The sequence below is a fragment of the Salmo trutta genome, chromosome 6 (assembly GCF_901001165.1).
Source record: "Salmo trutta chromosome 6, fSalTru1.1, whole genome shotgun sequence".
NCBI classification, from domain to species: Eukaryota; Metazoa; Chordata; class Actinopteri; order Salmoniformes; family Salmonidae; genus Salmo; species Salmo trutta.
In genome coordinates, this window is record NC_042962.1 from 48,199,645 (window position 1) to 48,271,733 (window position 72,089).

Here is a 72,089-nt window from a genome sequence, read left to right on the forward strand (position 1 = left end):
ATGCAGTTTAATTTGAGATGACCAAGCATATGGTTGGAGAGTGTCTCGGAGATATGGTGGGGGGTTGTGTAGTGAAAATCTGCAACACTACGGGGCTTCATAAGAACTGAGCAGAACTGAACAGAGCTCCCCTGGGATCCCCACCCAGGTAATTATTTTGTATTCGAGCCCTTAAGATAAGCTACACATTATCACTGTGTTCTGTAAGGAGGAACTGCTTTATGTGAAATTCTCAAGAGCCTCCATCTAGGAACAGGCGCCTACTGCAGAGGATAGTGAGAACTGTAGGTGAGGGAGGCTGTTTGCAAGGGTGTGAAGGATTCCCACTGAAAACAGACTAACATATTAAAATAACTACTACTATTATTATTAATAAAGTACCATTGTTCAAGGTCTATTTGGAGCTGGAGCCTTCCATCTACAGTAATTATAGATGCTGATTAGTCCACTGAGGTGTAATCACCTTAACATGTGTTTATCTAGTGTACTTGTGTACTCCTCTCAAAATACCACTATACTCACTCACTCACTCACACACACACACACACACACACACACACACACACACACACACACACACACACACACACACACACACACACACAGCTCTAGATGCTACAGTACGCTGTTCTTCTCAACACATTCTTCGGGTGTATCCAAAGTCTTGGCGAAATGCTGTGACACTGATCTGAGCATGATTAAAACAGAGGAACGACCCCCACCCCCCCTCTCTTGTCCATGCTTCAGCAGTCACATATTCTTTGAAGGAGAGATTTAATTGGATCGCTTCAGAAGGTGCTATCGGATTAACCATGCATAAAAACTGGGTTTGACTGGTCATGCTTCCATCAGGGCCTCGGATTGCATCTGACAGACAGCGATCCGCCTAATTCCATAGCGACATGATAAAAGGACGAGATACATTAGATCAAAAAAGCATGTGCTTTTTAATGCATTCTGAAGGCGTCGTAGGTGATTTTGAGATACATTTATGGTAGTGATGCTGTGCATTACAATAGTTGTCCCTCAGATGTGGAAAGAGAGATCTTCCCATATTAGTGGTGTAGTATATCTGGTACCGTATACAGTATCTGGTAAACCTGAAAAATATTATATAATTGAATTGAATAAAATGTATTAAAGCTGATAAAAATAATATAATATAATTGAATAAACTTTATTAAACCTGATATATAGGAGCTATTGTATGAGACACAGTGTACCACAATCACTATCAATGGACAAAGATGAGCACAGATGATTGAAAAGCCCTGTGATTATTATCCTCTTAAGGATCCGCCCCTTTTTTTTAATTTTCCCATAAATAAATCTGTACCGTTATTGTTCGGGCACCATTGCTTAGTCAACAACCTCAACGGTACTCAACCTCCAAGGAGATAAGGATTTCCATACTTGTGCAAATTGAAAAGCTACTGGGTTGCTATACGACAATAGACATATTCAATGGCATTGAGCTTTCTGAAAAGGCAATGATTGACAAAGCAAGACATTTATCTCAGAGGAACAGAAATGTATGATATTAACAGCACCCAATTTTGATATGATGCTTTGCCTTCATTCTAAGGCATTCTTTTCCATGACTTTGACCACTGTGATGATACTCAAGGTAGCAATCATTGTTAGTGTTTTATGACTCAGTGGCACATCCATTCCTTCTTCTTTTGTTGTATTGTTCTGAGCCATTACCACTGCATTTAAGAAGGTCAGTCCAACATGCTGCTTTAAACAAAATATATCGACATTGGTTGGTTGAGTTAATTGTTCATTGGCGGTGTACAGTATATTTGACAGCCAGTAAGTGAGTCCGCTAACACTAACTTTTATGCCTTTCCTTAATGCTAACCTTAACCTTGCTGAAACAATATACAGTAACCTTAACCAAACCTTTGTTTCTAAGCCTAACCTTAATTCATTTAGATCCCTATGCCTTAATTTCCATTTTGTTCTGAATGTCAAATATACACTTCCCTTAATTTGCCATATTTCAGTCAATTGCTGGCACATCATTGGTCCATATCCATAGCGACAAGGAGCTGCTATGTACTGTTGGTCGCAGTTCACAGATTGATGCGTTGATGGCACTCTTATGCAGAGAGTGCCAATCATTTGTCAGAGTTCAGCTGTGAAACAATGACATACAATGTGATCTGGCACTCTCAGGCAAGTTGGTATGCTGCTAAATTCGGTCACATTTGTTCCCACATCAGCTGTATATTGAGGGGCACTTGGATGACCGTTGCCATGGGAACAATTGAGGAAGCTGGCCACCTCTGTTCTCGGTGACAATGTCCTGTGCGATGCTTGAATGACCAAGGGAACAGCCTGCTTTAAGGAACATATTCAGCCACTCTTGGAGGACAATATAACTGTGTCTGATTCCAGAGATGCTTCTGTAAAAGTGTGTTGGTGTGTAGCTATCATCAAGGTTTTAGAGATCAAAGAAGACAAGTTAAAACATTGATAATTGAAGCCATTACTGGAAGAAAATGTATGTCACAGGGTTTTCTTAGTAAGTGCATGTATAAGTATGCGTATGGTCATTGCACACAAAACACATATATTTGAGAAATCTAGAGAAGTGGTCTGGGCACTGCACTATAAGTAAATTAGTTAAACTGGTACAGTCTAACACATTGTGTGTGTGTGTGTGTGTGTGTGTGTGTGTGTGTGTGTGTGTGTGTGTGTGTGTGTGTGTGTGTGTGTGTGTGTGTGTGCATGGGGGGGTTATTGAATGCTTAAGGATGGAGCAACAATAAATAAAATATTATAATGATTTCCCTTTAGGAGATTATGAAAATTGCCTGATGAACAAGTGATGCATTTGGGAAGCATGAGATTATACTTATGTCTTCCTTGTCCCTATTGGTTGCTTCGAGTGTGTCGAAGGTAGCCTGATTGGGTACACGGTAATGTATTAAGTACACTACTGACAAATGGTTATGCACATTGATATCACCCTGTTTTTGCAATGAACCACCTTCCTCCTGGTTGTGATTATAACCTGCCTATGGAGGATCAAGCAGATCAATTATTTGTAAAAAAAAAAAAAAAAAAAAAAAAAAAAAAATTATATCCAGCTTACGAGCCCCCTTGATTATGTGAGGACTGAGGCAATTTCCTCTTCTGCCTAATGATAACTCCGCCACTGAGCACAACTTAAGTAATGAAAAAGAAAACAAAAACCTATTTGACCTACTGTAGGTCTGGGGTGTGAATGAACTGATCCCTCTCTGTCAATGTCTATGTCATATTACCCCAGCATGTCGCATCTCTAAAACCATACAACATTTCAATGACAAACACAGCACATTCACTCTCATTGAGGACTTGATATTATCGCCAAGTGGGGAGAATAAAACAAAACGTGTGGGAACATCATTGTGTGTATTAGAGCTCTCTGACAACCTCATAATACCATTGCAATGAACCTTTTCACCAGCTGGGATATATGACCAATTACAGCTCAGGATGAGTCGTGACAGTAGAACACCAAAGATGTAAAATGGGGGGAAAGCTATAACCACCTGCTTAAGCGAGGGCTTGTTGTTCAGTGACCAATCTGAAACAACATGAGCCCATCACCCATTTTTATGATTCTTTTTGATTAGGTTTTCACACTGGATAAAGTTAATCACTGAGAAGTACTACTGAGAAATAACTCATGAACCCCATTAGCCAATGGTGTATTATGCATAGTGTCCGCGAGGAGTATGATAAACTCTCCCGTTGGAAATTAGTTTTGATAAAGGTCATATGGTTAAAGACTTGCTGGATGCCTTTCGCAAATTTAATTTGCTGCGCCTGATGCTGCAGCACTCATTTCAATGTTGCCCGTATTTTGTCTTGTTTGTAGTTGAGGGGAAGGACGTTAATATACATTTTATAGAAGTAACCCAACCCATCAGCATACATTACAATAGATACTCTCCACATCTGAGGAGATATATTTACTATTTACAATCTAGAGCACTTATCATTTGTGCAACTTCTAACGTCTTACATGCTGACCACACCGCTCGCATCACGTGCGCGAGCGTTGCCAAAATAAATGTACACATACTGTACATGTTATTCAATCACTGCACCCACACTGCTCGTGCAAATCAACAAGCGTATGTGTAGCCAGGCGCTAACATAGAACTGCAAATCCCACCTCTCCCATCACCTCGTTGGTTTTTAGGAGCATATAACCATGTGGGTGATTGAAAGATGAACTGAGGTCCACACTCCAGTGCAGTTGGTAGTGGTAATGCACCTTAAAGTTGGTTGCCAACCACCATATAAAGTCCAAAGAAGAAGCATGAAAGATTACTAGAAACAAACTCTGTTTACCTGTGACTTTTTAGCAGACGCTCTTATCCAGAGCCACTTACAGTAGTGAATGCATACATTTCATACATTTTTTTTCTCTCCGTACTGGTCCCCCGTGGGAATCGAACCCACAACCCTGGCGTTGCAAACACCATGCTCTACCAACTGAGCCACACGGGACCTGTTATGCCTGCTCCCGCTCCCCCTCTCTGGCGCTCAAGGGCGCCAGGCGGCCCATCACGCACACCTGTCACCATCGTTACGCACATCAGTGCTTCATGGGACTCACCTGGACTCTATTACCTTATTGACTGCCCCTATATCTGTAACTTCCTCAGTTTCTTCCCTGTGTCTGCATTAATGTCGTTTTGTTGCCCTTGTCCTGACGATGTCCTTGTTTTGTTTATTGCCGTTATTTATTAAACATTCACTCCCTGTACTTGCTTCTCGTTTCCCGGTGTCTGTCCTCACAGAATGCAGACACCAATAGTGGAAGCATTAGGGAGTTTTTTTTGGGGGGGGGGGGGGGGGTTGGTGACGTCAGGTCCGGGTGCCGCTGCCGAAGGAACTAGCGGTCTTGTCAGCATGTTAGATGGACAATGGGTGTCATGGCTGTGATTTAAAACAGGGGATTTTTTTTTGACTATGGAAAATGGAATTCATATAATCCAAAACTGGGAGCATATTAACTTATGTGTCCCTATGGGGCACAAAGGCCCAGGAGAAAGACGCCCACCCAGTGATTGGTGGACCCTGAAATAGGTGCAGATTAAAGGTGTAAGAACACCCCTAGGTCGGTGATTAGAGCAATAATGACTTAATATGAGAGAGATGAACAGAACACAGGTTTATCACCAAGTCACAATCAATAAAGCCCCCCATGCTTTAAAGTTATTTTTAAATCATCACTATATGTCTAATAAATCACTGTATGTGTTTATTTCATGAAAATCTAAATATGTTTTTTATAATTTATTGCCCTGAGCCTCCTTATACCATTGAAACGCTCAGTCTGAAGTCTGATCATGTGGGCGTACAGATGTACATTTGAATATACTTACATACACAGCCCTGATTGGCAGATAGGTGCCTAAGCCACTTACCCCTTTAAAGTAAGATAATACATATTTAAATAAAATATGGTTGGTCATTGGTCAGAATAATCAGATCAGATTGTGATGTTATGATCTGGCCCAAAAACTCCATTCCACCTGAACAGGCTGAGATTCCAGGCATATCTTACACAGAAAGAGCATTATCATCAATTGAAAAACAAGATCACATGTTTAACTGCACTGCCCGTTTAACACTTTGACTATTCACTGTTTCCTTCAACTCATGCTTTTGTTTGTCCTGATGAAGCTTGGTAATAAAACTGTGTTTTGTTTATCTGCCCGAGAGGATGTGGTATATGGCCAATATACCACGATTAAGTGTTGTTCTTAGGCACGTCGCAATGCGGATATACCACAGCTGTCAGTCAGTCAGCATTCAGGGCTCCAACCACCCAGTTTATATAAAGAATACTACCAACCTCTCATCTTCTCTGTGGATTAGTGAATAATAAAGTCCCTCTTGTTCATCGGGGTTAGGTGATTCATCTTAGTCCATGTCATGTTTCTAAATGGCGACAACAATTGTCTCATGATGTGATGTGTGAATGAGGCTCATGCCTTCTTGGCTGGGTTCATGCTCCATCTGCCAAGATTAGCTGGCCAACTGAGTTGCTGGGATCCCTCCATGTGTCCCGCAGCTCTTTCCAGAATGGTCTGAGCAGAGAGGCCTTTTCAATCAAAATCAATCACCAGAATTTATGGGAAAACGTGAAATGTCTCTCAACACCCATTCCGTTTGTATGTTGCCCTTCATCCTCCTCAAATCAAATCAAGTCAAATGTTATTTGTAACATACACAACAGCTGTAGACTTTACCGGTGAAATGCTTGCATATGAGTCCTTCTTAAAGATGCAGAGTTAGAAAAGAATAGCAACACAAGAACGGATCTATATACACGGAGTACCAGTACCAGATCAATGTGCAGGGGTACGAGGTATTTGAGGTAGATATGTACATAAAGACAGGGTAAAGTGACAAGGCATCTGGATAGATAAAAATAAGAAAATAATGAACAGAGCATATGATGAGTGTGAAAGTATGTGTGTATACGTGTGTGCGTGTGTGTGTGTATGTCTGTGTGTGTTGTGTTGCTATGCATGTGGGTTCAGTGTAGTGAGTGTGTATATAGTGTGTGTATATATACAGTTGAAATCGGATGTTTACATACACCTTAGCCAAATACATTTAAACTCAGTTTTTGACAATTCCTGACATTTAATGCTAGTAAAAATTCCCTGTCTAAGGTCAGTTAGGATCACCACTTTATCTTAAGAATGTGAAATGTCAGAATAATAGTAGAGAGAATGATTTATTTCAACTTTTATTTCTTTCATCACATTCCCAGTGGGTCAGAAGTTTACATACACTCAATTAGTATTTGGTAGCATTGCCTTAAAATTGTTTAACATGGGTCAAACGTTTCGGATAGCCTTCCACAAGCTTCCCACAATAAGTTGGGTGAATTTTGGCCCATTCCTCCAGACAGAGCTGGTGTAACTGAGTCAGGTGTGTTGGCCTCCTTGCTCGCACACGCTTTTTCAGTTCTGCCCACAAAATTTCTATAGGATTGAGGTCAGGGCTTTGTGATGGCCACTCAAACACCTTGACTTTGTTGTCCTTAAGCCATTTTACCACAACTTTGGAAGTATGCTTGGGGTCATTGTTCATTTGGAAGACCCATTTGCGACCAAGCTTTAACTTCCTGACTGATGTCTTGAGATGTTGCTTCAATATATCCACATAATTCATAATTTTCCTACCTCATGATGGCATCTATTTTGTGAAGTGCACCAGTCCCTCTTGCAGCACAGCACCCCCACAACATAATGCTGCCACCCCCGTGCTTCACGGTTGGGATGGTGTTCTTCGGCTTGCAAGCATCCCCCTTTTCCCTCCAAACATAATGATGACCAATTATGACCAAACAGTTCTATTTTTGTTTCATCAGAACAGCGGACGTTTCTCCAAAAAGTACAATCTTTGTCCCCCATGTGCAGTTGCAAACCGTAGTACATTTTTGGGCGGTTTTGGAGCAGTGGCTTCTTCCTTGCTGAGCGGCCTTTCAGGTTATGTCGATATAGGACTCGTTTTACTGTGTAGATACTTTTGTACCTGTTTCCTCCAGCATCTTCACAAGGTCTTTTGCTGTTGTTCTGGGATTGATTTTCACTTTTCACACCAAAGTACGTTCATCTCTAGGAGATGGAACGCGTCTCCTTCCTGAGCGGCATGACAGCTGCGTGCTCTCATGGTGTTTATACTTGTGTACTATTGTTTGTACAGATGAACGTGGTACCTTCAGGCATTTGGAAATTGCTTCCGAGGATGGACCAGACCTGTGGATCTCTACAATTATTTTCTGTGGTCTTGGCTGATTTCTTTTGATTTTCCCATGATGTCAAGCAAAGAAGCACTGAGTTTGAAGGTAGGCCTTGAAATACATCCACAGGTACACTTCCAATTGACTCAAATTATGTCAATTAGCCTATCAGAAGATTCTAAAGCCATGACATCATTTTCTGGAATTTTCCAAGCTGTTTGAAGGCACAGTCAACTTAGTGTATGTAAACTTCTGACCCACTGGAATTGTGATACAGTGAATTATAAGTGAAATAATCTGTCTGTAAACGATTGTAGGAAAAATTACTTGTGTCATGTACAAATTTGATGTCCTAACTGACTTGCCAAAACTATAGTTTGTTAATTAACAAGACATCTGTGGAGTGGTTGAAAAACTAGTTTTAATGACTCCAACCTAATTGTATGTAAACATCCGACTTCAACTGTAGTCTTGTGAGTGTGCATAAGGTCTGTGCAAGATAGGCTTAATGCAGATAGTCCGGGTAACCATTTAATTAACTATTTAGCAGTCTTATGTCTATTTAGCAGTGATGGCTTGGGGGAAGAAGTTGCTACACTGTAGCAGAATGAACGGTCTATGGCTTGGGTGGCTGAAGTCTTTGGCAACTCTCCGGACCTTCCTCTGACATTGCCTGATATAGTGGTCCTGGATGGCAGGGAGCTCGGCCCCAATGATGTACTGGGCGATCTGCACTACCCTCTGTAAGACCTTGCCATACCAAGCGGCGATGCAGTCAGTCAAGATGATCTCGATGGTGCAGCTGTGGAACTTTTTGTATATCCAAGGGCCCATGCCAAATCTTTTCAACATCCTGAGGGGGAAGAGAACAAAAAAAGTATGAACATGTATGCACTCATTACTGTTCGTCGCTGTCAATAAGAGAATCTGCTAAATTACTAAAATGTAAATGTAATGTAAAATGAAGAGGCGCTGTCTTGTCCTCTTCACAAGCGGGTGTTTGTGGACAATGTTAAGTCCTTGGTGATGTGGACGTCAAGGAAGTTGAAGTTCTCGACCCGCTCCACTACAGCCCGTCGATGTGGATGGGGCCGTGCTCCCCTCTTTCTCATGTAGTCCATGATCAGCTCACTGGTCTTACTGACGCTGAGGGAGAGGTTGTCCTTGCACCTCTAGTATTCACTAATATATTCACTAGCAATAATAATTTTTGATTTCAAGTTTTTTTTTAAATTCTGATTTCAAGGTTTTACTGCTAACCTACAAAGCATTACATGGGCTTGCTCCTACCTATCTTTCCGATTTGGTCCTGCTGTACATACCTACACGTACGCTACGGTCACAAGACGCAGGCCTCTTAATTGTCCCTAGAATTTCTAAGCAAACAGCTGGAGGCAGGGCTTTCTCCTATAGAGCTCCATTTTTATGGAATGGTCTGCCTACCCATGTGAGAGACGCAGACTCGGTCTCAACCTTTAAGTCTGTACTGAAGACACATCTCTTCAGTAGGTCATATGATTGAGTGTAGTCTGGCCCAGGAGTGTGAAGGTGAACGGAAAGGCACTGGAGCAACGAACCGCCCTTGCTGTCTCTGCATGGCCGGTTCCCCTCTCTCCACTGGGATTCTCTGCCTCTAACCCTAATACAGGGGCCGAGTCACTGGCTTACTGGTACTCTTCCATGCCGTCCCTAGGAAGGGTGCGTCACTTGAGTGGGTTGAGTCACTGACATGGTCTTCCTGTCTGGGTTGACGCCCCCCCTTGGGTTGTGCCGTGGCGGAGATCTTTTTGGGCTATACTCGGCCTTGTCTCAGGATGGTAAGTTGGTGGTTGAAGTTATCCCTCTAGTGGTGTGGGGGCTTGTAACGGTCGTCGTATGGAGTAGACCAAGACGCAGCGGGTTGAGTGCTCATATTTACTTTATTTGAGACACGTAACAAATAAAGAAACCGAACGACCGATAAACAGTCTTGCAGGCTACACACAGCAATGCAAAAACAACTTCCCACACTTCCCATTACAAACACACCCCTATACATAGGACCTTCAATCAGAGGCAACGAGGGACAGCTGCCTCCAGTTGAAGGCCAATCCCAATTAACTAAACATAGAACTAAACACCCTAGATCTAACATAGAAATACAAAACATAGAACATAACCAAAAACCCTGGACTACTCTAAACAAACACCCCTCTACATAAACACATATCCCAACAAACCCCGAACCACATAAAACAAACACCCCCCTGCCACGTGCTGACCAAACTACAATAACAAATAACCCCTTTACTGGTCAGGACGTGACAGGGCTGTGCTTTGCCAAAGTGGGTGGGGTTATATCCTGCCTGTTTGGCCATGTCCGGGGGTATCATCGGATGGGGCCACAGTGTCTCCTGACCCCTTCTGTCTCAGCCTCCAGTATTATGCTGCAGTAGTTTGTGTGTGTCGGGGGACTAGGGTCAGTCTGTTATATCTGGAGTATTTTTCCAGTGTCCTATGTGAATTTAATTATGCTCTCTCTAATTCTCTCTTTCTCTCTTTCTTTCTTTTTCTCTCTCGGGGGACCTGAGCCCTAGGACCATGCCTCAGGACTACCTGGCCTGATGACTCATTGCTGTCCCCAGTCCACCTGGCCGTGCTGCTGCTCCAGTTTCAACTGTTCTGCCTGCGGGTATGGAACCCTGACCTGTTCACCGGGCGTGCTACCTGTCCCAGACCTGCTGTTTTCAACTCTCTAGAGACAGCAGGAGCGGTAGAGATACTCTCAATGATCGGCTATGAAAAGCCAACTGACATTTACTCCTGAGGTGCTGACCTGTTGCACCCTCGACAACTACTGTGATTATTATTTTTTGACCATGCTGGTCATTTATGAACATTTGAACATCTTGGCCATGTTCTGTTATAATCTACACCCGGCACTGCCAGAAGAGGACTGGCCACCCCTCATAGCCTGGTTCTTCTCTAGGTTTCTTCCTAGGTTTTGGTCTTTCTAGGGAGTTTTTCCTAGCCACCGTGCTTCTACACTTGCATTGCTTGCTGTTTGGGGTTTTAGGCTGGGTTTCTGTACAGCACTTTGAGATATCTTCTGATGTAAGAAGGGCTATATAAATACATTTTATTTTATTTGAATAAGAAATATTGTAAAAAAAAAAATATATATATAAAGATTCTAATTTGGTGGGAATGAAATGCAACAAGTCACATCCACTAGATTCATTGGAGTTCTAATGATGAAAAGTGATCCTGATGTCACGCCCTGACCTTAGAGAGCCATTTTATTTCTCTATTTGGTTAGGTCAGGGTGTGATGTGGGGTGGGCATTCTATGTTATCTATTTCTTTGTGTTGACTGAGTAGGGTTCCCAATCAGTGACAGCTAGCTGTCTATTGAATCATACTTAGGCAGCCTTTTCCCACCTGTGTTTGTGGGTAGTTGTTTTCTGTTTTCTTATTCTGTACCTGACAGAACTGTGCGCTTTCTTTTTTCCCTTACGTTATTTTGTTTGAGTGTTTTTTGATAATAAATATCATGATCACTTACCACGCTGCGCTTTGGTCCACTCCTTCCGACAAAACCCGTTACACCTGAAGAGATCATATTCAATTTGTCTGCTGAAATCTGTTGGTATCATCAGAAAGATTAATGGTTTGGTTCATCAGGCTTTCTTTCTAAATCTATACTATAGCTTATTTTACCCATATCTCATTTACTGTAATAATGTCTGGACTAGTACATATATTTCCTACCTACACAACACTTACTCATCATACCAAATACATTTGCAAGACTAGTCACCTCCTCTAATTACCTGGCTCCATCTGCACCTTTGTTTAAGAAATTCAATGTCTTGTCTATTTACGACATTAACCTACGCCATTTATGCACTTTCATCTAAAAATACTCATACCTCCCAGACAGTTTACCTAAAGCCTTCAATGGATTCTTCCGGGTTAATTCTGAAATCCATCTACATAGCACAAGACAATGCGATAACCTTCACCCTTCCCAGTGTCGCACCTCACATAGTCAATTCTCTATCAGATATAGAGGTACCATACTCTGGAATTGTTATCTTCACATTGCCAAAACATCATTATCCCTCAATAACTTCAAGCGAAGACTCCTCCATGTAGCCTAACTCTCACACAGTCACACGGTTCACATTACTGATTAATTAATGTATACATTTATAATTAGTAGGTTTTCTTATCTGTTTTAACAACAAAAAATGTATTGTTGTACTTAAGTACTGTATATTATTTTTGTGTGGTGTGGTTTTCATATAAGCCCTTGGGCTTCCAACCACACCTGCACACCATGTATTATTCATTTATTCTTTTTTTATCTGGATTGTTGTTTATCACTTGCTTTCTTGGTGCAAATACATTTAACTAAAATTAAGCTAAACCACACTGCCAAGTCTCTGACCTCCTCCCTGTAGGCGTTCTCATCGCCGTTGGTGATCAGACCTACCACCGCCGTGTTGTCAGCAAACTTGATGATGGTGTTAGAGTCGTGAGTGGCCATGTAACCGAAAGGTTGCTGGTTTGAATCCTGAGCCAACTATGTGAAAAAACTGTTGGTGCCCTTGAGCAAGGCACTTAACCCTAACTGCTCCAAAAAGTGACTCTGGATAAAAACGTCTACTGAAATGTAATTTGTTATTGTCTGCAAGCCCTACCACGAACTCCGGTGTAGTAGGATTTCCTCTTATCTTGTCCTTTTGCATGTTTGATGTCTAGTTGGAGCCAAACCACAACTCAGGGTTGGCCCATATTGTACTAGTACAGTATATGCAGAATTTGTCTAATTAGAATAACAAAATCCTGGTAACGTACAAAAAAATTGACACGTTTTCTAGAAATCCCGGTTGGAGGATTCCTGGATTCCCTGGTTATTCCCTCCTGATTCCAGGAACTGTCTAACTGAGATTTCTGTAAAACCAGGGAATTCTGGGAAAGTTACTAGAATTTTGGAACCCTATAAATAATTTTACCAAACCAAACCCCAGGTAAAACACTAGGAAATGACTAGAACTTGATCAGGGAAATTCACCGCATAAATAATGAAATGCAATAGAACTTTATTCATCTGTGGAGATTTGTATTCTGTTCACCTTTTAAATCAAATAACATTTTATTTGTGACAAGCTTCGCAAACAACAGGTGTAGACTAACAGTCTACACCTGTTGGTAGAGGTAGCTAAACTCAGCAAAAAAAGAAACGTCCTCTCACTGTCAACTGCGTTTACTTTCAGCAAACTTAACGTGTGTAAATATTTGTATGAACATATGAACATAGGTCCCAAACCTGCTCAATGGGATTGAGATCCGTGCTCTTCATTGGCCATGGCAGAACACTGACATTCCTGTCTTGAAGGAAATCACACACAGAACAAGCAGTATGCCTGGTGGCATTGTAATGCTGGTGGGTCATGTCAGGATGAGACTGTAGGAATGGTACCACATGAGGGAGGAGGATGTCTTCCCTGTAACGCACAGATTGAGATTGCCTGCAATGACAACAAGCTCAGTCCGATGATGCTGTGACGCACCGCCCCAGACCATGACGGACCCTCCACCTCTAAATCGATCCCGCTCCAGAGTACAGGCCTCGGTGTAACGCTCATTCCTTCGACGATAAACATGAATCCGACCATCACCCCTGGTGAGACAAAACCACAACTCATCAGTGAAGAGCACTTTTTGCCAGTCCTGTCTGGTCCAGCGACGGTGGGGTTGTGCCCATAGGCAACGTTGTTGCCCGTGGTGTCTGGTGAGGACCTGCCTTACAACATGCCAACAAGCCCTCAGTCCAGCCTCTCTCAGCCTATTGCGGACAGTCTGAGCACTAATGGAGGGATTGTGCGTTCCTGGTGTAACTCAGGCAGTTGTTGTTGCCATCCTGTACCTGTCCCGCAGGTGTGATGTTCGGATGTACCGATCCTGTGCAGGTGTTGTTACATGTGGTCTGCCACTGCGAGGACGATCAGCTGTCCGTCCTGTCTCCCTGTAGCGATGTCTTAGGCGTCTCACAGTACTGACATTGCAATTTATTGCCCTGGCCACATCTGCAGTCCTCATGCCTCCTTGCAGCATGCCTAAGGCATGTTCACGCAGATGAGCAGGGTCCCTGGGCATCTTTCTTTTGGCGTTTTTCAGTAGAAAGGCCTCTTTAGTGTCCTAAGTTTTCTTAACTGTGACCTTAATTGCCTACCGTCTGTAAGCTGTTAGTGTCTTAACGACCGTTCCACAAGTGCATGTTCATTAATTGTTTATGGTTCATTGAACAAGCATGGGAAGCAGTGTTTAAACCCTTTACAATGAAGATCTTTGAAGTTATTTGGATTTTTACAAATTATCTTTGAAAGACACGGTCCTGAAAAAGGGACGTTTCTTGTTTTGCTGAGTTTATATACATATAGGTATGGGTAAAGTGACTAGGCAACAGGATTCATAAAAGACTGAGCTGTAGCAGCAGTGTATGTGGAGCAGAAGCAGCAGTGTATGTGGTGAGTGTGAAAGTGTGTGTGTGAGTGTGTGTAGCAATGCTCATGCCTCGCCCACCTGAGGATCTGTCTTTTTCAGCCATCTATTTCCTGTGTCACTTAATACATCTTGTTAGCTTGATTGCTTTCATTTTACGCCTGCAACTCTTCAATATCTTGCTTGTGCCTGTTGTTTTTTCCTGTTAACATTACGACCGTGGAAATGTTTGTAATGACCTGTCAAACACATCCCAGTAATGGCTGAAATGGGCTCAATAGAATACATTGTATAAAAGTTTGGAGGATTTTCATCCACTGTTTTATATATTATAATTGTTTTTAAGACCTTTTTAACAATTTTAATGATTGCTGGTAGTGTGTGTGTGTGTGTGTGTGTGTGTGTGTGTGTGTGTGTGTGTGTGTGTGTGTGTGTGTGTGTGTGTGTGTGTGTGTTGGGGTGTCTGTGTGAGTGTGTGGGTAGAGTTCAGTGTGTGTGCATAGAAAGGGGAAAGGGGGATACCTAGTCAGTTGTACAACTGAATGTCTTCAACTGAAATGTGTCTTGCGCATTTAATCCAACCCCTCTGAATCAGAGAGGTGCGGGGGGCTGTCTTAATCGACATCCAGGTCTTCGGAGTCAGTGCAAGAGAGTTAGTTAAAAAAAAGGGTCAATGCAGGTAGTCTGGGTAGCCATTTGATTAGCTATTTAGGAGCCTTGTTTAGCAGTCTTATGGCTTGGGGGTAGAAACCGTTAAGGGTCCTGTTGTTTCCAGACTCGGTGAACTGGTAATGCTTGCCTTGCTGTAGCAGAGAGAAAAATCTATGGCTTGGGTGGCTGGAGTCTTAGAATTTTTTGGGGGACTTCCTCTGACACCACCTGGTATACAGTGCAGTCAGAAAGTATTCAGACGCCTTGACCTTTTCCACATTTTGTTACATTAAAGCCTTATTCTAAAATGGAGTAAAAAAATGTTTTCTTCATCAGTCTACACACGATAACCCATAATAACAAAGCAAACACAGATTTTTTTAAATGTTTGAAAATGTAATAAAAATCGAAAACAGAAATACATTATTTACATAAGTATTCAGACCCTTTGTTATGAGACTTGACATTGAGCTCAGGTGCATCCTGTTTACATTGATCATCCTTGAGATGTTTCTACAACTTGATTGGAGTCCACCTGTGGTAAATTCAATAGATTTGATATGATTTGGAAATGCACACACCTGTCTATATAAGGTCCCACAGTTGACAGTGCATGTCAGAGCAAAAACCAAGCTATGAGGTCGAAGGAATTGTCCTTACAGCTCAGAGACAGGATTGTGTAGAGGCACAGATCTGGGGAAGGGTACCAAAAAAATTCTGCAGCATTAAGAGTCTCCAAATACACAGTGGCCTCCATCATTCTTAAATGAAAGAAGTTTGGAACCACTAAGACTCTTCCTAGACCTGGCCGCCCGGCCAAACTGAACAGTCAGAGGAGAAGGGCCTTGGCCAGGCAGGTGACCAAGAACCCGATGGTCACTCTGCTAGAGCTCTAGAGTTCCTCTGTTGAGATGGAAGAACATTCTAGAAGGACAACCATCTCCGCAGTAATCCACCAATCAGGCCTTTATGCTAGAGCGGCCAGACGGAAGCCACTCCTCAGTAAAAGGCACATGACAGCCCGCATGGAGTTTGTCAAAAGGCACCAAAAGGACTCTCAGACCATGAGAAACAAGATTATCTGGTCTGATGAAACCAAGATTGAACTTCTGACCTGAATGCCAAGCGTCACGTCTGGAGGAAACCTGGCACCATCCCTACGGTGAAGCACGGTGGTGGCAGCATCATGCTGTGGAGATGTTTTTCAGTGGCAGGGACTGGGAAACTAGTCAGGACCCAGGGAAAGATGAACGGAGCAAAGTACAGAGAGATCCTTGATGAAAACCTGCTCCAGAGTGCTCAGACTCGGGCGATGGTTCACCTTGGCACACAGCCAAGACAACGCAGGAGTGGCTTTGGGACAAGTCTCTGAATGTCCTTGAGTGGCCCAGCCAGAGCCCGGACTTGAACCCGTTCAAACATCTCTGGAGAGACCTGAAAATAGCTGTGCAGCGACGCTCCCCATTCAACCTGATAGAGCTTGAGAGGATCTGCGGAGAAGAATGGGAGAAACTACCCAAATGCTGGCGTCCCAGCTTGTAGTGTCATACCCAAGAAGACTCGAGACTGTAATTGCTGCCAAAAGTGCTTCAACAAAGTACTGAGTAAAGGGTCTGAATACTTATGTAAATGCACTATAGAGGTCCTGGATGGCAGGGAGCTTGGGAAAGCTAAATTTCTCCTCTCAGCCATCACTTTTGGCATGTGTCTTCTTGATTTGATAATCAAGTACAATCAGACAGAAATATACATGAATTTGCTGTTTATTCTTCAACCTAGGTAATAGGTTTAGATAAGGTAAATATAATCCCACCTTGTAATGTACTCCACAAGAAAGAGTATAGGGCTTTATCCCGGATATGTCAAATATAAAAAAAACTACCAAAGCAGAAAACAACACACTGTAAGCCAAAAACAGAGGCATTATCTGTCAATTAAGTGTCCACGAGATGAAGAGATAACAGTATCTAAGCCTCATATCAAAGGTGAGCAGACATGGACAGTGCACAATTCCATTACACAGCTCTCATCAAAACAGGGAGAGGGCTTTGAAAAGTTGCAGTTTCCTGGAGAAGCCCTTGATCTTCTCTTTCCTTTCTCTTTTTCAGTTCTTTTTTTTTTGCTCCTCCACTTCTTCAGGTTGTGACTGCATTCTGTTGTTCAACACTTTAACTATGTCCCTACATATCAAAAGCGTACTTTACAAGCGTTACAAAATCAAATAGGTTCGCTCGCAATCATTAGAGGATGAATCTTATTTGACAGGATAAACTGGCAAAAGTAATGGAAAATAAACAGTAAAGTCTAGAAAAAGAGGCATGCATAGGCACATAGATAAGGAAGAATATAAAATATTTAAACATGTAATCAGCCAACAGTTAATTGGAAACCGACTAAAAATAATTATTGCTGATGTCTCCAGAGAGTGGTTAACTGATAACTCCAATCTGAGGCTGATTATTCCTCACAGATGCTTTACTTTGATGTTGTGTGTTGTGAACATGCTTGATATTACTTTTTTTCTAATGTGAAACGTTGTTATTATGTTTGTCACTGTTTCAAATTGTTGTACAATTATCAACAGGAGTGTTTGTTTAATGAATAGCAATGTAAAATTGATTGAACGGGTGATTGCAGAGACACACACCACCCTTACTAGACAAAGAAATAAAAAAAACGAATGTTGGACATTTTTGCAGAATGTACTGTTTTATTTACCCATCCAATAATCAATTTTTGAGCATCTTGAATACACCCTTGGAATGCTGCACATGTTTTAACATTGATGAAGGATCATGATTCTATCAGGTGTCCAACCCAACCCAAACAAATCGCTGCATTCATCCGTCATAATGTTTTAGCCATTGCTCAGATAATATGCTAAGAGGAAGTGCTTTGAGGGACATAATGTATTCATGTTTATCAGTAATATGTATTAGATGATAACACAATGACTTTTCATTAGATTTCTATGAAGTGCATTGTGCATACATATTTGAGATTTTACTCTGTTTTAAAATAATAATGGAATGTGTATTCCAACAGGGTACAGATTTAAATGACTCACTCTCCAAATAGAGTTGACTAATTATGTTAATTACCTTGCCTGATTTAAATGTAACTAATTCCGACTCATTTCTTATAGGCATTCTGCTAATTCCCTCTTGAAGTACAATGTGGTATCTATGTTGTTATGGAACTTGGCACAATTTCACACAACCTGTCCATGAGAAAACATGTTGAACATTCCAGAAGTAGGCTAATCATTAACACAACATTCAGAATGCCTGTAAGCTAGTAAAACGCGATACCATGAAAGCGTAAAGTGAACATGAAATGAAACATTGCCCCAAAAAGAAATTAAATGACGAAACTATGACAATAATTTGTTACGGTGTGTATTTGGCCAAGACTACAGCGTGTCCCAAATCTGGCTTGCATACTATTTACTTAAACTGCATACTTTGTACTTATCGTACTACAGACTTTTTATAACGTACTGTTTAGTAAAAACTAATAAAGTAAGCAACAAATATTAGCATACTAGGCTTATCCTACTGAGAATGCTTCATATAATGCACAATTGTGTTGATTCCTGCACTTTGTTCATTTTGGTACATCACTTCCCCTCAGCTGATTATCAGCTGTTGTCAAACACGCGTGGGTCTCGAAAAACAATTCTCTTCCTCAGTAGTGTGCAGATAATTCTACTCTATGATGTCTAAATATTTAATCGAATCCCAGCACTGTATTGGGATGATAAATTACTACTGTATATAGCAGTAGGCATTTTAAGTCTGCAAGTGTATAGGTGTGGCTGGAGGCGTGTCCATCACACAGGTGCTTATTGTTTGCTACCAAGGAGGATTTCAGGCCTCTTTTCATACATATTACACACTGCTTTGGTGGAAAAAAAGACATTGAACAGTTCAGAGCCATCAGTTTCCATTGGACATTTTTAATTTCTGTTGGATTATTGACTTTATACCTGGAATTGTGTTGTTGCCCCCCCCCCCCCCCCCCCCCCCCCGGGTTATACATTTCCTCAGACTTCAATTCAAACGTTCAAATACTCAGACAGGGCCCGGTTTCCCGATAGCAATGGAACTTAGGTGTACGAGTATTTTAACGTTGCATCTTTCCTACAACGGCCAAAGATGTAACGTGTTTACCAAAACACCACGCAGAAAGAAAATGAGATAAGTGTGTCAATACTGATAGAATCAAAAGAAAGGCAGCTTTGCTCTCAGATCAGCTTTCACCATTTATATCTTACCTTAACATATTATTCCACAATACTTACAATGGATCAGCTCCTAGAGAGATACAGTATTATCACATATATAGCTGCCAATATTGAGGTGGCTTATTGTAATGTTTAGCCTACCTTATAATAATGCACTAAATCATTGATTTGGCACAGCATTGCACACATGATATCCGCATATCATGGAATATATTGAGGCTAAAATTAAACAGTCTACAACTAGCAAAATAGAACTCAATTGAATGAAATTGATTTAAATTTGATTTAAATATATAGCTAGGCCTATGTAGTCTACTGTATGAATTTTCCAATGCAGTCGTCTTGGTTTATATTTAAAGCATTTTTTTTATCCTTCGCTTGTTTGTAACAATTGAAATCATCTTGTTCCCATACACTTCTGCCCAAATGCGCAAAGAGTCTGGCGCGTCAAACTTGGCCTTCGTTAGCCAATACAGAGAGCCGGGAGAAACTCCTAGCACATAAGCATTTGCTTAATCGGCTTAATCTACCAAACAATTATCTCCCACAACACCTTCTCTCTCACCCTCCCTCGTACACTAGCACAACACAACACAGAGCCACGCCTCATAGTCGTATGATTCGCTAAAATAAAATAACAAATAGTTTACTCAGTAGGTCACATCCATAAAATTCTATGGTCACTCCCACTAAGGTCAACTTTGAGTGGTTGATATCCCAGGCTTATAAGCGCTGTGTGCAATAGCTTGGGGGTAAGGTTACAATTGCAAAGACATTGTATTTGTAGTTAACTTCTTGATTAAGTTACCAGTGGTAACAGAGAGACCGATCAACATCTTGATTCTATGTTTAGCGGAGCTCTTCTGTTTATAAAGTGACATGGAAGGGCAAAATATCTAACAACCCACGTAGCCTTTCTAGGAGTGGTCTGAGGCAGTAGGGAGTGTTTTCAAGTGCAACTTTAGTAATGATGGTTTTGGGAAACAACTCGGAGACGTAAAGATGCTTCTTACAATGAACTTAGCCTTACGGGGCTGTAGTGGAGCAGGTTGAGAGCTTCAAATTCCTTGGTGTCCACATCAACAACAAATTAGAATGGCCCAAACACACCAAGACAGTCATGAAGAGGGCACGACAAAGCCTATTCCGCCTCAGGAAACTAAAAAGATTTGGCATGGGTCCTGAGATCCTCAAAAGGTTCTACAGCTATAACATCGAGAGCATCCTGACCGGTTGCATCACTGCCTGGTACGGCAATTGCTCGGCCTCCGACCGCAAGGCACTTCAGAGGGTAGTGCGTATGGCCCAGTACATCACTGGGGCAAAGCTGCCTGCACAAGGCGGTGTCAGAGGAATGCCCTGAAAATTGTCAAAGACCCCAGCCACCCCAGTCATAGACTGTTCTCTGTACTACCGGAGTGCCAAGTCTAGGACAAAAAGGCTTCTCAACAGTTTTTACCCCCAAGCCATAAGACTCCTGAACAGGTAACCAAATAGTTACCCGGACTATTTGCATTGTGTGCCCCCCCGCTACTCTCTGTTTATTTACATTTACGTAATTTAGCAGATGTTCTTATCCAGAGCAACTTACGTTTATCTTATATGCATAGTCACTTTAACTATACATTCATGTACATACTACCTCAATTGTCCCGACCAACCAGTGCTCCCTCACAGTGGCTAACCGGGCTATCTGCATTGTGTCCCACCACCCGCCATCCCCTCTTTTTACGCTACTGCTACTCTCTGTTCATCATATATGCATAGTCACTTTAACCATACCCACATGTACATACTACCTCAATCAGCCTGACTAACCGGTGTCTGTATATAGCCTTGCTACTCATATTTTCAAATGTCTTTTGACTCTTGTTTTATTTCTTTACTTACCTACCTACACACACACACACACACACGCACACACACACACCTTTTTTTCCGCACTATTGGTTAGAGCCTGTAAGTAAGCATTTCACTGTAAGGTCTACCTGTTGTATTCGGCACACGTGACAAATAAACTTTGATTTGATTTCATTTCATTTGGAAACTGGACCATGACTAAGGTATGACTAATGCTGTGTTCATAGCCAAGTGGGAAGGTGCTATTTACCTCATTACTCGGAAAAATGTATTTCAAAGCCCCTCCAACTCATAATTACTTGCAGAGAAAATCGTCTATCATCCCAGATGTTATTTTCAAGACATCTCGGAAACAACTCAGAACCTTTCTACTGGTTAGTTCTGATACTTTGCAAGTGGGAAACTCAAAGCTCCTCTTTTTACGACATTTCAGAATTTCCTAGTTGTCTTGAACACGGCATAAGCTCCGACTTCTCACACATGCTGACCTCTAATGTAACCTACTAAGGAAATTACCTCGATAATAGCAGTTACAAAAAACATTCTTTATTAAAAGCAATCTATGAATATGGGTTTTGAACACTCTAATGTGTTTACAAGTATGACAGCTGTACTTTTAGTTTATGGTTGATGCAGCTTGTTGACCATTATCCAACCTGCGTTTCACAAATGAGTTCAAAGCATGTGAATGCATATAACTTCAAAACTGGTAATTACCACCTTCCCTCTTGGTTATGAAATCAGCATGCGGTTTTAAATTATATTGTAGATTTTCTCTTTGGACTGTTGGTTATGACATGTCTATTAATTTGTTGTTGATTGAATAATTTTTTTGCTGCTTATGTTGATCCATATGATTTTTTGCCCTGACCAAATTCCCCAATCTTTTATTTCTTCCAAGATTATGGTTTAGGCAAGTTTGTTACCTGCTATTGGCAATCCCTTAATCAATAGTCTTCCAATGAAGAAAATAATGAGACCAACAAAATGAATTGTGTTTCTTAACTTCAATCTAAATTGTTTTGAAGTGCAGTGTAATGCTTTCACCCTTAGTGTGAAGACGGAAATGCAGCCTCCATTGCCTGAAGGAACTTTTTAATCCATGTCATAATACCAAAGCCATGGTTTAAAAGCTTTCCCTAGTGATTTACATTAACTAAACACACCCAATGGAGGCCAATTAGTCACTAGCGCCCTTCAGCTACACACACATATAAAGCACCCCAGACGCTATTCAGAATCACCATTGATTGGTGGTGAACAATTTACTGCAAGTCGCTCTGAATGACAAACATCAATGCAAAAGAAACCTGTGGTTTCGAGGTGGAAAAGTAGCTGTTGGTCCACTTATAATTTCAAATTTGATTGAGTGACTCACCCAAACTGATGTAGTTTTCAGAGCCAATGTTATTTAAGCCAAAATAAAATGGCCACCCATTGAAATTCTTTCTTTGAGTTGAACATTGTGCTTGTGGGGAAAGCTTGCTCACTTTCTGGTATCATTGTACATTAATGTTACATTAAGGTAATTTCCATGTAAAAGTACCCATGAGCACCAACATGTGAAGTTCAAAAGATAATGTCAAATTGGGTGTCAAATGAAAGATATGAGTCTATAAATTAAGGCATATATACATTTTTCTACCATTTTCCATCCACATTTTTAAGAAGCAAAGGCTTTGATTTCTGGTCAAACAGAAAAGGTCTTCGAAAACATCTACCAGAAAAAGCCTTAAAAGTTACATCAAAACACAATGTTGAAGTAAAGACCCATGAAAACTAATATCAACACATTATTATTTAGTTTTGGATACATTTCTGCCTTCTGTAAGTTGAAGAAAAATTGCCTTGTGCCTTAAAATTCTATTTCCAAAATCCCACATACTGTATCTTTAACATATTTTCACATTTCTCTCCCTTCACAGAAGTGACAATTAAATGTAGGTAAACATATCAATTAATTAGTATTTCTACTGATATACATTTTGTTTACCAGATCAGTAACAGAATTTTCGAAAAACCGTTAACAGAATTTCTGCAATTGAAATGTCTATAATGGGAAATCATAGTAGTCACAAACCACAGCTGGGTCCACAAGCTTGGACAGTACAGCACAGTAAAGTACAGTAAAGAAAAGTAGAATACAGCACAGTAAAATAGAATACAGTACTGTAAAGTAGAGTAGAGCACACTACAGTTGAACTATACTCGACTGTACTCTACTGTCATGTGTCGTACTGGAATCTACTCTACTGTACGCTACTGCGCGCTACTGTACTGTACTTTGATGTCCAAACTTGTAAAACCATAGACGTCAATGCAGGGGCGTTGCCAGAATTTTGGTGATGCATGAAAAAAAAACTACCAGGCCCCTAAAATAGAAATCAGATTGTTTCAGATTAAAATAACGTACTGAATAATATGCGTTATTAAATGTACCAAATATAAGCTTCTGCTGCTCTATTCTACAATTGTGCAGATTCTAGTTTCCACCTTCATCCTTTACCTTTATTAACAGTATTGCAAACATTTTTGGTCCCTAATGTTAACAAAAGCTGTCTGTGTCATGAGATTTTTATGATGCTTTATTATAAATAACTACACTAATTGGTGACTTATTTTTTATATATATGGTATTGTAGTCAGTTTTAATGAAGAAATTACCAATGATCCATGTTTCAGATTAAATAATTTATTACCAATTCTTATAAACAAGGCTAACCCTCTACCTCCCTATGCATAATTCCTAAATATATGCCTAAATAACATATCCAAAATAAAAAATGTTCCTGAACTATGTGGACTGCATGCATACATGTGGTACATACAGAGAACATGCGTCTGTGAAACTACAACTGTAATGTCAAGACATTATGTGGGCGTTCCTGAGTAAATTCAACAGGAGATAAACTCTGAAACAGTATTTTTCTCATCCCCGGGCAGGCTTGGGTAGGGCATTTGTTCTTGTGTTTGTTCCCTCTAAACACAACTCAGAGGTTACACTGCACCAAGAGCCCAGCATCGAGCCTTCTTGTGAGCAAACTCATGTTTAATGTCTTTAAAGTTAAATTTTCTAGCTAACTGGTTTTCAATTCAAAAGATGGCAAGCCTGTTCAAGCTGTCTTGGCACATTTACATTTACATTTACGTCATTTAGCAGACGCTCTTATCCAGAGCGACTTACAAATTGGTGCATTCACCTTATGATATCCAGTGGAACAACCACTTTACAATGTCTTTTTTTTGTGGGGGGGGGGGGGTTAGAAGGATTACTATATCCTATCCCAGGTATTACTTAAAGAGGTGGGGTTTCAGGTGTCTACGGAAGGTGGTGATTGACTCCGCTGTCCTGGCGTTGTGAGAGAGCTTGTTCCACCATTGGGGTGCCAGAGCAGCGAACAGTTTTGACTGGGCTGAGCGGGAACTGTGCTTCCGCAGAGGTAGGGGGCCAGCAGGCCAGAGGTGGATGAACGCAGTGCCCTTGTTTGGGTGTAGGGCCTGATCAGAGCCTGAAGGTACGGAGGTGCCGTTCCCCTCACAGCTCCGTAGGCAAGCACCATGGTCTTGTAGCAGATGCGAGCTTCAACTGGAAGCCAGTGGAGTGTGCGGAGGAGCGGGGTGACGTGAGAGAACTTGGGAAGGTTGAACACCAGACGGGCTGCGGCATTCTGGATGAGTTGTAGGGGTTTAATGGCACAGGCAGGGAGCCCCGCCAACAGGGAGTTGCAGTAATCCAGACGGGAGATGACAAGTGCCTGGATTAGGACCTGCGCCGCTTCCTGTGTAAGGCAGGGTCGTACTCTGCGAATGTTGTATAGCATGACAGGATAGGGTCACCGCACATTGTAGATCTTAGATATTTCTTTATAAGTTTCAGCTTACTGAAGGCACGTTCACCTCCAGCAACTGTTACAGGCATTGTACAGAAGATTCGCAGTGCAACGCACACCTCTCCAAAAATGCTCTGTAGCTGCATCTTGTGGATGGCATTTAGGAGCTCTACAGGAGAAAGACCATCTGAAAAAGGGGTGCCATATATCATCTTTAGATTTCACACTTCATTTTCAAATACATCTGTGAGATCTTTGGAGTATTTGTTTCTCAATTTGTGGCAAGATACACAAATTTGGTTGAAAACTTTGGTGAAAACTCCTCGCATATAGCTGCAATCGTGTGGAACCGCATGTCCAAATTACTAATTATACTATCCACATAGAACACTGTGTTGCAAAATCCATTATCTGACTTCTGTTCATTTGTTATGTCATCTTCAGTCTCATCAGGGAAACGTTATCTTTTTTTCTGGCGGCTCCTCTTTGCTACCTGACAACTTTAAGGTTTTTACTTTTTGATTACCGTTTATATTTTTAGTTTTTCCCTAACTCAACTTTTTTCATTCAACTTTTTCACTCCGGAGGTTTAATCTGGACATGGTTCGTCAGGATTTCCAACAGCCGAAGCTAAGTAGTAACATTAACATGATGCCTTCTAATTGCAGTCGTTGTACTCATAATATACAGGAGAACGATCGCCTCACGGCGAGGATAGCTGTGCTGCAAGCCCAGCTTCAGACGCAATCATTAAGCAAGGGTAATTTCAGTGTAGGAAAGGATGAAACAGCGTCTGTGCCACCAGTAAGTACAGATAGTAACGTTAGTATAAACCCCCCCGAACGGTCCCCGCAGCCGGACAACTTTCTCATGGCTTCTGGAGGGAAATGCTGTAGGAATGCTCAACCGGTGTCGCTTATTCAGCCGACAGAAACTTTCAATCGGTTCTCCCCATTAAGCGAGTCGGAGTCAGAGGCCGAGACTTCTCTGGGCTCTACTCCTCCCGTTATGGGGTCTGAGACGCCGAAGCCTCCCACCATTAGCTCTGACAAATTGAAAACCCTAGTCATTGGCGACTCCAATACCTGCAGTATTAGACTTAAAACGAATCATCCAGCGATCATACACTGTTTACCAGGGGGCAGGGCTACCGACGTTAAGGCTAATCTGAAGATGGTGCTGGCTAAAGCTAAAACTGGCGAGTGTAGAGAGTATAGAGATATTGTTATCCACGTTGGCACCAATGATGTTAGGATGAAACAGTCAGAGGTCACCAAGCGCAACATAGCTTCAGCGTGTAAATCAGCTAGAAAGATGTGTCGGCATCGAGTAATTGTCTCTGGCCCCCTCCCAGTTAGGGGGAGTGATGAGCTCTACAGCAGAGGTTGAAAACTATACTCAATCGCTGGTTGAAAACTGTTTTCTGCCCCTCCCAAAAGATAGAATTTGTAGATAATTGGCCCTCTTTCTGGGACTCACCCACAAACAGGACCAAGCCTTGCCTGTTGAGGAGTGACGGACTCCATCCTAGCTGGAGGGGTGCTCGCATCTTATCTACGAACATAGACAGGGCTCTAACTCCTCTAGCTCCACAATGAAATAGGGTGCAGGCCAGACACCAGCCTGCCAGCTTAGTGGAGTCTGCCACTAGCACAGTCAGTGCAGTCAGCTCAGCTATCCCCATTGAGACCGTGTCTGTGCCTCGACCTAGGTTGGGCAAAATAAAAAATGGCGGTGTTCGCCTTAGCAATCTCACTAGAATAAAGACCTCCTCCATTCCTGTCAATATTGAAAAAGATTGTGATACCTCACATCTCAAAATAGGGCTACTTAATGTTAGATCCCTCTCTTCCAAGGCAGTTATAGTCAATGAACTAATCACTTTCATAATCTTGATGTGATTGGCCTGACTGAAACATGGCTTAAGCCTGATGAATTTACTGTGTTAAATGAGGCCTCACCCCCTGGTTACACTAGTGACCATATTCACCGTGCATCCCGCAAAGGCGGAGCTGTTGCTAACATTTACGATAGCAAATTTCAATTTACAAAAAAACCCAACGTTTTTGTCTTTTGAGCTTCTAGTCATGAAATCTATGCAGCCTACTCAATCACTTTTTATAGCTACTGTTTACAGGCCTCCTGGGCCATATGCAGCGTTCCTCACTGAGTTCCCTGAATTCCTATCGGACCTTGTAGTCATAGCAGGTAATATTCAAAGTTTTGGTGACTTTAATAATCACATGGAAAAGTCAACAGACCCACTCCAAAAGACTTTCGGAGCCATCATCGACTCAGTGGGTTTTGTCCAACATGTCTCTGGACCCACTCACTGCCACAGTCAAACTCTGGCCCTAGTTTTGTCCCATTGAATAAATGTTGTGGATCTTCATGTTTTTCCACATGATCCTGGACTATCGGACCACCATTTTATTATGTTTGCAATCCCAACAAATAATCTGCTCAAACCCCAACCAAGGAGCATTTAAAGTCATGCTATAAATTCTCAGACAACCCAAAGATTCCTTGATGCCCTTCCAGACTCCCTCTGCCTGCCCAAGGACGTCAGAGGACAAAAATCAGTTAACCACCTAACTGAGGAACTCAATTTAACCTTGCGCAATACCCTAGATGCAGTTTCACCCCTAAAAACTAAAAACATCTGTCATAAGAAACTAGCTCCCTGGTATACAGAAAATACACGAGCTCTGAAGCAAGCTTCCAGAAAATTGGAACGGAAATGGCGCCACACCAAACTGGAAGTCTTCCAACTAGTTTAGAAAGACAGTACTGTGCAGTATCGAAGAGCCCTCACTGCTGCTCGATCAACCTATTTTTCCAACTTAATTGAGGAAAATAAGAACAATCCGAAATTTATTTTTGATACTGTCGCAAAGCTAACTAAAAAGTAGCATTCCCCAAGAGAGGATGGCTTTCACATCAGCAGTAATAAATTCATGAACTTCTTTGAGGAAAAGATCATGATCATTAGAATTACGGACTCCTCTTTCAATCTGCGTATTCCTCCAAAGCTCCGTTGTCCTGAGTCTGCACAACTCTGCCAGGACCTAGGATCAAGAGAGACACTAAAGTGTTTTAGTACTATATCTCTTGACACAATGATTAAAATAATCATGGCCTCTAAACCTTCAAGCTGCATACTGGACCCTATTCCAACTAAACTACTGAAAGAGCTGCTTCCTGTGCTTGGCCCTCCTATGTTGAACATAATAAATGGCTCTCTATCCACCGGATGTGTACCAAACTCACTAAAAGTGGCAGTAATAAAGCCTCTCTTGAAAAAGCCAAATCTTGACCCAGAAATTATAAAAAAAACTATCGGCCTATAGCGAATCTTCCATTCCTCTCAAAAAATTTTGAAAAAGCTTTTGCACAGCAACTCACTGCCTTCCTGAAGACAAACGATGTATACGAAACGCTTCAGTCTGGTTTTAGACCACATCATAGCACTGAGACTGCACTTGTGAAGGTGGTAAATTACCTCTTAATGACGTCAGACCGAGGCTCTGCATCTGTCCTCGTGCTCCTAGATCTTAGTGCTGCTTTTGATACCATCGATCACCACATTCTTTTGGAGAGATTGGAAACCCAAATTGGTCTACATGGACAAGTCCTGGCCTGGTTTAGATCTTATCTGTCGGAAAGATATCAGTTTGTCTCTGTGAATGGTTTGTCCTCTGACAAATCAACTGTAAATTTTGGTGTTCCTCAAGGTTCCGTTTTAGGACCACTATTGTTTTCACTATATATTTTACCTCTTGCGGATGTCATTCGAAAACATAATGTTACATTTCACTGCTATGCGGATGACACACAGCTGTACATTTCAATGAAACATGGTGAAGCCCCAAAATTGCCCTCGCTAGAAGCCTGTGTTTCAGACATAAGGAAGTGGATGGCTGCAAACTTTCTACTTTTAAACTCAGACAAAACAGAGATGCTTGTTCTAGGTCCCAAGAAACAAAGAGATCTTCTGTTGAATCTGACAATTAATTTGGATGGTTGTACAGTCGTCTCAAATAAAACTGAAGGACCTCGGCATTACTCTGGACCCTGATCTCTCTTTTGAAGAACATATCAAGACTGTTTCAAGGACAGCTTTTTTCCATCTACGTAACATTGCAAAAATCAGAAATTTTCTGTCCAAAAATGATGCAGAAAAATGTATCCATGCTTTTGATACTTCTAGGTTGGACTACTGCAATGCTCTACTTTCCGGCTACCCGGATAAAGCACTAAATAAACTTCAGTTAGTGCGAAATACGGCTGCTAGAATCCTGACTAGAACCAAAAAATGTGATCATATTACTCCAGTGCTAGCCTCCCTACACTGGCTTCCTGTTAAGGCAAGGGCTGATTTCAAGGTTTTACTGCTAACCTACAAAGCATTACATGGGCTTGCTCCTACCTATCTTTCCGATTTGGTCCTGCCGTACATACCTACACGTACGCTACGGTCAAAAGACGCAGGCCTCCTAATTGTCCCTAGAATTTCTAAGCAAACAGCTGGAGGCAGGGCTTTCTCCTATAGAGCTCAATTTTTATGGAATGGTCTGCCTACCCATGTGAGAGACGCAGACTCAGTCTCAACCTTTAAGTCTGTACTGAAGACTCATCTCTTCAGTAGGTCCTATGATTAAGTGTAGTCTGGCCCAGGAGTGTGAAGGTGAACGGAAAGGCACTGGAGCAATGAACCACCCTTGCTGTCTCTGCATGGCCGGTTCCCCTCTCTCCACTGGGATTCTCTGCCTCTAACCCTATTACAGGGGCTGAGTCACTGGCTTACTGGTGTTCTTCCATGCCGTCCCTAGGAGGGATGCGTCACTTGAGTGGGTTGAGTTACTGACATGGTCTTCCTGTCTGGGTTGGCGCCCCCCCTTGGAATGTGCCGTGGCGGAGATCTTTGTGGGCTATACTCAGCCTTGTCTCAGGATGGTAAATTGGTGGTTGGAGATATCCCTCTAGTGGTGTGGGGGCTGTGCTTTGGCAAAGTGGGTGGGGTTATATCCTGCCTGTTTGGCCCTGTCCGGGGGTATCATCGGATGGGGCCACAGTGTCCCCTGACCCCACCTGTCTCAGCCTCCAGTATTTATGCTGCAGTAGTTTATGTGTCGGGAGCTAGGGTCAGTCTGTTACATCTGGAGTATTTCTGTTGTCTTATCCGGTGTCCTGTGTGAATTTAAATATGCTCTCTCTAATTCTCTCTTTCTCTCTTTCTTTCTTTCTCTCTCTCGGAGGACCTGAGCCCTAGGACCATGCCTCAGGACTACCTGGCATGATGACTCCTTGCTGTCCCCAGTCCACCTGGCCGTGCTGCTGCTCAAGTTTCAACTGTTCTGCCTGCGGCTATGGAACCCTGACCTGTTCACCGGACGTGCTATCTGTCCCAGACCTGCTGTTTTCAACTCTCTAGAGACAGCAGGAGCGGTAGAGATACTCTCAAAGATCGGCTATGAAAAAGCCAACTGACACTTACTCTTGAGTTGCTGACTTGTTGCACCCTCGACAACTACTATGATTATTATTATTTGACCATGCTGGTCATTTATGAACATTTGAACATCTTGGCCATGTTCTGTTATAATCTCCACCCGGCACAGCCAGAAGAGGACTGGCCACCCCTCATAGCCTGGTTCCTCTCTAGGTTTCTTCCTAGGTTTTGGCCTTTCTAGGGAGTTTTTCCTAGCCACTGTGCTTCTACACCTGCATTGCTTGCTGTTTGGGGTTTTAGGCTGGGTTTCTGTACAGCACTTTGAGATATCAGCTGATGTAAGAAGGGCTATATAAATACATTTGATTTAATTTCATTTCATTTGCCACCATTGATTACGCAGAGCCTGTATTTCTTCCTGTATTTCTTCTTGTAGTGCCTTCATGTGAGCTGCTTCAGTGTCCAGAGAAATATTTCCTTACTGAAGAATTAGACGGAACCCAAACTGGCTGCACGTGCGAAATCGTGCATTAATGTATTTTGTCCCCCCACACCAAACGCAATCACAACTCGCAGGTTAAAATATCAAAACAAACTCTGAACCAATTATATTAATTGGGGGACAGGTCGAAAAGCATTAAACATTTATGGCAATTTAGCTAGCTAGCTTGCACTTGCTAGCTAATTTGTCCTATTTAGGTAGCTTGCTGTTGCTAGCTAATTTGTTCTGGGATATAAACATTGAGTTGTTATTTTTCCTGAAATGCACAAGGTCCTCTACTCCGCCAATTAATCCACACATAAAACGGTCAACCGAATCGTTTCTAGTAATTTCTCCTCCTTCCAGGCTTTTCTTCTCTCGGCTTTATATTGCGATTAGCAACTTTCATAAATTAGGTGCATTACCGCCACTGACCTCGTTCGTCTTTCAGTCACCCACGTGGGTATAACCAATGAGGAGATGGCACGTGGGTACCTGCTTCTATAAACCAATGAGGAGATGAGAGAGGCAGGACTTGCAGCGCGATCTGCGTCACAAATAGAAATTACTTCTATTTTAGCCCTTGGTTGCCAGACGCTCGTTGGTGAGTGCGAGCAGTGTGGGTGCAATAATTGAATAATATAGATTTCTACATTTATTTTGCAATGCTCGTGCACGTGACGCGAGTGGTGTAGTCAGCCTGTTAGTCTTCTATTCTCAATACACTGCAAAACTTTTACCCAGAAAGTGAGCAGGAAGATTGCCTTCTCTGGCCACAGTGCTGAATCATCTAAAACCTCATCTTCCTCACTTCGAATCTGTCCATACTCTTCCTTTCCCTTATTACTTGCTTGTTCAGTCTCTTCTGTCACTCCTTCAGTGGCACTGCTGCTACTCCTTAACTCCACTTTCTCCTCCCTGCTCTCCTCTGCATCAGAGTCTGTCTGACAGCTTTCTGCTGAGATTCTGTCTACCTAGGGCTCTCTAGACACTAGGAAGTGAGTAAACAAAGGGAATTTTAGGTTTAATGTTTGCTCCTACAAAGGTTACCATACTGAACATCTACTACTGAATGAAAACACTTTTAATAGTATCCATATCAAACAGAATACGTATTTAAGTGTGTCTAAGCCATTATGTGCCTAACTTTACAATTTTAAAATGGTCTAGTTATGCTGCTGCTGCTACAAAATAACTGCCTCACCTCCAAGGTCCACTGTTTCAACTTCATGTAGTAGACATACGTTGGGATCTTTGTCTACAGCAGTAGTAGTAGTAGCATCTACAGTATGGATAAGTAGGCTACATGTTAGGTATTCATTTTAGTCTAACTAGCTAAAAAATATCAAGCAAATATTGGGGAATACAGTTATAATAATATCTACACCATAGCTAATTAGCTAGCCATAGCTGGTAGTGGTAGCTCATCGTCATCATGTTAGTAATTACTGCTCTAACCGAGCCGAGTGAGTCTACGGTAGACAGCTACCTGTAGTTAGCAAGCATTCAAGCTAGCTATATTGGCTAGCTAGGCTACTCAGTTCGGCAGGCCGTCTGCGCTGACTTACCACTCAAATCCTTCTCCTCTTTTTTTTCTGGGAAAAAAACATTGAGTAATTATTTTCCTGAACGTTGCTGTATCTGTTTCTTTCCTTTCTTTTCTTTTCTGGAAAACCGATTTTGTTTTTGAAGGGGGCATAGTGGTTATCTCTCGTGAATGCTTAGGCTATATTGTCATGTCCTGACCATTGAGTGCTATTATTTTCTATGGTAGAATAGGTCAGGGCGACTGGGGGGTTTATTCTAGTAAAATTTTTCTATGTTTGGTTCTAGTTTCTGTTTTTCTATGTTGGGTTTTTTGGATGATCCCCAATTAGAGGCAGCTGGTCATCGTTGTCTCTAATTGGGGACCATATTTAAGTAGTTGTTTTTCCCACCTTTGTCTTGTGGGAGATTATTTTGAGTTAGTGCATGTAGCACCTCTTCGTCACGGTTTGTTGTTTTGTTTATGGTTTATTGTATGTCTTGCATAGTTTCACATTAAAATAAATTATGTGGAACGATACCCACGCTGTACTTTGGTCCGTTCCTACACACAGACGTGACAGAATCTCCCACCACCAGAGGACCAAGGAGCGTGGTCAGGAGGAATGGACCTGGGAGGAAATCTTGGACGGGAAAGGACCCTGGAGGCAGGAAGGGGAGTATTGCCGTCCGAAGGAGGAGATAGAGGCAGCGAGAGCAGAACGGCAACGCTACGAGGAATTAGCACAGCAACAACGGAAGCCCGAGAGGCAGCTCCCCCCCAAACATTTTTTGGGGGGGGCACACGGAGTGGTCGGCGGAGCCGAGGGGTGAACCAAAGCCAGTCAGGGAGTCGAGTGAGGAACTCGATGAAAGATTCCGGAGAGAGGTGTTGGCGTTGAGAGCGCTGCAGAGCGGGCGTGCTTACCGTGGGGAGCATGTGACCAGTCAGGCACCGTGTTATGCGGTCATAGCCCAGTGTGCACTGTGCCTGCGCCCCGCATTTGCCGGGCTAAAGTGAGCATTCAGCCAGGAAGGGTTGTGCCGGCTCAGCGCTCCTGGTCTCCAGTACACCTCCTTGGTCCAGGATATCCTGCGCCAGCTCTACGCACTGTGTCGCCAGTGCGCATTCACAGCCCAGTTCGTCCTGTGCCAGCGCCCCACACTTGCCGGGCTAAAGTGAGCGTTCAGCCAGGACGGGTTGTGCCAGCTCTACGCTCCTGACCTCCAGTGCACCTCCACGGTCCAGGATATCCTGCACCGGTTCTACGCACCAGGTCTCCAGTGTACCTCCACAGCCCAGTACATCCTGTGCCTCCTCCAGGAGGCCTGTAAACAGTAGCTATAAAAAGTGACTTATTAGGCTGCATAGATTCCATGACTAGAAGCTCAAGAGAAAATGCTGTCTTTTTTTTTTGTAAATTGAAATTTGTTATCGTAAGTGTTAGCAACACCTCTGCCTTTGCGTGATGCACGGAGGATATGGTCACTAGTGTAACCAGGAGGGGAGGCCTCATTTAACACAGTAAATTCATCAGGCTTAAGCCGTGTTGCAGTCAGGCCAATCACATTAAGATTATGATCAGTGATTAGTTCATTGACTATAACTGACTTGGAAGTGAGGGATCTAACTTTAAGTAGCCCTATTTTGAGATGTGAGATATCACAATCTCTTTCAATAATGACAGGAATGGAGGAGGTCTTTATTCCCGAGAGATTGCTAAAGTGTACACCGCCATATTTAGTTTTTCCCAACCAAGATCGAGGCACAGACACGGTCTCAATGGGGATAGCTGAGCTGACAACACTGACTGTGCTAGTGGCGTACTCCACTAAACTGGCAGGCTGGCTAACAGCCTGCTGCCTGGCCTGCACCCTATAACATTGTGGAGCTAGAGGAGTTAGAGCCCTGTCTATGGTCATAGATAAGATGAGAGCACCCCTCCAGCTAGGATGGAGTCCGTAAATCCTCAGCAGGCCAGGCTTGGTCCTGTTTGTGGGTGAGTCCCAATTATCTACAAATTCTATCTTTTGGGAGGATCAGAAAACAGTTTTCAACCAGCGATTGAGTCGTGAGACTCTGCTGTAGAGCTCATCACTCCCCCTAACTGGAAGGGGGCCAGAGACAATTACTCGATGCCGACACATCTTTCTAGCTGATTGACACGCTGAGGCTATGTTGCATTTGGTAACCTCTGACTGTTTCATCCTAACATCGTTGGTGCCGACGTGGATAACAGTATCCCTATACTCTCTACACTCGCCCGTATTAGCCTTAGCCAGCACCATCTTCAGATTAGCCTTAACGTCGGTAGCACTGCCCGCTGGTAAACAGTGTATGATCGCTGGATGATTCGTTTTAAGTCTAATACTGCGGCTAATAGAGTCGCCAATGACTAGGGTTTTCAATTTGTCAGAGCTAATGGTGGGAGGCTTCAGCGTCTCAGACCCCGTAACGGGTGGAGGAGAGACCAGAGAAGGCTCAGCCTCTGACTCCGACTCATTGCTTAATGGGGAGAACCGGTTGAAAGTTTCTGTGGCTGAATGTACGACACCGGTTGAGCATTCCTACAGCATTTCCTTCCAGAAGCATTGAGAAAATTGTCCAGCTGCGGGGACTGTGCGAGGGGATTTATATTACTATCTGTACTTATTTGTGGCACAAACGCTGTTTCATCCTTTCCTTTGTAACCAATGTGAAATGGCTAGTTAGTTAGAGGTGGTGCGCGCTAATAGCATTTCAATCAGTGACGTCACTCGCTCTGAGACTTGAAGTAGGGTTTCCCCTTGCGTTGCAAGGGCCGTGGCTTTTGTGGTGCGATGGGTAACAATGCTTCGTGGGTGTCAGTTGTTGATGTGTGCAAGGGTCCCTGGTTCGAGCCCGGGTTGGGGCGAAGAGAGGGACGGAACCTACACTGTTACATTGATGCTGTTGACCCGGATCATTGGTTGCTGCGGAAAAAAGGAGGATGTCAAAGGGGGGGTGAGTGTAACCGATGTGAAATGGCTAGTTAGTTAGCGGTGGTGCGCGCTAATAGCATTTCAATCAGTGACGTCACTCGCTCTGAGACTTGAAGTAGGGTTTCCCCTTGCGTTGCAAGGGCCGCGGCTTTTGTGGCGCGATGGGTAACGATGCTTCAGTGGGTGTCAGTTGTTGATGTGTGCAAGGGTCCCTGGTTCGAGCCCGGGTTGGGGCGAAGAGAGGGACGGAACCTACACTGTTACACCTACACTTACATTATCCTTGCCTAATGATTGCGTCTGAAGCTGGACTTGCAGCATGGCTATCCTCACCATAAGGCGATCGTTCTCCTGTATATTTTGAGTACAGCGACTGCAATTAGAAAGCATAATATTAATGTTACTACTTAGCTTCGGCTGGTGGAGGTCTTGTAGAACCATTTCCAGATTAAGCATCTGGGGTGAAAAGTTAATTGAAAAAAGTGAAGTGAGGGAAAAAATAAATATATAAAATGATAATTAAAAACCGTACAGTTGGCAGGTAGCAAAGTAACGCCAGCAACAAAACGCACAGCAGCACGTAAACAAGTCGACAAGTTGTGACAGGAAATGATGTCAGCACTCAGTGGTCTGTTAAACTTCTAAATCCATGCTTTCGTTTGGTGTACATTTTAAGTGAGAAATCTGCGTGTCAGCACAATTCCATTATCGTGGAATTGCCCTCATCCCTTTTAATAATTAGCAAAATCATGTGTATCCACATTATTGTTCATAATTTGACCATTTATATTATTACAGCAACTTGTATCCATTTTTGGCTGTAAATTAGATATACAATTAAAGGGAAGTGGTGGCATTTGCTGAATTTATGTGAAAGTCATATATTCATTGGTGAGCATGCTTCAAGGACATTGTGCTTCCCTTAATTGCACAGACTTGATCATTATTTCATTGTCTTGAGCCATAAACTCACGTACAGTACATACAGGCTGGTAGGTCAACCGTTCATATCTTCTAGGCTCCCTCATAAAACAGAAGAGATGTGTTCAGAGTAGAGAGGTTCAATTTTTGTTGTATCAATATTGCTTTTTAACTTTTCGTTGTTAGTCTCAAGCACACCTAGCAATACGTCAAGGAATGTGCATACTTGGTGACACGCCAACTCATAATTGACAGCAAATATCCTTTTTGAGGCACACAAACCGTTCACAGAGCAATTATGTCTGCTGTGTTGGAGTGCAGGATTTAATTTGAGAAGATTGTTACCAAGTGTGACGCTGTCCCTATGTTTGGACTTGACATTTGCGTGAACTCAATGGTAACGCTTCGCTGCCTTATTCAGGAATTATTTTGTGCATGATAATGACTGACCTTAACTGGCTGACCATAAAGAACAAGGCCTCTCAAACTCACCCCACTTGAGAAGCTGAAGGATGATCACTCCATGTTTCTACACTAAGGTTGACGTAGTACTGACATTGTGAACTGTGTAGATTCCTCTTTGTATTCTTGTGCACCAGGTGACATTGTTCTTATTAGGGCATAAGCTTTGATGGTCTCACAGCTTTTAGATTTTCTTGGCTGTTTTCAACATGGTGAACATTTAAAAGACACAATTTCAATTTGTAAGTTGATGGTAATTCTTTAACACAGAATTTGAACGTGTTTAACATGGTTCCATCCAGCAGCTTTGAACTTAAATATTGAACTTTCATTCATGGTAGTGCTTTCACTTTCATTTAATTGTTCCTCTCAATATTTTTCATTTCTTTTCAAATTCAACTTCAACATTGACACGTTTTAATGCACAATATGAGGACATGCCATGTTGAGAATACGTTTGAGGAAAGTGCAGACAGAGGCTGAATCCCAAATCACCCCCGTCCCCCAGCCCCTCAATTTCCGCCTTCACGCAAATGTAGCCGCCGTACATGTATGCACAAGTGTCCCAAAGATGAGGGAGTGAAAATTATGGAGGGTGTAGGGGCTAAATAGACCCTCCAATAGCCACTTCGAATGAGTCAGCTAGACTGCCGGCTTCAGAGCGAAGTGGTATTCCATAACGCACCGCATTATTTTACACAAAAGAATGGAACGGGGTGCCTAGTTATGACCCACCTGAATTTGTTTGTGCCTGATTTTGAAACTTGACACATAAAACATTTGACATTTCTCTGAAATGTTTAACTGTTACTGAGGTTTATATCTTGTAAAACGACAGGGGAAATGTTGTCATTAAAATTCCATGCTCGTTTTCATTATGTAAATGTGGAACATTAATTGCATCATTCAAGTCATGTCCCGAAGTTGATGAGTTTATGTTATCCCCTCGCCACGCCATTCATGAAGTAACCCTCTGAGTTTCGTCAGCAACACGTGACAACGGAGGGCCTTCCTGAGTGAGCTGGTAGGGCTGAGAGATAGGATTGGGATTCACCAACACTGACATCATTGTGTTTTTATTCAGTTTACTGAATACATGAATATACAGTATACCTGATAACAGTAGTACTGGAGATTCAAATAAATCATCTGCATCCAGGGGAGATATGCAAAGGCCTGCTTTGTTAATATTGCAGGCCAGCACCTCCCCTAGAAACACATAGTAATGGATGGGCATAAACATGCTAGTACAACCATAAATCATGATTGCAACCAAGCACACTGGGAGGGGAACAAAATGGCTGCCATGAAAAATGGAGGACCACAAGGTGAGACCATAGAGAATGACAAAGGCCTCTAGTTGCCAAAAGGCCGTGTTAGCATGGCAGCACCATTAAGAGCTTCCACCATTTTAATGTAGTCAACTGGATGGGACTTCTAACTTCATTGGCTGATCCCTCCTGGTGGCCCTGTTGGAGTCATCAGGAGGGATCAGCCAATCGTAAAGAAAAATGTACTATTTCAAAATGGAGATTGCCTCAATGGTGCTGCCCATGCACTCACAGATGTTATAATGGGAACTACATAGGGATGCTTTCTCTATGAGTGAGACAGAACCTTTTAGGACCAATGTGTTAAGAAATGTAAGTTGTCAAATTCATTAAAATGCATTGTTAATTGTACCAATACTATATTTAATTATATTTAGTTTTTTATTGGTTTTGGTTTTGCTGCCCAAATTTCATATGAATGTTATTTTATCTTTTAGTGGATGAAGTAAGACACATAGTAATGGGGAATACAATACAACACAATGATACAACATGCATCATTTATTTGGATATGGCCTTTTTTTTTACCAAGAGTCAACATAGTATTTGCTGCTGCTTGTCCTGAAATCTGTCTATTTCTGTAAGCTGCACATTCACATCCATTAAACAACTCAATGTCTCTTAATATTTCATATTTCAAGTGGAAAAAACAGAGGGAAATCCCTATTACCTAAAAAATGTATTAAAAATGGTTGTTGACATTTGCATCCTTAAAATATTTCAAATCTTAGTCTTTTGCGAGAGTCTATGACATTTTCACTTGACAAATCCAATAAAATACTTATCCATAAAAATATATATTTCAAATATTTCGTCCACGTATGTTTAGTATAATTCACTTTTGTATGCAATTTAAAAAAAATGTATTGTGATTGAATTCCAGACAGTTGGTGTGCCACTTCATTTCCACACTACTTAATCTATCCACAGCACCCCAAAAAAGGAAATGTATTAATGGTCACAATAAGGATTTAACTTACTTAGTGGCATGTCTGGGGTTTAAAATGCCTACTGTGGTAAAGCCAGTGTCAGTGTCTAGCCTCTCTCTGAAGCAATAGTGGGAATTCTGTCAGGGAAGTGGAACTAATGCTTTTATCTTGCACTGTTTGTTTCTGGTACAGCGGTTAAGTCAATATTGCTCTGTAGCACAGGTACCCAAAGACAGGGCTATTCAGGTTGGCTTTGCTAGTGACTCTTTCCTCTGCCCTGCCATTCCATTCCACACCAACCTTCCTGGCACACAACTCAATCTACCGTTGAATAAGACAACTTAGGGAGGGTAGCTGGGCATTCACACTGCCGCATGCCTTTTTCCACCCTCTCCTTTCAGTTTCTCATTCAGCTAAGGCAGAATAGCTTGTTATCAGTGTGGCCATGCATCCAGACATGGTGCCCGCTCCCAATCTGTTCTCTCTTAAAGGTTTCATGGACTTTTCAAGAAGTCAGTCCTTTACTTTGTCTGTCTGCATCTCTCTCTCTCTGTGGTATAAGGAGCTCTTGAGTTCTCTCTCTCTCTCTCTCTCTCTCTCTCTCTCTCTCTCTCTCTCTCTCTCTCTCAAGGAGCTCTTGAGTTATTTCAAGTGTTTAACCTTAGTGGGTAGAAACAAGAAGTACAACTTCAAAATGGGAACATACAAACTTGGATCGCTACAGTCCCACAGTATACCAACTTTTAATAATGATTAATAATGTTGGGAGTACCTTACTTCATCCATCAACCACCAGAAGATGTTCTAAGTGTTGTTTGTCTTTCTCCATGTCAGGAAGAACAAAATAAGGTATCAGTGAGTTCTGAATTAATGCGGCTCCATTGCAGATCATTAGTCACTGATGAGAAATTGCAAGACTATTTTCGGTGTCAGTGGGCAGACTGGTTGGCTGTGAGGTGAATTAAGTGGAACTGAATTAACAACTGCAGTAAAACGTATAATATCCTCACTGATGGGTGGAAAGACTGATGGGTGGAAAGGGACTGATGTAAGCAGTCAAAATGCAATCAAAATGGCTCATGAGCCATGGATGGAGTGCTATCTATACAAGATGGCTCTGATTGGCTCCATGCGAATGCAAGACAATAGTACTTGCAGGGTAATAATATCAACACATATCAACAAATCCCTGAAAGAGGGCATATACATCCGAAGGGAATGCAACTGTGGATGTTATTTTTTCCCCTGTGTTTTTACCCTTCATAATGAGAGAGTTTGGATGGACTTTCTGCTTCTTTCAGAAACGATCAAAGCTTTAACCTACCAAGTCCAAGTAGTGAACTACTTTCGATTTGCTCCAAATGTCTACATACTATTGCCTTACAAAATTGCCTTACAAAATAAACCAGGATAAAGAAGTATTAGAAAAGTGTTATGGTATGCGCAACAAATACGAGTTTGATGTCCTGCCATTGCTTTGAGAGCTGTTCTGTTAATTAGCAGTTTGTGAACATTATCTTATTGCCAAGATACCTTCAGGTGGCTCAAAATACTGTAAATAAAGCGTAGGTCTTTCTATAGTGTGTCTTTAAGTATATCAAAGCAGCCGTGCATAATGAACATACCTGAGGCCATCATGGGATCTCCCTTGTCAATAATTGCCTCGCATTGGCAGTATCTTAAGCCCTGACAGTGGTCCAAACACCAGCTGATAAAGCCAGCCGATAAGCGGCCATTTCTCTTCAGGGCACCCATTATAATACCATATTGCAGGCTAAGTCGGTGGCTAGTCTAATTCCTACTCAGTGGAGAGCCAACCGAGCCCATGTCCAGTGTCGAATACTACTCACGCTTTAATTATGAGGCCCTGGAGTGGACTGCAAACCCCCTTCATTTTGGGCATAATCAACGCTAGGGGGACGACAATGCCAACAAACATATTGTCTTCCGTTCTTGCAAAACAAGTGGAAAGCCTGAAACTGACTGGGATTGAAATGTTGTTATTTACTAGCTAGACTGGAATTGCTATAAGGCTTTGTAGTTGTCGGTCATACGAGTTGCTCCACAAATGCTTACTGGTACATGTAGTCATTCATACTTCCTGTTTTATGTAGCTATGCAGTAACTGGGCAGTCTATTTCTGGTTGCCTGTCTGGAGTTATGTATCCACACATATAGCACATGTGGCAGTACTACATAGTTCATCATGCCCTTCCGCTAACACCTAAGTATCTCTGCATTCAGTGATCCATCAACAGCAGGAGGATATTGAATGTTTTGACTGTGATGTATGATGACTCACCTAGAGATTGTATGACTGAGGCCTTACCCGTGGCCCACCTGCGGAATTGTACTTGTGATCCAATAACTATGATATTTGTTCTATGTGCAAGGTTGCTGATTCTTTTTCTTGATAGGAAATTAATGGATTGGATTGTGTTGTTTCGAAGGATTCACCAAAACACATTTTTCATAGTTTAGATTTTTCTCAGCTGGTTACTAGGCACTTTCACTGCCCTTAGGCCCATTGACCAACGGCCTTTGTGATTTTTCCTTTGCTTATGTCGCAAAAGTCAACTTCCCTCCCATGTCTCCATTTCCTGGTTCCCACTGATCTGAAAGTTCTAGATTGGCCAAAGCAAAGTGGTATCTGTAATACCACCAATTTCAAATTAGTGTTCACCAGGATGAAGAGACAGCAAATCAACGACAAGTTAAAGTGTTAGATCACTGTCTTCTAGTGACTTTGCGTCTTCCTCAACTAGGAAGTGTTTCACCCTAGACCTTTGGTATATGCAAGGTGCATGAGATGAGAAATGATTAGGTCTGTGATGGCAGCTAATTGATGGAATGGCTTCAGTCTCGCTCATGAAGACCTAATGAAAGCAAAGTAATGATCCAGTGGTGTGATGGCATTTCAATTCACTCTCTGCATTAAACCGAGCATCTATAATGAACACCACAGGCCTTTTTTGGGACATGTTTGATGCTTTCTCAACCTGATGCTACTCTTAATGTCACTTTAATACATTGATTAACAGTTGTGCTGAATCCCTTAAAGAGCCACTGAACACGCTGATTGGCAAGTGTGTTTCTCTATTGCTCATTAGAAAAACAAGATTTCAGTCTTGGAGGTGTGTTTCCTGACCGATTCCATGTTTGGTTAATGAAGTTTGTCCCCCATGAGACACTGTAGACACGTAAGCCTATTTCACTTCCACAAAATCCCCAGAATGAATCTAAGATAACTCAAGAAATGTGTAATACATACTGAAGTTTTTGCAGAGGATGTTTAAGTTGTATAATTGTACTTTTAATGTGTTTGATCCAGTATTTCTCAAGTTAAGTGTGCAAAGTGTTGTTTTACGTAAACAGTCGGAGCTGCTGGGCAGGTCTGACTGACTGTCTATGCTATTGGATAGAGATCAATCACTGCAGCGGTTCACCCCATGTTAGTGGGCAAATGGACATCATCAAATCAAAACCCAACCTTCAATTACCCGTTGTGATGCACGAATGTTCCAAACTCCGTTTTAGACAACACTGACTTTATCACCAAAATGATCTTACGTACACTTTGTAGTCCATCTTGACAATCGAACAACTGTTTCTGACTCACGTCAATGCCACATAGGCCGTTTGTGTGTGACGACTGATCCAAATAATCCGTGTTTGCCATATTATGCGTTTATACATCCCTTCAACGGTGTCAGCAAATACCAAAATATATTATTTAAAACAAATGTTACAAGCTACCCTCTACTCTCCACCTCAGCTCATCACCACCAACACTTAACACCAATTAAACCCAATGAATGACTTGCCTCCATTATGTTAGTTCTCAGAACAGTTACAGTGCCTTGAAAAATAATTCAGACCCCTTGGATTTCTTCCCATTTTATTATGTTAAAATAGTTTGAATTGTCTTTTTTTTGTTGTCAACAATCTACACTAAATACTCTGTCAAAGTGAAAGATAAATAAACAATTCATAACTCTAATATAGTCTTTGCATGAGTTTTCAGACACTTTGTTTAGAAAAGCCTAAATGAATTCAGGATAAAAATATTGGCTAAACAAATCACATGCATAATAAGTTACATGGACTCACTCCGTGTGAAATAACAGGTTGTTGACATCATTTTTTTATGACTACCACTTCCTCTGTCCCCCTACATACAACATCTGTATGAGTGGCCCAGAGATCTAAGGTACTGCATCTCAGTGCAAGAGGCATCACTACAGTCCCTGGTTTGAATCCAGGCTGTATCACATCCGGCTGTGATTGGGAGTCCCATAGGGCAGTTCACAATTGGCCCAGCGTTGTCCATGTTTGGCCGGGGTAGGCCGTCATTGTAAGTAAGAATTTGTTCTTACCTGACTTGCCTAGTTAGAAAATATATATATATGTATACAGTTGAAGTCGAAAGTTTACATACACTTAGGTTGGAGTCATTGAAACTCGTTTTTCAACCACTCCACAAATGTATTGTTAACAAACTGTAGTTTTGGCAAGTCGGTTAGGACATCTACTTTGTGCATGACACAAGTAATTTTTCCAACAATTATTTACAGACAGATTATTTCACTTTTAACTCACTGTATAACAATTCCAGTGGGTCAGAAGTTTACATACACTAAGTTGACTGTGCCTTTAAACAGCTTGGAAAATTCCAGAAAATGATGTCATGCTTTAAAAGCTTCTGATAGGCTAACTGACATCATTTGAGTCAATTCGAGGTGTACCTGTGGATGCATTTCAAGGCCTACCTTCAAACTCAGTCCCTCAGGGCTTGACATCATGGGAAAATTAAAAGAAATCAGCCAATACCTCAGAAAAAAATAGTAGACCTCCACAAGTCTCGTTCATCCCTGGGAGCAATTTCCAAACGCCTGAAGGTACCACACTCATCTGTACAAACAATAGTATGCAAGTATAAACACCATGGGACCACGCCGCCGTCATACTGCTCAGGAAGGATATGCGTTCTGTCTCCTAGAGACGAACGTACTTCGGTGCGAAAAGTGCAAATCAGTCCCAGAACAACAGCAAAGGACCTTGTGAAGATGCTGGAGGAAACAGGTACAAAAGTATCTATATCCACAGTAAAACGAGTCCTATATCGACATAACCTGAAAGGCCGCTCAGCAAGGAAGAAGCCATTGCTCCAAATCCGCCATAAAAAAGCCAGACTACGGTATGCAGATTCGCATGGGGACAAAGATCGGACTTTTTGGAGAAATGTCCTTTGGTCTGATGAAACAAAAATAGAACTGTTTGGCCATAATGACCATCATTATGTTTGGAGGAAAAAGGGGGAGTGTCACGTCCTGGCCAGTATAAGGTTAATTGGTATTGTAGTTTGGTCAGGACGTGGCAGAGGGTATTCGTTTTATGTGGTTCGGGGTGGTGTGTTTGTTGAAGGGGCATTTGATTTAAGTATTCCGGGGTTTTTGGGCACTGTTTGGTTTTCATGTATTCTATGTTTAGTCTAGTGTGTGTGGTTCTATGTTGAGTTAATTGGGGTTGGACTTCCAATTGAAGGCAGCTGTTTGGTGTTGCCTTTGATTGGAAGTCCTATATTAGTTGGGTGTGTTTGTCTTGTATTTTGGTGGGAGATTGTTCTGTGCTTAGCCTTGTGCCTAGTCAGACTGTTTTGTTGTTCGTGGTTTAGTTTTTTTGTTATTTTTGTATGTTCATTTTGAAAGTAAATAAACATCAAGATGAGCCTGCACATACCTGCTGCGTTTTGGTCCTCCATTACCGATGACAACCGTGACAGAATCTACCACCAACTATGGACCAAGCAGCAGAGGAAGGAGCAGAGGGACTTCGAGTTGGACTGGCGGGAGAAATGGACCTGGGAGGAAGTTCTGGACGGGGCCGGACCTTGGCACCAGGCTGGGGATTATCGCCGCCCGCAGTGGGAAATTGAGGCAGCCAAGGCAGAGAGGCGGAGGTACGAGGCCATGGACGCGCTGAGGGAGAAGCACGAGAGGCACCCCCAATAATTTTTTTTGGGGGGGCACACGGGTAGTTTGGCTAGGCCTAGGAAGAGCCGGAAGCCAGCTACCCGTGGTTATATGGAGGAGCGTATGGGGTGGAGAGCGCCATGTTTCGCTGAGGAGCGCACTATCTCACCCATACGCAAGCACAGTCCGGTGCGCGGTATTCCAGCCCCTCGCAGGTGCCGTGCTAGAGCGGGCATCCAGCCTGGTAGGAGGATGCCTGCGCAGCGCATCTGGTCACCGGTACGCCTCCGAGGACCAGGCTACCCAACTCCCGCTCTACGCACGGCTACCATTAGGCCCCTGCACAGCCCAGTCTGCCCTGAACGAGCACCCCGCTCGTACAGGGCTACTAGTTCCATCCAGCCAAGGCGGGCTGTGCAGGAGGTAAGATCAAGACCAACTGTGCGCCTCCATAGCCCTGGGTTTCCAGCTCCTGTCTCTCGTGCGAACCCGGAAGTGCGTCAACCCAGTCCGACTCGTCCTGTTCCCGCTCCCCGCACTAGCCTGGAGGTGCGTGTTCACAATCTGGTAAGCCCAGTACCAGCACCACGCACCAGGCTTCAAGTGCGTAAACCCCGCCTCGCCAGTCAACAGTCACCAGAGCTGCCCGCCAGTCAACAGTCACCAGAGCTGCCCGCCAGTCAACAGTCGTCAGAGCTGCCCGCCAGTCAACAGTCGTCAGAGCTGCCCGCCAGTCAACAGTCGTCGGAGCTGCCCGCCAGTCAACAGTCGTCGGAGCTGCCCGCCAGTCAACAGTCACCAGAGCTGCCGGAGTGGCCAGACTGCGCTGAACTGCCGGAGTGGCCAGACTGCGCTGAACTGCCGGAGTGGCCAGACTGCGCTGAACTGCCCCGAGCTGCCAGACTGCCCAGACTGTCCCGAGCTGCCAGACTGCCCAGACTGTCCCGAGCTGCCAGACTGCCCAGACTGTCCCGAGCTGCCAGACTGCCCAGACTGTCCCGAGCTGCCAGACTGCCCAGACTGTCCCGAGCTGCCAGACTGGTCAGACTGCCCCGAGCTGCCAGACTGCCCAGACTGTCCCGAGCTGCCAGACTGCCCAGACTGTCCCGAGCTGCCAGACTGCCCAGACTGTCCCGAGCTGCCAGACTGGTCAGACTGCCCCGAGTTGCCAGACTGGCCCGACTGCCCGGAACGGCCAGAACCGGAGCCACCTCCTGATATAGGTGGGTTGGGGAGGGGGGGTGTAGCACAGTGCCGTCGTTGACGGCAGCCACCCTCCCTTCCCTCCCTTTTAGTAGAGGGGAAATTTTGTTTTGTTGTTTGGGGTTGTGGTTTGTTTTCGTTTTTTGTTTTTGTAAGGTGCTTCCGGGGTTAGCACCTTTAAGGGGGGGGGGGTACTGTCACGTCCTGGCCAGTATAAGGTTAATTGGTATTGTAGTTTGGTCAGGACGTGGCAGAGGGTATTCGTTTTATGTGGTTCGGGGTGGTGTGTTTGTTGAAGGGGCATTTGATTTAAGTATTCCGGGGTTTTTTAGTCTAGTGTGTGTGGTTCTATGTTGAGTTAATTGGGGTTGGACTTCCAATTGAAGGCAGCTGTTTGGTGTTGCCTTTGATTGGAAGTCCTATATTAGTTGGGTGTGTTTGTCTTGTATTTTGGTGGGAGATTGTTCCGTGCTTAGCCTTGTGCCTAGTCAGACTGTTTTGTTGTTCGTGGTTTCGTTTTTTTGTTATTTTTGTATGTTCATTTTGAAAGTAAATAAACATCAAGATGAGCCTGCACATACCTGCTGCGTTTTGGTCCTCCATTACCGATGACAACCGTGACAGGGAGGCTTGCAAGCCGAAGAACACCATCCCAACTGTGAAGCACGGGGGTGGTAGCATCATGTTGTGGGGGTGCTATGCTGCAGGAGGGACTGGTGCACTTCACAAAATAGATGGCATCATGAACAAGTAAAGTTACGTGGATATATTGAAGCAACATCTCAAGACATCAGTCAGGAAGTTAAAGCTTGGTCACAAATGGGTCTTCCAAATGGACAATGACCCCAAGTATACTTCCAAAGTTGTGGAAAAATGGCTTAAGGACAACAAAGTCAAGGTATTGGAGTGGCCATCACAAAGCCCTGACCTCAATCCTATAGAAAATGTGTGGGCAAAACTGAAGAAGCGTGTGCGAGCAAGGAGGCCTACAAACTTGACTCACTTACATCAGCTCTGTCAGGAGGAATGAGCCAAAATTCACCTGACTTATTGTGGGAAGCTTGTAGAAGGCTATCCGAAACGTTTGACCCAAGTTAAACAATTTAAAGGCAATGCTACCAAATACTAATTGAGTGTGTGTAAACCTCTGACCCACTGGGAATGTGGTGAAAGAAATAAAAGCTGAAATAAATAATTATCTCTACTATTATTCTGACATTTCACATTCTTAAAATAAAGTGGTGATCTTAACTGACCTTAGACAGGGCATTTTTACTAGGATTAAATGTCAGGAATTGTGAAAAACTGAGTTTAAATGCATTTGGCTAAGGCGTATGTAATCTTCTGACTTCAACTGTATATTGAATTTCAAGCACAGCTTCAAAGGCCAGGGAAGCTTTTTGAATGCCTCATAAAAGTCAATAATTCGTAGATGGGTTACAATAACCAATCAGATATTGAATATCTCTTTAAGCATCGTCAAGTTAATTATTATGCTGTGGATTATATATTAAACCATCCAGATGCATCAAAGGTACAGTCGTCCTTCTGAACTGAGCTGCAGGACAGGAATGATACGGCTCAATGATGTTACCATGAGACTACTAAACACACACAGAGCTCAATGGCTATGATGGGAGAAATCTGAGGATGGATCAACAACATTGTAATGACTCAATAATAATGTCCAAAACAACAGAGTGAAAAGAAGAATACAAATATACAAATATATGTTGTGTTGTGCAAATCCAACACAACACATCACTGAGTAACTGTCTCCTTATTTTTCATGCATGGTGGTGGCTACATCATGGTATAGATATTCTTGACATCAGCAATCACTGGAGAATTTTTCAGGATAAAAATAAAAGCACAGGCAAAATCCTAGAGGAAAACCTCTTTCAGTCTGCTTTACACCAGAGACTGGGAGAGGAATTGACCTTTCAGCAGGAAAATAACCTACAACAGGACGATAACCTACAACACAAGGCCAAATCTACACTGCAATTAATTACCAAGAAGACAGTGAACTTTCCTGAGTGGCCAAGTTACAATTGACTTAAATCTGCTTGAAAATCTATGGCAAGACTGCTCTCTAGCCATGCATCAAATTGTATTTGTCACACGCGCCAAATACAACAGGTGTAGACCTTACAGTGAAATGCTTACTTACAAGCCCTTTTAACCAACATTGCAGTTTTAAGAAAAATAGAAAAAAATAAATAAATAAAAGTAACAAATAATTAAAGAGCAGCAGCAAAATAACAATAGTGAGGCTATATACAGGGGGTACCGGTACAGAGTCAATGTGCAGGAGCACCGGTTAGTTGAGGTAATTGAGGTAATATGTACATGTAGGTAGAGTTATTAAAGTGAAAATGCATAGATAATAACAGAGAGTAGCAGCAGCGTAAAAGAGGTGGGGGGGGGGCAATGCAAATAGTCTCGGTAATCATTTGATTAGATGTTCAGGAGTCTTTTGGCTTGGGGATAGAAGCTGTTTAGAAGCCTCTTGGACCTAGACTTGGTGCTCCAGTACCGCTTGCCGTGCGGTAGCAGAGAGAACAGTCTATGACTAGGGTGGCTGGAGTTTTTGACATTTTTAGGGCCTTCCTCTGACACCGCCTGGTATAGAGGTCCCGGATGGCAGGAAGCTTGGCCCCAGTGATGTACTGGGCCTTACGCACTACCTTCTGTAGTGCCTTGCAGTCGGAGGCCGAGCAGTTGCCATACCAGGCAGTGATGCAACCCGTCATAATGCTCTCAATGGTGCAGCTGAAGAACCTTTTGAGAATCTGAGGACCCATGCCAAGTCTTTTCAGTCTCCTGAGGGGGAATAGGTTTTGTTGTGCCCTCGTCACGACTGTCTTGGTGTGCTTGGACCATGTTAGTTTGTTGGTGATGTGGACATCAAAGAATTTGAAGCTCTCAATCTGCTCCACTACAGCCACGTCGATGAGAATGGGGGCATGCTCGGTCTTCCTTTTCCTGTAGTCCACAATCGTCTCCTTTGTCTTGATCACGTTGAGGGAGAGATCGTTGTCTTTGTACCACACGGTCAGGTCTCTGACCTCCTCCCTATAAGCTGCCTCATCATTGTCGGTGATCAGGCCTACCACTGTTGTGTCATCGGCAAACGTAATGATGGTGTTGGAGTCATGCCTGGCCGTGCAGTCCTGAGTGAACAGGGATTACAGGACTGAGCACTCACCCCTGAGGGGCCCCGTGTTGAGGATCAGCGTAGCGGATGTGTTGTTACCTACCCTTACCACCTGGGGGCGGCCAGTCAGGAAGTCCAGGATCCAGTTGCAGAGGGAGGTGTTTAGTCCCAGGGTCCTTAGCTTAGTGATGAGCTTATAGGGCTCTATGGTGTTGAACACTGAGCTGTAGTCAATGAATAACATTCTCACATAGGTGTTCCTTTTGTCCAGATGTGAAAGGGCAGTGTGGAGTGCAATAGAGATTGTATCATCTGTGGATCTGTTGGGGTGGTATGCAAATTGGAGTCGGTCTAGGGTTTCTGGGATAATGGTGGTGATGTGAGCCACGACCAGCCTTTCAAAAAACATCATGGCTACAGACGTGAGTGCTACGGGTCGGTGGTCATTTAGGCAGGTTACCTTAGTATTCTTGGGCACAGGGACTATGGTGGTCTGCTTGAAACATGTTGGTATTGCAGACTCAGACTGGGAGAGGTTTAAAATGTCGGTGAAACACTTGCCAGTTGGTCAGTTCATGCCCGGAGTACATGTCCTGGTAATCCGTCTTGACCTGTGGCCTTGTGAATGTTGATGTGTTTATAGGTCTTACTCACAACGGCTGCGGAGAGCGTGATCACACAGTCGTCCGGAACAGCTGATGCTCTCATGCGTGGTTCAGTGTTACTTGCCTCGAAGTGAGCATTGAAGTAATTTAGCTCATTTGGTAGGCTCGTGTCACAGGGCAACTCTCGGCTGTGCTTCCCTTTGTAGTCTGTAATAGTTTGCAAGTCCTGCAACATCCGACAAGCATCGGAGCCGGTGTAGTATGATTCGATCTTAGTCCTGTATTGACACTTTGCCTGTTTGGTGGTTCATCGGAGGGCATAACGGGATTTCTTATAAGCTTCCGGGTTAGAGTCCCGCTTCTTGAAAGCGGCAGCTCTACCCTTTAGCTCAGTGCGGATGTTGCCTGTAATCCGTGGCTTCTGGTTGGTGTATGTACGTACAGTCACTGTGGGGACTACGTCATCGATGCACTTATTGATGAAACCAGTGACTGATGTGGTGTACTCCTCAATGCCATCGGAAGCTTCCCAGAACATATTCCAGTCTGTGCTAGCAAAACAGTCCTGTAGCTTAGCATCTGCTTCGTCTGTCCACTTTTTTATTGATCAAGTCACTGGTGCTTCCTACTTTAATTTTAGCTTGTAAGCAGGAATCAGGAGGATAGAATTCTCGTCAAATTTGCCAAATGGAGGGCGAGGGAGAGCTTTGTACACATCTCTGTGTGTGGAGTAAAGGTGGTCTAGAGTTTTGTTCCCTCTGGTTGCACATTTAACATGCTGGTAGAAATGAGGTAAATCGGATTTAAGTTTCCCTTCATTAAAGTCCCCGGCCACTAGGAGTTCTGCCTCTGAATGAGTGTTTTCCTGTTTGCTTAGGGCCGTATACATCTCATTGAGTGCAGTCTTAGTGCCAGCATCTGTTTGTGGTGGTAAATAGACAGCTACGAAGATTATATATGAAAACTCTCTAGGTAGGTATTGTGGTCTACAGCTTAATCACACCCTAGAAGTGTACAAAAGGTAGGATGACTTACAGTTGCATATCACCACAACCCATAGGATAACATTTTTGTAACTGTTATTTTGGAATTGGAACATGTCAGCCAAATGCTCTCAATCTTTTACGTGATGTATCTTTAAATTGAACTGGGCAGGCTATATTGCACAGGAAGGATCAAGCAAAGAAGTCTTTTCATATTAGTTCTGAGAACATTTCACAAAGGTGTTTTAGCTCTGCAGTCTTGTATCACAAAACAGTATGATGAATGTTAAAGGAGTGTTGCAATGTTGACCTTTATTGGTTGGAGTGGAGAAAGGTAGCAGCCAAGTATCCGAGACGTTTTCATTTACCCTGTTTTGCACCAATCGTTTTCAACAGTGCTTGTTGAATAACACAAGGAGACAGTCACTGTGCTATTAAGGTTTGCCCATTCTCAGCCTATATCTATAAGTGTCACTGTGGATTCCTATCATACACTTGTCATGCCACATCAAGTCTACGTTCAGTCAGCGCAGGTAATACAGCAGTCATGTTTATCTATATTACCAGTAACATACAGCCAGATCAGCTCTCAGTGGTTAATAATATAGAGGTAGAGATAGTGGATATGGCAGTAATTATCTTTAATTCCCCCAGGCGCTGGCTTTTGTTTAACTTTTCTGGAATTGTGTCTCTTGTGGACGTTTGTTATGGAGATCTGTGGCCTTAACTGTGCTTTGTGTTCACTCCGTGGCTCACTATGTAAATGGGAACACAGTCACCAGAGTTCGAAAGGTTCATCTTCACAGACAGAGTGGGCAGAAGATGGACTTTGGAGTTTACTGGCTGCTATTTGTCACACTAAGCCTTGCTTTAGACAAGGCAACTTTGCGCGTTGATCCGGTTAAATTAACTGTCAACATAAATGCAGCAGTGGTGAAAAAAAAAATAAAAACACCCCCAAAAAGGGTTCCTATTGGAAAGGGAAGGTCGAAACTGTAGCACAGGAGGGAGGAGAGACAGCTCGCAAAGATGAGCTGTGTGAGAGGTAAAACAACCCCTCAAAGGATAAAACCCTGAAGAACTTGACCTCAAGTCCCCAGGGATTTACTTAGGTCTTGTGTTCCAAGCCGCCATATACAATAAGGAGAGTATTTGGAGCAGCAACCATTCCAGTCAGCACACCGGCCGGGACGTGTGGTTAATTTCACAAAAACAGTATGACAGACTGAATGCTTACAAACGTTTCAAACAGATGGTAGGGCTGGCGAGCCATATTTTCATATAGAAAAAAAAGTTGGCCAAATAATATCTTAGCACATTTCCACTGCGGCAGGAGCAGCTCTCATTCATCACATTAGGAAGGGAGAAAACAGGAAAAATGTTTCCCTCGGGATATAAAAACAGACAAGAAAGCAATCCTCATGCCTGTAAATGAGCTGTAATGCAATGTAAGAAACGGGTGCGTCACCATCTAAATCAACTGTAATTGGATGCGCAGTGGTCAAGAGGACTTAGACATTTTTATTTTATTTGACTTACGTTCGACTTAAGTATAAGGTATAAGGGATAGTTTAGGGATATACTATCCCTGGCCTAACTTTGGAGGTGAGCAGGGGGTGGATACAATTTCTAAACTCTGATGAATGAAAATAATATTACATTTTCAATCCATCCAGAACATTTTAGCTATGGGATTATATTAGTTAAAACATTTTTATAATGATCGATCATACTTACAATGACCATAATGTATACAAATGTGGTGGAGCAATTGACATTAGAGTTTAATAGTCACATGTACAGGGTTTCAGAGGTACTTACAGGGTACAGTGAAATTCTAACAATGCAGGACAAAGTGAAAATAAACAATACAAATATAATACAAATAGGTAGTAATACAAATAAAAATAATAATATATACATATTAACAACTCTGGTAATGATAAATGTCCATTGGGGTGGGGGCAGGCTAAATATCTGCTGAGGAGGGGAAATGTCCATAAGGGGAGGAGCAGGGGGAGGGATGGTAGGAAGACCAGGGGAGCAGAGGGGGAACAGGGGCTGAGCGCACCACCCTCTGTAGCACTTTGTGGTCTGCGGCGGTGGAGTTGCCGTACCAGGCTGTAATGCAGCCCGACAGGATAGCCTTGATGGTGCTCCTGCAGAACACTGAGGGCCCTCAAGGACAGGCCAAATGTATTCAACATCCTGAAGTTGAAGAGTCGCTGCCGTGCCTTCTTCACCATGGTGTCCGTGTGGTTTGACCATTTCAGCTCCTCTGAGATATGCACGCCAAGGAACTTTATGTTTTTGACCGTCTCCACGGCAGTCAGGAAGTCCAGGACCCAGTTGCAGAGGGAGAACTTCAGGGCCGTGAGCTTTGGAATATTTGTCCATGGAACCTTGTCTATGGAACATCTCTTGGTAGCACCTACTCTGAGTGCAAATATAGAGGAAAATATGGGTTTAGACACAACCATTTTCACATCAATTAATGTTTTCACAAATGTAAATTGTCTCTGACAACGCCTCCCCATGTTGTGAACATTAATCCTCAGAGACAGTGTTATTGTTTTCATATCTAATAGTATAATACCAAACCACACTTCATTTTCTACTATTATAACTGGTCAGAGAGCATGTTTTGGAGGTGGAGCCATTAGACGTTGTCGTGTCTTTGGCTATGCCGGATTAAGTGATATGACTTGCTAACTTATAAAACGATTTCTCTGTAATTAATATTACCTGATTAAGCTAATCATGTAAATGTAATTAACTAGAAAGTCGGGGCACCACGGAAGAACGTTTATAGAGCTGTTATCTTCCGAATAAACTCTTAAAATACTTAGTAATATTTTACATCGATAGCAGTCAATATTAACCCTTATCTTATTTTCAGTCTCATAATGAAAGTTGTAAATTCTTGGTTATCTTCACGAACCCTGGCTAACAAGTTGAATCAGCAATACAAAATTGGGTTTAATTATTTATTTACTAAATACCTAACTAATCACACAGAATTACAAATACACAGAATACCAATGATGTCATACAGAAAACGTCCCGGTGGACAGAACCTGGTCACACAAAGGAAAGGGGGTTGGGCTTGAATGAAAGAGCGGGAAGACTTAGGAACCACAAACAGCAGCTATGCTATCGTAAATACATTATCTTATGCATTCTAAATTACCGCCCATTTGGAAAAGGAAAATGCAATAAATATTTACTCTGAGCTGCGCTTCGGTAGATTGGTCGTAGATGCTGGCCGGGTTGGCCAACAGATCTTCCTGTCCTCGGAAGAATGTCTCTGGTGGTAAATTGGATACGTGGTGGTATCTTCGTCTGTTTGTTAGACTGGATCCGTCATCCGTCCTTTCCTAGCCCACGTCGACAGCGGCCGCTGCTAACTCAACGGCTAGGAAGTATCACTTCTGTAGTGAATAAGCTCAAAGTTCATACCAGTTCATACCATAGCTCACGCCAAGGTTGGCTTAGTTCTGTTCTTGACATGTGTCCTTCTAACGTAGAGGCTGCAGACCTCACGTACTGGAACCACCTGGTTACCTTTTCGTCAAAGGCTTATATAGTGGAGAGGGGGGAAGGATGTGTTTCATCGTTTATAACCCCTCCTCTTCACAGGGGTGGGCCACTGATCAAGCAGGGCACTTTCCTTATGAAAACCCAAATCTCTCATTTGGAAGCTAAAATTACATTTAATCTCCTAACAAACAATTTCAATATCAAACATTTCAATTGCATAACAAATCCATGTGACTCTGATAACTAGAGGGTGTATACTTTCCCAGGTACAGTTTATGTCGTCCTGTCATCAGTCATAATGTCACAGATAACAATAAACTGACATCCATACTCATTACGTTATCAAGCATATTTCCAACTGGTTTTATTACCAAAATATGGTTCCTTTCCCCATTTGTTTGATGTTCCCAGACTCTCTATATTTAACAGGACAGCAGTCCTTCAGTAGGGTCAGTAAGAGAGGGGAAGGGAGAAAGGTATTTATGGTGGGGTCATAAACCTTACCCACAGGCCAACGTCATGACAACGTGGATGACAGCAAAGTAATCTTGGGGGAACACAAGTACAGATAATTAAAGACATACAGTATATAGTATACAGTTTAGCAGGTTAAAGACTAGGCTACCTTTATTGGGGATATGCATAATAGTTTTTCTTCTTGCACTGTTTGAACACAGTACGTGTTGTGGAATCAATGATTGGTCTACCTAGTGTCTGGAAGACTTGGTAGCCTGGATTCCATGTATAGTCTTTTGGATTTGAGTTCCGTCTCTCCTTTAGCCTCCTGCACCCCTGTTCCATGAAGAGTGTTGGGATCCGGCAGCCTCACCTCTCCATCTGTCTAGCTCACCTGGACCGCACCAATGCCTCCCTGATTAAGAAAGAAGGTGGGCATGGTTGCCGTCATACTGTAGGCCTGAGCCTTTTGTACTAAGCCTTTTGTGAGCAGAAACTCATGCGTACGCGCATGCTGGATATACACTGAGTGTACTAAACATTAATATCACCTGCTCTTTCCATGACATAGACTGACCAGGTGCATCCAGGTGAAAGCTATGATCCCTTATTGATGTCACCTGTTAAATCCAGTTCAATCCGGGTAGATGAAGGGGAGGAGACAGGTTAAAGAAGGATTTTTAAGCCTTGAGACAATTGAGCCATGGATTCAGAGGTGAATGGGCAAGACAAAATATTTAAGTGGTTTGAACGGGGTATGGTAGTACATGCCAGGCACACCGGTTTGAGTGTGTCAAGAATTGCAACGCTGCTGGGTTTTTCACGCTCAACAGTTTCCCGTGTGTATCAAGAATAGTCCACCACCAAAGAACATCCAGCCAACTTGACACAACTGTGGGAAGCATTGGAGTCAACATGGGCCAGCATTCCTGTGGAATGATTTCGACACCTTGTAGAGTTCATGCCCCAACTAATTTAGGCTGTTCTGAGGGCAAAAGGTGTTGCAACTCAATAATAGGAAGGTGTTCCTAATGTTTTGTACACTCAGTGTACACGTCAAAGCACATATTGCGGCACCATCACCATCCCAATGTCTCAATATCACATGTTCGTAAGCTTTGTTTTCCTCGCCCCAGCCTAAATAAGCTGATTTACAAGCAGCTGTCCAATTGGCGCTTTTATTGTGAAATTACTGACAGGTAACAATTTACTTTGATTGCAGGAACAGTCCCTATGGTGATTACACTCGTTGAAATACTTTTTAAAGTATTATATCTTACGCACTGGCTCCTTTCGTTTCGACTGACCGTTATACAATGAACACAATTGTCTGTGGTAATGGTGTATAGGAGATAAAAGCTGAATGCAGCATCTGAGAATCCCCATTACAGCGTGGTTGGTTTGTGTTCTCTACTTGTGATCATTTATTTAGCATCACTGAGCGAGCATGAGACACGGAGAGGAAAGAAAAAAAAACATACAGATCAGAGACCCCGGTTGTCATATTCATGTCAGATGCAAAGTAAAGCGGGAAACAAAGACAGAAGAGGTTTCCAAACAATAGCCTCAGCCTGCCCAGAAATCTACCATTGTTCTCCTTTTCTGGAGCTACTTTGAACGACTGTAAAGTGACTTTTTCCCTCAGAGGGAAAAACAAATGTGTAAACATTCCGGCACAATGCAATTTTTGCTTTTGCTGCTTGACAGTAATGTATTAGTGTTGATAAAAACCTATAGGGTAACCTTGATGGTTGTCTGAGTACAAGTCATTTCCGAGAGAGCGTACCCACAGATAGATTTTCATTTGGCTAGGGTAAGCAGTAAAACAGAGCAGGGGTTGACTAGGTCTCAAATTGTATGCAGCAGTCTCATAAAAGAAGGGAAATTGGGTTGGTTTCTCGGGAGATATGCAGAGCTGAGGTGAAGGGCACGGACTGAGCGGCCGAATCCTCATCCCCGTCTTTGCCGCCGGAACGGATTGGCGTTTTTATCCCATCATGATCTATGAGCCCGGTGGGTTATGTTATGCAAAAACAAAGCAGGGGAGATTGGAAGGGGAAAGCACACGACTGACGGGCAATGTTTATGAAAACACACAAGGAACATGGAAATGGCCCCTATGGACATTAAGGACATAGTTGTTTGTGCAATGCAGATATAAATGATTCTATCGTGGTGCAGGTTTGTATCTAGTCCGGTACATTAAGTCTGACATTCGACCTCTACAATCGCACCTTTGCCGTGTGGGAAATAAGGCCGTTATACACAGAATACATGCAGTGTTTTCTGAACCATGGCTTATAATTATATATAAACCTGCAAACCAAAGTGTAGAATACGGAACAGAATTGTTAACCTGCGGTCTGCTCACAATTATGCAAAGAATCAACCCCAGTGATTATGGAGGAGATCAGTATAATGCAGTACCAAGAGAAGTGTGGAGGAAGAAATGAATGGGAGTTTTTTCTCATTACTGTACTTCTACTCAGGCACCATACATGTCTAGGTACTCTTGCATCTCTCCCAGCACCAAGCCAATCTGTATGGGGATACCCGCTGTTCTGAGATCAGGTGCTCCACTGGTCTCAGCCTTGCCTTCACACACAACTGGCTGCCTATAGGGATTTTCAAAGGCCTCATTCAAAGAGAAGCAAGCTGACACTGTATGTAGCCCTACTACAGATCCAATCTCACCCATCCCACATGGTCAAACAGAGGCTATGAAACTTCAGTCAAGATACTGTACATACAGTAGGTCACCCTGTACAAAATAAATGTAATAACTAATTTAAAAATTAAGACATGAGGAGAACGTTCAATCATGAATTCACATCTAGTAACATAAACTGGATGTTCTAATTGTTACTGCTTGCTACTTGTTTTGCTAATTAGTTGTTAGGAGTTTCTGAAATGGATGTGTCAGAACGAAACTCTTTTCTAGCGCTCTGAATGAGACAACATGTGCTGCTTGACTTGTGTTTACTTCTCTAAAATGAGTCTAAATCGAGGCTTGAGAAAGCAATCAATTAGGATTTCTCGCAATCTTGGAAATTGCACTTTAAATGTCACTAAAACAGATAATCCTGAGAGATTCAAGATAATCATAATAATTGATGCGAAGGAACCATCAAATGGCTCCAAACGTAGTCATTCTGCCTCAGTGCTATTATGATACTTTCTCAAAGGCATTAGTGAATTAGATTAGATGCGACATAGGAATAAGGAAACTGATGAAAAGTCTCAGTTGTGCCAGAGCAGAGGAGATGGCGGCCACATTGCTTTGCTCTATAGATTACGTTTATTGTGAGGGTTTACGGTACAATGTCCTTATTTGGGTTGGAAGAAATCGTAAAGACAATGGGCCGATGAACAAAATGGAAACCCATTAAGACCCAGTGTAGTTGAGCAATATGAAGATCGTGTTCAGTGGTTTATACCTCAGTGACACACTTCGACCATAAAGTGTAACACTAGAGGTGACCCACAGCTAATGCAACAGATGGTAACTCCTACCTCTCATCACACTTTGACGTGTGTACAAGTTGAAAGTCGATCAGTGGACTGAGATACAGTAACCCAGAGGACAGTGAAGAAGTAGCTCTCCACTGTTGCAGTTAAGTTAGACTCCATTGCTTCTCTATAGCAACGTTGGGGGAATCTCAGTGGATCATTTGATCGGTGAGATTACAAGGTCCCGTGCACTACATCATTTTAAAGCTAATTTCTGTGGCACTGCAAGGACCAGCAATGACTATACTACATTATATTGCCCTCTGCGCGTCTATCAATTCTTCCTGTTCCAAGTCCCAGAGATGAGATGAGCGAAGAGGAGCCCCCATTGAATGCTGGTCCAGACTGTGAGGCCGTTTAAATTACTCTTTGAATGGGTGGGGATTCATCATGCCGGGGTGGTGGTGGTGAGCAAGGTGGCCTCGGTGGACACTAGCATTAATGATGAACGGGACTACGAGCGTCTCAAAGTCCTCTGAGTTTACTGGCTAGGTCGGGCTCCGCCTCAGGCTCAGAAGGAATGGCACACTGCTTATGTAATTGGACAGGTGAGAAAACACTGACAATGAATGTGTGATGTTATGAAACTGAAAGTTATTGAGAGATAATTATACTACTACCCTTTGTAAACTTTGATAGTGAATCTATTGCACTGCATTTTTGTGGATTTGTGTGGATTGATTGAGGCACCAAAAGTCGATCTGGTTTACGGGCTGTGTTTATGCCGTTGGGCTGTACATTTGGTTTCATTAGATTAAATAAGTGAGTTATATATTAAAAGGATCCTGCAGAACGAGGACATTTAAATAACAAAATAATTTGTTTGTATTGTATCTTCGTTTGCATTGTATCACAAGCCAAGCATAAAAGAAAACTAATTGATGTGCTTTTAGCAAAAGAATCATACAAAAACAATCACTGAAATAGACTCCTGGAATAGCAAAAATATATTCAATTTAATTTCACTAATTACAATGTAGCCTTTACAAAACAAAAATAACCTCTTTATGAACATTTCCGGTTTGATTAATTTCCTGCCATTAGGCACCACAAATTAATTAGCAAAAGTGTTCATGCTACAAAATACCGAGGCAGCTGAATGGGGATTTAAAAAATATGGCTCAATTACTAATTTATATGTTCAGATCTAGGATCAGATTAGTTACCACTTCAGCAGCTCCTCTTTGTGTGGGCACATGTGCTAATATCATTTTACCCTGTCAGTCGCCAGCGAGAATGCCAATAACAACTTTTGAATTCTGTTGTCTATTGCCGAATTGCCTCAGAGGGCATATTAATCTTGACATTATCTTTGTGCCATCTTGTTGTTGGGGATTTTTCACACCATTGAGTTTAAGATGTTTTACATACCTCACTTATCTTAGAGACTCCAGGGTTTAATAGAGTACACCGAACAAAAATATGAAAGCAACATGCAAGAATTGTCATGATTTTACTGACTTAAAGCTCATACAAGGAAATCAGTCAATTGAAATAAATGAACAAGGTCCTAATCTATGGATTTCACATGACTGGGTAGGGGCGCAGCCATGGGTGTCAATCAGAATGAGATTTTCCCCACAAAAGGGCTTTATTACAGATAGAAATACTCCTCAATTTCATCAGCTGTCTGTGTGGCTGTTCTCAGACGATCCCGCAGGTGAAGAAGAAGTGGGATGTGGAGGTCCTAGGATGGCGTGGTTACGTGTGGTCTGCGGTTGTGAGGCTGGTTGGACGTACTGCCAACTTCTCTAAAATGACGTTGGAAGCGGCTTATCGGAACAGCTCTGGTGGACATTCCTGCAGTCAGAATTCCAAATTGCACGCTCCCTCAAAACTTGAGGTATCTGTCACACTGTGTTTTGCGACCAAACAGCACATTTTAGAGAGGCTTTTTATTATCCCTAGAATAAGGTGCACCTGTGTAATGATCTTGATATGCCACACCTGTCATGTGGCTGGATTATCTTGGCAAAGGAGAAATGCTTTCTAACATGGATGTAAACAAATTAGTGCACAATTTTTGAGCGAAATAAGCTTTTTGTGCGTGTGGAACATTTCTTAGATCTTTTATTTCAGCTCATGAAAAATGGGACCAACACTTTACATGTTGCAATTATATTTTTGTTCAGTATAGTTCCCTCATTCTTGATCAGACTTAGTAATTGATCTGGCTCTTTACCACCACAGCATGGTTGGATTCTAAGAATCAGTAGACTATAGTACACTATAGTACGTCTATAAAAATACCCAAGCCCCATTTTCTCAGTCTTTTGTTCAACAATATTTTCTTTACAGCTGTTTTACTTAACGCCATCATTAAACTCTTGAGTCCTGTGGCCAAATGATAATGTGAACTCTGACAGCATCGATTTCGTCTTCCCTCCAAGCTGATGAATAGCTTAAGGTCAAACCATCAAATTAGTGGCTTCCATTACTCCCAAGACACTAATGGTGTCTTTATGAAAGAAGCGATATGTAATCTTTCAAAATGCTTTCTAGGATTAAACAATGAAACATTTCCCCCTGTAGATGAAATATGAGAGGGCCTGCCTAATTGTAAATGAATTTAGAGGCAGCTAGCTGAATCAAGAAAGAAAGCTCCTCCTTTCAAAGAGTAGTGTGTGTGTGTGTGTGTGTGTGTGTGTGTGTGTGTGTGTGTGTGTGTGTGTGCGTGCGTGCATGCGTGGATTCATTTGAGGTTTTTGTGTTTGGCTAAAACACAAAATTAAACAGATACAAGTTGAGACACATTAGAGAGAGCCACAGACTCTGAGAGTGACCGTTTAATTAAAAATGGATTAGAACCAGACACCAAGACCAAAGTTGTGTATTTTTCCACAAATAATTAGGGAAGGGGAAAGGGGATACCTAGTCAGTTGCACAACTGAATGCATTCAAACAAAATGTATCTTCTGCATTTAACCCAACCCCTCTGAATCAGATTAGTGACATTAATGGCGTTTGAGCGTCGGAGGCCCGTGAGGCGTTTGCTGGTCTGGAGTTGAGCCAAGACTATGGGACATCAAACAGCTTGGCGTCACAGTAAAACCTCCCGGACAGCCCTGGTAGTCCATCACGAGGTCGCCACCCGAATCCATCTCTGTCACTCTGACGTCTGAGGTAGGGCGGTGATGGGCTGGGCTCTGCAGTTGAAAAAGTATTTTGTGTAGCCCAACAGTCAGTTGACCTCCTAACTCAGGTGACCGAGATGTCCGTCACATGACTCCCTTCTATGCAATCCAAAGTGACTGGCTCAGATCTATGCACTATTGTCCTCCATCAGATTAACATTAGCTCTGACCTTGCCATAAATACTTATCCACGGTAAAAATACTGTAGATGAATACAACAAAGACTAAAATGAATGAGAAGGAATTCTAAACTAAAGCCTGAAAGAGCTACAGTACTGTACAAGTCATACTCAATTATAGTATCCCCCAACACATTACACAAAGGGGAACATTTTGTATTTATCAACACATTTAAATCCAATTATGTTTTAACACATTTTTTATTTATGTCTTTATAGCAAAAGGCCAATTACAGATAATTGTATTTTTTTCGGAATTCCATCGCACTAAGTTTAAGCAACAGCTGGGACCCAATGAATGAAACATATGAGGGACTCATTTGGGTGGAATATCATTTGAATTCTCTGATGCATTTTGGGGAGTAAGGGCAATTAACAGACTAATTAGAAGGCCCAGGGAGAACATGCTAATCAGGGAAAAGGAGTTTTCACAATGGACTTTTCAATGGGGACATGACCTATTGTGAGCGTGTGAAAGTAATAAAGTTAACTTCGTGTTTACTAAATTAATGTGGCATGAGCAGTTGCTTAGAAACATGTTAAAGCTGACAGGTTAAGTTCCAAAGTCTATACTAGCGTACCATTTATATTGCATGACCGATATTGCTTCAATGTAATTGCTATTTGTTGATATTTAAACCGAGGCACAGATCCTTGTTCAATAAGGTGTGCAACACAGGCTTTAGACTTACAGCAGCCTGCCAATCAATGTGATAACAATATGTCCACTCTCACTCTAATGAAAGAGAGAGAACTTATAAAATACATCTCTCAAACTCCCCGCGAGTTTCTCAGGTGCCCAGACTGCATGTCTTTCTTCTCAATTTAGTCACAGAAGAGTGGAAAATCTATATATATTTTTTTTTAATGGGGGACATGAAAGGGGGATTGTGCTATCCATAGATGTCCATCTATCCATTCACCAATGAATAAAGCTTCAAGGCCAGGGTTTTAAAGCCTTTTGAATTTCAGATTTTATTCCATATATCTGTTTCATGTGTCTTCCTAGCCAAGGGTCGGAGTGTCCAGCCAAGGCTTTACTTTGCAAACACTCCACTGAGCTTTTAACGTCCACCTTGTGGCTCTTTCATGCAAAAGGCACATTTGATGGCTTTTTGATGGAAAGGTTTTGTGTTTGATCCATAGACACTCATTCGCAGTTAAGGTGTTTTGGTGGAACAATAGTGTGTTCTTTGAGTATTGAACATGAACTTCACAGAAAAAATGACATAGGACTAAGACATATCTTAGTCCAGCGGTGATCCCTAAACATTGCCCTGACCTGCAGGTATTAGGATGCAGTGATAAGGCATCTGAACTGAACATATTACAAAAACAAGTTCAGTGACTTCAACTGTTCTGAATGAGGAGAGAGGGAGAGCAAGATAGAGAGAGAGAGAGAGAGAGAGAGAGAGAGAGTGAGCGAGAGAGACGTGGGTGGGTGAGTGGGAGGGAGGGAGGGAGAGAGTGTGGGTGCGAGAATGTGTGGCACTTTTTCACACAATCCAAGATGATTGTATTATTGTCAAACCGTAATAAGTGCTGAGAGTGGGAACTGCTGTAAAGTGCTGTGAATAATGCTTGCATCGCCGCATTGAATCAGTGGACCTGAATGCACGTGGTTTGTCTGATACCTCCCAAGATCAGCCTTATTGCATTTCCACAGAACACTGTGCTTGGATCAGTGTAAAACAATGACGAGGCGTCATTCATCCTCACTGATTCAATATACCTCAATATTCTCTGAATCCTAATGTACGATCCTAATGTATTCAAATGCCTCTGTTTGCATGGGATGACCGCGTACAGTCCACGTGGATCCTTGGATCAGAAGATATAGCAATTGGGTCAGGTTCCCTCTTCCTGGCCTCGGATAACTCGCTGCTCTGTAGAGAGTATAATCTAACGCTACATCCCAAATGGCACCCGATTCTCTATTTAGTGCACTTCTTTTGACAAAAGTCCAGAGCAAAAGTAGTGCTCTACAGAGGAAATAGGTTGCCAATTGGGACGCGTATCATGTATGAGGTATCCAATTAGAGTCTCAGGGAGAGACATCTTATCCAGTGAAAAGGTCTGCCTCTCTAAGCCCTCGAGGTGAGCATCACGAACAGCACGCAAATACTTCGTATCGTTGCCATGGAGGTAGCTGACCCTGACCAATGTATTTTTGTAAAGAAAGGATTTATGAACTATGATGTTGGCGAACTAATGACATATATCGTTCACTTTGACACTGTAAACATGCCAGTGCCTCATCCACTGACAACTGTAATGACTCTACCAGCGCATCAGTTGAGCTCACTCGGTTAAATACATCTGTGATGTGTGATGAGTGTGAGGTATATGATGGAGACATCTGTCAAGGAAGTGTGTGTTCTAGAGAAAGGTGTCAGACTAGGTTGGAAATCCTGGAAAAAAAACATGCATCTCAGGAATTGAATTTTTTTTTAATGGAAGTTCACAGGGCATTTTAAATGACTAACATTAGTCCTAGAGTTACGAAACTCAAAATCAACAAAAAGTGAGACACAAGGTTTTTCCAGGACACCAACGAAATGTATAGAACCAGGAACGCAACTAGGGCTCTCAGCTCTTCAGATTTGAAGAGCTTTGAGGACATTAATTGTGACTTGGACATGATTATTGTGACTAGGACATGATCTTGCACTGTGCTGTCACATGCAGTAGAACTTGGAAGCTAGAGTATATACAGGAAACATAGTGATTCAAATGGAGAGGGGTATAACTTGCACTACATCAGTGAATTAATCCGAGTTGAAAAGACACTCGGCTACATCTTTTTGGAATTATATTCTGGTCCCTTTACCCTCTTAAGTTTTAATCAAGCTTTCAAGTTTGAGCTCCTGGGTCACTTTACTTCTGAATTAATACTGCGCTGAGGCATCTTGTCTTTTATTAGACATCAATATCTAATGTTAACCAGATGGAACTTATTTTATCATCTGGCAGATTCAGGCTTCATCTCCCTAAATTTATTCAGATCATTAAGCACTGGGGACACAATTATGCAGACAGGTATGTGTTCGTAAGAGTTAATTGACTGGTTTAAAAGGGGTAAGTGTGCAGAATAATGCTATCTGCTTGGCTACTCATAATCAGTCAATTGTCCACATGGAGAAGTCTACATGCTCTGTAAATAATGTCAATTCACCGTCAATTCACTGGACTTAGCATGTATCTTTATTCATTCTGGTATGCTCTTCACCTAATGCATAGTTAAATGCATTGTAATGTTTACAAATGAGAAAAAAAATCGGAAAATGATCTTCTTTATACTGCCAGATTTTGTGGAAGTCTCACAAATGCACCATGGTACCAAATTCCTACGCGAATGAAACGCCCTCAGCAGCGTTTATTCAGATAGTGATATACTTTACTGTACCACCATTGCTACTGCCTCCTGCCTATTTATTACTGTGGGTTTCACTGTACTGTTGCATCAACATGCACAGTCATAGGTTGCTAAGGGCGACAGAGGGAGAGAGGGAGAGAGCTAGATAGAGGGCTACAGGGAGTGAGGTAGAGAGAGGGCGAATCAGAGGGAGAGAACAAAGGATGAGACAGAGGAAAAGGGAGCGAGAGGGCAAGAGAGGGAGAGAGCAAAAGAGGAGGAAGAGACAGAGAAGGGAAGAGATTAGAGTGCATTACACAGGTCTGGATAAAGCCTTGGGGTGACCTACCTCTACCTCTGTCACGACGGCGGTGTGAAGGTGCAGAGGCTTGCAACACGTCTGCAGTGATATGACACCTATTCCACCTGTACCATGCTATACAAAGCTGAGGGGTGAGCTTAGTCTGCTCTATCGGCTGCTCCATATGCTTCCCAACTGTAAACTGTCGTGTATTGACAGAGATTTAGCATTTTGTTTATATCACCAACATAAAATGTATGAAGTAGTGTCTCTAATTGTCACAGGCTTGGGGGGTAGCTGGTTGCTTTGTAATAGCTTAGGCATCATTGTGTTTTTTTCCCAACAAGGAACGTTACGTTTATTGATGTAGCCTCTGGGTAAATCCATTTGAATTCAAACACTTTTTGACAGCATCCCTTTTGATTGAAACAAAACTTTCTATACATGTTTGCCCATGGAAGAAGTGATCAAGAAGTGATTTACCTACATGCCAAAACACTCAGGAGATAAAGGTGCTCAAAGTTGACCCATTTTGCATACCCCACCATACCATGAGACATCCATGTGCTTATCATCACTGGAAAAGATAAACGGTTGAGATTTATGTCATTTAAATACGAAAGAGTATTTTTAAATGGTGATGGGTGGTGGTACTTGTAAAATAGTACTTTAAAAAAGTGCCAATATTTTCTGAATAATGTGGCAATATTTCAAGAATAAAGTCAAAAAAAATGTGGGGAATAAAGTGCCAATATTTCGAGAATAAACTAAACATTTAAAATTTGAGAATAAAGTCGACAAAGTTAGATATATTTCAAGATTAAAGTATGGGATTTGGTTATTAATTGCATATCTCCCTGGCTCCCTGTTGCTGTATGCGCCACCCTTGAAATGCCTGAGTTAGTTAACTGGTGAAACTATACATTTGAATTGGCTTTAGTAACAAGGAAATATTAGCTATTGTAGCACATAATAACCATATTATTATAGGTATTAGGACCTGGAAGAAGTTGTGCCATAGATTGGGTCTTTTTAGGAGGAACCACACAGATGGATGAGTTATTTCATCCAAGTCCGTGTGGCTACATTACATAGGTAGAAAAGTGTGGGTTGTGTGTATGCAGGTATGTGTGTGTGTGTGTGTGTGTGTGTGTGTGTAGGGAGGGGGGGGTCTAATACACCCGTTTAAACTGGCGCTACTGCGCTGCGCACTCATGCACATGCACACACATGGTATCCCCAAAGCAATACTATTCTAACGGCCATGGAGCGGTTTCAGACTACGAAGAGACCTGAGTTGCGTGCATCAGTCCCTGTCATGGTGCCCTTCGAATTCGCTACAATGTTATCCTCAATCCCCTGCGTATGCCAACACCATGTATAGTATCCTATAAAGTAACAGCTAGGCCAGCAGCCTATATGTCGAAACTAAAGGTTAAATTACAAATTTGGGCCTAATGGCATGTTGTTTTATGTACACTTCCAAAGAAGTAGACTCATTAAAGGCCTATGCTTATTATTTAGATTTGTTTTATTTTATTAGGATCCCCATTAACCGACGACAATAGCGACAGCTAATCTTACTGGGGTCCGACACTTAACAAAAAATACATTACAGATAAAATACTTTACAATCTACATACATTTAAAACATTAACATGCAGTGTGTGTGTGTGAAAGGGAGAATCCAGACATAAATATATTCTAACAGCGACGAAAATTAGCTGCTTTGCACATGCTAGAGTGGTCCTTCTATTGCCTATCCTCTTACATACACGTTTTCGTAAAATCACGCTTCATTGTTCATTTCTCCCGCAGCCGTTGGATAGGCCTATAATTTACTTTCACTTACCGACTGTAACTTACGATTAGCCTAGGGTACTCAATCTAGTGGGCCGCTATAAGATTATAACTGGCCGCAAAATAGCGGTGTTGTAGCAAATTTGGAGAGCAGATTGACATGGGACACAAACACACTCATAGCCCCCGGTCTCCAGGATGCCAAGATCATTTGTTTCATTGGTTGTGCTCACGTAGCCTACTTGCCTATAGTTGTTAGTTGGATAGGATAGTTGCCATAAGGGTGAAATACTACTGTTGGTAAAACACCGTGGATAAGGTCGTTAATAGTTGCCATTATGCACATATTTCTTGCAAGGTGTTTGCCAAGAATACACAGCAGAACATTGTAGTGAATTGGGAGGGCAGACTGACAGGGACTCAACCCCAGGTCTCCTCTCAGTCGGTGACAGACAAGGACTCAACCCCAGGTCTCTTCACAGTCAGTGACAGACAGGGACTCAACTCCAGGTCTCTTCAGTCAGTGACAGACAGGGACTCAACTCCAGGTCTCTTCAGTCAGTGGCAGACAGGGACTCAACCCCAGGTCTCTTCACAGTCAGTGACAGACAGGGACTCAACTCCAGGTCTCTTCAGTCAGTGACAGACAGGGACTCAACTCCAGGTCTCTTCAGTCAGTGGCAGACAGGGACTCAACCCCAGGTCTCTTCAGTCAGTGACAGACAGGGACTCAACCCCAGGTCTCTTCTCAGTCAGTGACAGACAGGGACTCAACCCCAGGTCTCTTCAGTCAGTGACAGACAGGGACTCAACTCCAGGTCTCTTCAGTCAGTGGCAGACAGGGACTCAACCCCAGGTCTCTTCAGTCAGTGACAGACAGGGACTCAACTCCAGGTCTCTTCTCAGTCAGTGACAGACAGGGACTCAACCCCAGGTCTCTTCTCAGTCAGTGACAGACAGGGACTCAACCCCAGGTCTCTTCTCAGTCAGTGACAGACAGGGACTCAACCCCAGGTCTCTTCTTAGTCGGTGACTGTGCCAACATATTTTATTGTTTGTGCTCATAACGCACCATGGCCGAAGAGTGCTTCACCCGCAATAACATCTGCTAAACACGTGTATGTGACAAATAAAATTTGATTTGATTTGAGTGTATGCCTATAGTCTGAAGTTGACAGGGGGAAATGTTGTGTGAGAGAGTGTGTGCACGCACCTGTGTGTGTGCGCGCTGTGACGCCTGTTTGAACGAGTGTATTAAATCATTAGATTGATGACAATTTGTTTGTTTTGACCATACTTTTATCCCCCCCCATCCACACACACACTTGCATACACACACAACCCACCCTGACCTATGTATGTAACCATGCAGACTTGGATGAAATACCTCATCCAGTCCAGCTGGTTCCTACAGCAACAGGGTGCCAGGGACACATGCAATTAACATCTACCTTCATACTTCCATAAATGTTTACCTTCAGACAAGTCCCGTGACACTTGTGGGAGTTGCAGAGCAAAACAGAGAACACCATTGTGTTCGTGAGAATCTCCCCTTTCCACAGTGGGATCACATTAGTTTGGAAGCTACAAACAGAAGTTGGTACGTCAATGGTACCGACTTCAGACAAGTCCCTTGGGGCTTGTGGGGGTCATAGAGACCACCATGTTTGTGAGAGTCAATAGACACTAGAGGTTAATAACCTAATCCCCTACCTTAATCTTGAAATATAACTGTGACGTCATTCTCAAAATGTTGACTTTATTTCCAAATGCTGACTTTGTTTTGTTTATTATCGAAATATTGGCACTTTTTTTAAAGTAACAGTTCTTATTTAACTAGGCAAGTCAGTTAAGAACAAATTCTTAGAAACAGTGAGTTACCTGCCTTTTCCAAGGGCAGAATGACAGATTTTTACCTTGTCAGATCGGGGATTCGATCTAGCAACCTTTCGGTTACTGGCCCAACGCTCTAAGCACTAGGGTTAACTATAAACAATAACTTGATTTTAAAAAATCTAAAAAACAGTGGTGCGTGCATATGTATTCACCCCCTTTACTATGAAGACCCTAAAAAAGATCTGGTGCAACCAATTACCTTCAGAATCACATAATTAGTTAAATAAAGTCCACCTGTGTGCAATCTAAGTGTCACATGAGCTGTCACATGATCTCAGTATATATACACCTGTTCTGAAAGGCCCCAGAGTCTGCAACACCACTAAGCAAGGGGCACTACCAAGCAAGAGGCACCATGAAGACCAAGGAGCTCTCCAAACAGGTCAGGGACAAAGTTGGGGAGAAGTACAGATCAGGGTTGGGATATAAAAAAATATCAGAAACTAAGAACATCCCACTAAATCCATTATTAAAAAATCGAAAAAATCTGGCACCACAACAAACCTGCCAAAACAGGGCTGACCACCAAAACTCACAGACCAGGCAAGGAGGGCATTAATCAGAGAGGCAACAAAGAGACCAAAGATAACCCTGAAGGAGCTGCAAAGCTCCACAGAGGAGATTGGAGTATCTGTCCATAGGACCACTTTAAGCCGTACACGCCACAGAGCTGGGCTTTACTGAAAAAAGCCATTGCTTAAAGAAAAAAATAAGCAAACACGTTTGGTGTTCGCCAAAGGCATGTGGGAGACTCCCCTAAAATATGGAAGAAGGTACTCTGGTTAGATGAAATGTAGCTTTTTGGCCTTCAAGGAAAACACTATGTCTGGCGCACACCCAACACCGCTCATCACCCCGAGAACATCATCCCCACAGTGAAGCGTGGTGATGGCAGCATCACGCTGTGGGAATGTTTTTCAGCGGCAGGGACTGGGAAACTGGTCAGAATTGAAGGAATGATGGATGGAGCTAAATACAGGGATATTCTTGAGGGAAACCTGTTTCAGTCTTCCAGAGATTTGAGACTGGGACGGAGGTTCACCTTCAGGCAGGACAATAACCCTAAGCATACTGCTAAAGCAACACTCGAGTGGTTTAAGGGGAACATTTAAATGTCTTGAAATGGCCTAGTCAAAGCCCAGAACTCAATTCAATTGAGAATCTGTGGTATGACTTAAAGATTGCTTTACAACAGCGGAACCCATCTAACTTGAAGGAGCTGGAACAGTTTTGCCTTGAAGAATGGTCAAAAAATCCCAGTGACTAGACGTGCCAAGCTTATAGAGACATACCTCCAAGAGACCTGCAGCAGTAAATGCTGCAAAAGGAGGCTCTACAAACTATTGACTTTGCGGGGTGAATAGTTATGCACGCTCAAGTTTTCTGTTTTTTTGTTTCACAATAAAAAATATTTTGCATCATCAAAGTGGTAGGCATGTTGTATAAATCAAATGATACAAACCCCCCAAAATCTATTTTAATTCCAGGTTGTAAGGCAACAAAATAGGAAAAATGCCAAGGGGGTGAATACAAGCCACTATACCTGCCGCCCCTATCAGTAATTTGTTTAGGGTCCTTTTTTCTCAATTTCCGCCTGACTGATGTGCCCAAAGTAAACTGCCTGTTGCTCAGGCCCTGAAGCCAGGATATGCATATACAGTTGAAGTCGGAAGTTTACATACACTTAGGTTGGAGTCATTAAAATTTGTTTTCAAACACTCCACAAATTTCTTGTTAACAAACTATATAGTTTTTGGCAAGTCGGTTAGGACATCAACTTTGTGCATGACACAAGACATTTTTCCAACAATTGTTTACAGACAGATTATTTCACTGTATCACAATTCCAGTGGGTCAGAAGTTTACATACCCTAAGCTAACTGTGCCTTTAAACAGCTTGGAAAATTCCAGAAAATTATGTCCTGGCTTTAGAAGTTTGTGGAAATTTTTAAATAATGTAGGAGACCATAACACATAGATATGGTAGGAGAATGCCAAAGAAAAACAAACAGGATTTTTTTTTTGAGAGCCCGTTCTCTTACAATAGAACGCATAGAGAAATGATTCAATCTAACTCCCAGTATGCAATTCCTATGGCTTCCACTGGATGTCAGAAGTCTTTGTTCAACGTCGGTCCCGGAGCTAACATCAATTATTCCGGAGCTAGCCAGCTGAAGAGTTCCATCAGCCACTCATGGGCTACAATCACCTATCCGGACCCGTTTAACTGCCGATGCGGAGCCCCATCGGGCCTTCAGGACTGGACTACCGATGTTATCTGCCCAAGGGAGTTATCCAACTGGCCCCTCCGTCGCGACATAACCTGAACGCCCATCTGCGGCCCGCTAATCGTTAGCTGTCTTATCGGCTGCTATCTGAATAGGCCTATCGGACAATTTTCTTGGGCCACTATAACTATATTTCCAATTGGACTGGTCCCCCCTACCACACGGAACCCCACTAATCTACAGACGGAAACGCACGAGGTGGCTAAAAACAGACCTCCCTCCATCTTCTGCCAGCTTGCTACCTATGGTCCGGCTAGCTGTCTGAATCTCACTTGGACATTTATGATCACTCGGCTACGCATGCTTCTCCTTAATGTCAATATGCCTTGTCCATTGCTGTTCTGGTTAGTGTTTATTGGCTTATTTCACTGTAGAACCTCTAGCCCTGCTCATTATACCTTATCCAACCTTTCAGTTCCACCACCCACACATGCTATGACATCTTCTGGTTTCAATGATGTTTCTAGAGACAATATCTCTCTCATCATCACTCTATGCCTAGGTTTACCTCCACTGTATTCACATCCTACCATACCTTTGTCTGTACATTATACCTTGAAGCTATTTTATCGCCCCCAGAAACCTGCTCCTTTTACTCTCTATTCTGGACGTCATAGACGACCAATTCTCATAGCTTTTAGCCGTACCCTTATCCTACTCGTCCTCTGTTCCTCTGGTGATGTAGAGGTGAATCCTGGCCCTGCAGTGCCTAGCTCCACTCCTATTCCCCAGGAGCTGTCTTTTGATGACTTCTGTAACTGTAAAAGCCTTGGTTTCATGCATGTTACTCTGGGCTGGCTGGG